The sequence below is a fragment of the Solanum pennellii genome, chromosome 7, assembly GCF_001406875.1.
Source record: "Solanum pennellii chromosome 7, SPENNV200".
NCBI classification, from domain to species: domain Eukaryota; kingdom Viridiplantae; phylum Streptophyta; class Magnoliopsida; order Solanales; family Solanaceae; genus Solanum; species Solanum pennellii.
The window spans coordinates 75,074,308-75,146,396 of NC_028643.1; the positions used below are offsets into that span (position 1 = coordinate 75,074,308).

The 72,089-nt window shown below is 27.9% G+C and overlaps 7 protein-coding genes, 1 long non-coding RNA gene and 2 other non-coding genes across 10 annotated transcripts in view; 3 read left to right on the forward strand and 7 right to left on the reverse strand.

Moving 5' to 3' along the window:
* The first annotated feature begins 18,185 nt into the window (after window positions 1–18,185).
* On the forward strand, window positions 18,186–22,844 carry LOC107024375 (cytochrome P450 724B1-like). The gene is made up of 9 exons (XM_015225345.2): window positions 18,186–18,535; window positions 18,720–19,044; window positions 19,537–19,689; window positions 19,819–20,067; window positions 20,463–20,546; window positions 20,907–20,985; window positions 21,153–21,259; window positions 21,570–21,691; window positions 22,547–22,844. The coding sequence occupies exons 1-9, from the start codon at window positions 18,306–18,308 to the stop codon at window positions 22,638–22,640; spliced, it is 1,443 nt and encodes a 480-aa protein (XP_015080831.1). The 5' UTR covers window positions 18,186–18,305; the 3' UTR covers window positions 22,641–22,844.
* Window positions 22,845–23,566: 722 nt separating this feature from the next.
* LOC107026514 (subtilisin-like protease SBT5.3) lies at window positions 23,567–28,798 on the reverse strand. Its single transcript, XM_015227506.2, has 11 exons — window positions 28,625–28,798; window positions 28,393–28,505; window positions 28,211–28,308; window positions 27,786–27,953; window positions 26,658–26,766; window positions 25,385–25,919; window positions 25,160–25,257; window positions 24,823–25,068; window positions 24,617–24,731; window positions 24,312–24,525; window positions 23,567–24,225 (listed from the first exon to the last, which is right to left on the reverse strand). The coding sequence occupies exons 1-11, from the start codon at window positions 28,745–28,747 to the stop codon at window positions 23,690–23,692; spliced, it is 2,355 nt and encodes a 784-aa protein (XP_015082992.1). The 5' UTR covers window positions 28,748–28,798; the 3' UTR covers window positions 23,567–23,689.
* An 8,154-nt stretch (window positions 28,799–36,952) lies between these two features.
* On the reverse strand, window positions 36,953–38,327 carry LOC107025281 (disease resistance protein Pik-1-like). Its single transcript, XM_015226070.2, has 3 exons — window positions 38,236–38,327; window positions 38,021–38,105; window positions 36,953–37,276 (listed from the first exon to the last, which is right to left on the reverse strand). The coding sequence occupies exons 1-3, from the start codon at window positions 38,239–38,241 to the stop codon at window positions 36,999–37,001; spliced, it is 369 nt and encodes a 122-aa protein (XP_015081556.1). The 5' UTR covers window positions 38,242–38,327; the 3' UTR covers window positions 36,953–36,998.
* Window positions 38,328–42,941: 4,614 nt separating this feature from the next.
* LOC107025422 lies at window positions 42,942–43,983 on the reverse strand. Its single transcript, XM_015226209.2, has 3 exons — window positions 43,827–43,983; window positions 43,657–43,741; window positions 42,942–43,553 (listed from the first exon to the last, which is right to left on the reverse strand). Exons 1-3 carry the CDS (start codon window positions 43,830–43,832, stop codon window positions 43,261–43,263), a joined length of 384 nt encoding a protein of 127 aa, XP_015081695.1. The 5' UTR covers window positions 43,833–43,983; the 3' UTR covers window positions 42,942–43,260.
* A 2,862-nt stretch (window positions 43,984–46,845) lies between these two features.
* LOC107025372 (heavy metal-associated isoprenylated plant protein 39-like) lies at window positions 46,846–47,811 on the reverse strand. The gene is made up of 3 exons (XM_015226163.2): window positions 47,652–47,811; window positions 47,479–47,563; window positions 46,846–47,347 (listed from the first exon to the last, which is right to left on the reverse strand). The coding sequence occupies exons 1-3, from the start codon at window positions 47,655–47,657 to the stop codon at window positions 47,049–47,051; spliced, it is 390 nt and encodes a 129-aa protein (XP_015081649.1). The 5' UTR covers window positions 47,658–47,811; the 3' UTR covers window positions 46,846–47,048.
* Window positions 47,812–52,658: 4,847 nt separating this feature from the next.
* On the reverse strand, window positions 52,659–54,154 carry LOC107025282. The gene is made up of 2 exons (XR_003579318.1): window positions 53,228–54,154; window positions 52,659–53,127 (listed from the first exon to the last, which is right to left on the reverse strand). It is a non-coding gene; the product is annotated as an uncharacterized LOC107025282 (long non-coding RNA).
* A 3,367-nt stretch (window positions 54,155–57,521) lies between these two features.
* On the forward strand, window positions 57,522–57,602 carry TRNAL-AAG. The gene has a single exon. It is a non-coding gene; the product is annotated as a tRNA-Leu (tRNA).
* Window positions 57,603–59,752: 2,150 nt separating this feature from the next.
* On the reverse strand, window positions 59,753–60,943 carry LOC107025283. Its single transcript, XM_027918342.1, has 3 exons — window positions 60,899–60,943; window positions 60,384–60,537; window positions 59,753–60,089 (listed from the first exon to the last, which is right to left on the reverse strand). Exons 1-3 carry the CDS (start codon window positions 60,902–60,904, stop codon window positions 59,788–59,790), a joined length of 462 nt encoding a protein of 153 aa, XP_027774143.1. The 5' UTR covers window positions 60,905–60,943; the 3' UTR covers window positions 59,753–59,787.
* Window positions 60,944–64,438: 3,495 nt separating this feature from the next.
* On the forward strand, window positions 64,439–64,519 carry TRNAL-AAG. Its single transcript has one exon. It is a non-coding gene; the product is annotated as a tRNA-Leu (tRNA).
* A 3,381-nt stretch (window positions 64,520–67,900) lies between these two features.
* Window positions 67,901–72,089, reverse strand: part of LOC107026192 (protein VACUOLELESS1) — an 11,260-nt gene continuing 7,071 nt past the window's right edge. The window contains exons 11-15 of the mRNA XM_015227071.2: window positions 71,831–72,012; window positions 70,620–70,749; window positions 70,365–70,467; window positions 69,547–69,644; window positions 67,901–68,709 (exon numbers count right to left, since the gene is read on the reverse strand). Of these exons, the coding sequence (XP_015082557.1) occupies window positions 68,545–68,709; window positions 69,547–69,644; window positions 70,365–70,467; window positions 70,620–70,749; window positions 71,831–72,012 (678 nt within the window). The 3' untranslated portion in view covers window positions 67,901–68,544. The remainder of the gene's footprint in view (window positions 68,710–69,546; window positions 69,645–70,364; window positions 70,468–70,619; window positions 70,750–71,830; window positions 72,013–72,089) is intronic.

Consider the following 72,089-nt stretch of genomic DNA (forward strand, 5'->3'; position numbering starts at 1 on the left):
ACATAAAAGAATAGGTACCATTCAACCAAAAAAAAGTATAGGTATTTGACCGTACTGCTAATTTAAGGTATTTATTTTTTGATAAAATTAATTCATGAATTGAGTTGAGATTACAAAGCTAAATAATAAAATTTATTAACTAATCTATTTGGATTTAAAATTAAAATAAAAATGAAAACTTTTAAACACCGCGCATAGCGCGGCTAAGTTTACTAGTTCTGAATATTTATCAATCAAATCAATTCAAAAATTTGTTAAACCATTATTATCGCGATTATTATTATTAGATATCAACACTTAATATCACAAATACATTTAGCTTGTTAAGTTATTTTTAGACAAAGCATTTAGATAATATTTTAATCATGAGATTGAAGGATACTATGTAAAAGATTAAGTTTAAAAAAATCATTGTACTTTGATATTGGACTTAAATAGCAAATGCTCAAATAGATCGCTAATAACATAGGATAAACCTCACAATCACTAATTTTACGTGACGGAATGCTGAGAATGAAGAATTTCACATACTATTTTTGAAACATCAACGCATGGTGTTAAAATTATATCATACTATTCTACTAAAATTATAATTCCTTTTGCTTAGAATTTTCAAAAATTTATTTGACGTGAAATTAAAATTCAGATATTTTGAACTTCAATTTTTTCCGAAAAAGGCCCAAACTTTGGCTACATTAGCGGCTTAGCTCTAATACCCATAAGTTAGCCCAATAAGAGGCCCAGTTGCGGGTAGTTATGATTTACAACGAAGCAAATAGGGCCACCAACCAAAATGAAGACAATAAGTATGAATTGTTTAAAGATTCTCAAATCGTGCAAGTCTGCACATTATCTGTCAAAATTGACTCTACTTTTTTGCAATAAATCATCATCATTTAAACATATATATATAAGAGTAGTATTATAATATGAGAAATTGCCCCATTCCAATAATTCCACCTTAAAGAGAGAGCAAAAATCCAGTGTTGAACATGTTAGATATGAAATAACGTGGTTTTAAAAGCAGAATCGATATCTAAAGTTTATGAATTTAAAACTTGTCATTAAACTCATATTGACATATAGTCGTGGAGTTAGGGTGAGGCAAGGAGATACATTTAAATTTCGTTGTCTAAAAATTGTATTGTAATTGGTAATATATAAGTTTGAGTGTTTTAGTCACTAGGTTAGATATTAAGTATGTATACATATTTAATGAGCTTTCCAAAACAATCACAGAGTTTAAGCAAAGTTATTTGGTTCGTTCGAACAGGTAATATTCTACCCCTGCCTAGCTAGTCGATGAAGCGAGGTAAAATTATGAAGATATTGTATTTAAACTTCTATAGAGACAAAAAAAATATCAAGCAATTCTATTGATCTATCTTAAACTTTGGAGAATGGAATTATCGATGCCTAAATTATTTAAGTTTAGGTGCGCTTAAGCTGGCATGACATAACATTTGTTCAAAATATTAAAATAAATAAAAAGAAAAAGCAAAATCTAGTTATTACTAACATGTTAGTATCCAATAGTTTCTAAAAAAAAAAAGGGAAAAGTTGTTGCAACTTTCTGCAAATGCTGTCAACGTTTCATACCTCGAGATAGACTCTTCTTTTTTCGATATTTTATGATGTCTAATATTTTTATTAAAGTTTGATTATATTCATATAACGTATTAAATGACCCATTCTGAATGCATTGTTTCGCATGATATTTTTTCTATATCCTTAAAACTCAAACTCAAAACATCGAAATTCTAGTTAAAGTTAAAAGAACTTCAATCATTCTATCACAATCCACGTCGACGAAAAGACTATTAAGAAGTCACAATGACAGCAGCAACCAGAAGAGAAAGTAACTAAGAAATTATGAATTTTGGGACCCATTTACAAAGTCAAGCCCATTTATATTGGTCCATTAACCCATTAAATAGAAGCCCACCCCAATGCAGTGCTCATTGAGATGGGTCACTCTATTTTTGTATTTTCTTTTCGAGGGACACCTCAAAAAAGCAAAGAAGAATTTTTTAAAAAAATAATTAATGATGAAATTCTGTAAAAGTGACTAAAAAACAATTTCTCCATGTTACCAACTTATTAAAGAAAATATGATTCGTGTGAAATAAATTGAAAGTATGAACAGACTTATTGCCAATGTTTACAGTATTAAACTTGAATTTATGTCTATGAAAAATTGTTTTTTTAAAATAAAAATCGTATGAGGTTGTTTTTTTAAAAAAAAAAGCATTTCTTATGTCTTCTATTCAAAGTTGAACGGAAGATGTTTTTAACAACTAAGATAATTTTTTTAAAAATAAAGGATAATTTGATGCACGAAAATCTCATATTCAAAAAATTATGTTGCATTCCAAGAGGTTAATATAGAATCGTTTATTCTACTAAAAGCATCACAGGTTGTTTCCATCGCTACACAGAGACAATTTTATCGTTACTCCAAAAATCCCATTGTAATAGTGAAGTAATTCGATACATAAAGTACTTCATGTTCGTTTCACACGAAACAACTATATCCAAAAGGATATACTATCAGAAACTATCCTATTAGACACATCAACAATTGACTCTATAAGTCAAACTCGTAACTCTATTGCTTTACAATTCTTCTTCTAAAATCATTTTTTTACAACTATAAGAAAGATCACTTTTCAACATTAATCACATATATCAAAATTAATCAAATTAATAAATTTCAAATAATTAAACCAAATGGTATTTTTTAATAGTATCCAAGAAGTTTGACTTCTCATAAGGAAACAATGAAAAAAAGAATGAGAGAATAGAGAAAGTGACAATTGGAAGGATTAGGAAAGTAAAAATAATAATCTAAACGAGTCTTTTATATTTAAAAAATAATAATTAGCTTTTTAACAAAATAAAGTTGGAAAGTGGCGCACGGGTGGCGTTTGGCTCTTGAATAATATAAAGTAAATAAAAACGCCTCTTGAGCTTATATTATAATTTTCTTTTATAAAAAAAAACTCATATTGCTACTACTTGTATGAACCCCCACTGACTTCATAATTACTCACTGTTGATTTGGACCACTTCACTTCACGTGCAACTTTCCATACTCTTCATCATTCTCCATCATCTTAAAAATTAGAGTCGCCAATATGTGCTAGGCTTGTTAGATCAATTTGATCTAACATGGAATTTAATAAGGTTGGGGCATAATTTTTGAAATTCATTTGAGAAAAGAGTTTTTTACTCTGGCCTGAATAAGTTTGCTAATTTGTGGGGCTTGAAAAATATCGATAGTGTCGGTTCGTGAGCCAAAAAAAATTAATTAAAAAATATAATATAATATATTTAAAATTAAATAGAGTCCAAACTCAAAACAATTAGGTTAATATTTTTATTTAGATATTTATACTTTTACTTGAAAAAAACTTAATTAATATTATAAAGATAATTTTATTTGTAGATTTGAAAAAAAATAGTAACATTAAAATCACGTAATACTTTTTTGTCGATATTTATGATAATATTTTTAATTATAATTTATAATTTAATTTAATAATTCTAAAAATAATATAATTTTTTAAAAAGTGGACTGGCCCGGCAAGCCTGTAACCCACGTACTTGTGGGTTGAGCCGGCTATTTTCTAGCCCACATCAGAAATGGACTAGTCCGACCTGACCCGTAAAATATCGAAACCTATATGAATTAGCCCCGATGAGGTGAGTTATGTTATTAGTAAATTTACGATAAAATTGCGTCAAATTAGAGGCAGGTTGATAGAAAAGGTGATTCGAAATTAAATTTTAATAAGAGGTTTTTATTTTATTTTTCAAATAAAAAATTACAAAATAAAAAGATAATTTAGATACATTATATATATTTTTCTTCATTCTCTCTTTTTAAAAGAAACTTGTAATCCTATTAAAAAAAAGGAGGTTTGGGACCAAGGCACTTGAATTGTGGAATTGTGGTGAATAAATAAATCTTGTTTACATTGATGAATTTTGTCATAAAATTATCAGCATCTGTCACAAATTTAGAGTACTATTTTCGACACAATATTACATCATACCTAGCTAAGAGTTTGTCTGAATCAATTTATTTTAGTGATTTCTAGTAAAAATAGTTTTTAAAATTTTTATAGTGTTTAAGATAATAATAAATTATAAGTTGTAAGTTACGATGATAATAGGAGTTAAAAGTCATAAATTAAGACGCATAAGAGTGTGTTTGGATTGAATTATTTTAAATAACTAGTTTGAATTTTTATTTTTTATTTTTGGAGGTGTTAAAGAAGTCTCGCATGACACTATACAAAAATAATTTTTAGCGATAACAAATATTGACATTAATAAAAAGTGCTGAAGTCTTTATCGATAATAGTTAAGTGACATTAGAACCAGTGTCGCTAAAGGCTTTAAGGACATATACAAATAGTGTTAATTGTCACTAAAAATATATATTTAGCGACAATTAGTTCTTAATTATCGATAATGATCATTTTTTATGTAGTGTGGGTAGAAGGATGGAACGTGATCTGCTTATATAGACTTGGACAAGCCTTCCTTCATGAATTAACTTTTAGGATTGCGTTTTTAGGATTGAGTTAGACTCAGACATCATATCTTTACATGATATCAGAGACAGATCGATCCCAAAACTATTGTTCATCAATTTTATGCCCCCATTTATAAGTAGTCACGTTCCAATTTAGGTCTAAACATTCATTAAAAAAAAAGTTAAGCATCTATTTGTAGGCTAAAAAGTACAAAATAGCTTTAAAAAAATTGAAACATTTATATGAATTCTAGCTTTTAGCTTACAAACTATTTTAAAAACAAAAATTCAATTCAAACATCACATAGTCAAAAAAGTTATAAGCCTATCCAAAGGCTCTAATTAGTAACATATATTAATAGGGGGGAAATAACATTCATAGTTACATACATTTTGTTATAGGAAGGTTTCAAATTGAATACTAATTTTGCAGTAATAATGATGCTTCATGTTTAATCATTCAATTATTTAAAGTTAAGTATATGTCTGGCATCCACCAGGTTATATTCTTCTCCATGTTAATCAATAAGATTAATTAACTTGATTAACTATTGTTGCCATTTTGCTAGACCAATTGGGAGATAATTTGTGGTCCAAATATTCTTACTAATCAAAAGAACAAAAACATCACTTGTCACTTAATACTCAATTGGCATCCCAAGCAAAATTTTGCTTCCTCATATTAGGCAAACACAATTATTAACATCTCTTTTTTTCATCTTTTTGTTTCCACACTTAACCAGGCCCCCTCTATCCCCTTCTGCTCTTTTTATTTTTATTTAATATTAATATACTTTCATCAGAACTGGACATGATACGATAGATATTCAATATTATAATAGCGTAAAATTAAACTTTTGACATTTATCAGTAATCACTAAATTCTTTATTTATAGTAGTGTAAATTATAAATATATAAATTTACAACACAACAAATAAAAGATTTTATGATTATTATTTAGCGGTAATGATAAGTATGTTTATCTATAATCAGCATTGTTTATAAATGTCGTAAAAAGATTTTATGATTATTATTTAGCAGTAATGATAAGTATGTTTATTTATAATCAGCATTGTTTATGAATGTCGTTAAAGATTTTAGTAATTATGAATACAATAACATTTATTCAGTGTGTTAATTTATAATCAACATTCTGTATAAATATCGTTAAGGAATTTAACAATAATAAACTTAACAACATTTAACTCAATTGCTACAAAATATATTAACGATAAATTATTTTGACATTAGTTTCCAAAATTTTCTATTTTTATTTTTTATAATAGAATGGAATAAAAAGAGGAAAAGTAGTTTTGAAATTTAAAAGTAAAAAAGATAAGCACATTTTGCAATATATTCTTCTTGGACTCCTCAAACTTTATAATTTGCCCTCTCGTTAAGTTGATGGCTAAGGAGGGTAGGGGACCAAATTTTCTACTAAAACAATTTATTCTATTAGGATTAAGTAACTTTAATTTAATTTGTTTTTAAACTTTAACAGATGATGTCATCGATCAACAGCATTAACATCAATAATTATTAATTAGATTAAAGTGAAAACTTGTTCGTGAATATGTTCATGGTGGGTGATTAATTTAATGATCATTTAAGAAGTACTAAAGATAATGCATTTTTCTAATTCCTTTAAATTAGTGGTATTAAGGATTTTTGTACAAAGAATATGTAACTGACAGAATATAGTAGAGATAAATGATGTTTAGAAATTATATAGATGTACGAATATATAGTAGGAGCGATTTAATTTGGAACGAAGTTATATTGAGTGACGTGAAAGTGATATTTATGATAGACAAAAATGAGAGGAACAAGATCAATATAATCAGTGGGTTTTGATATTTAATTTTGAAACCTTAGGCTGAATTTTAAATTGAGCTACTATAAAGTTAACATCTAATCTTACTTTTAGAAAATAAATAAATGGATAAAATTATAGTTCAATATAATCCGTGGATTTAATATTTAAACTTGACCTCTCAAACTGAATTTTGAATCTCTCTGCTAAGAAGTTAACATCTACTCTTATGTTGAGGGGATTTAAATCAGGACTCCAATCTTATTAATCGATTTCATTTTCTTCTTTGATCTTTATAATAAAAAAAAGAGGTCTAATATATTTTTAGGGATTATTTGGTTGGAAATTAATTATTTTATGATTAATTATTATGGGATTAGTCATTCTGTTATAATATATCCCACCATGTATATGGGATAATTTATCTTATTACTATGTTATAAATGATGAGATAAGTTATTCCAAACATCTCAACCAAATAAGATATCTAAATTTTATCTCAAAAGTATTTTTTTTATCTCAATACTATTTATGATTATCCCTCACACTAAACAAATCTTTAAATTTTGTTATTTAAAACGAATGTTTTTTTTGTTATTAATGTTACTCTCTCTGTTTTAAAAAGAATCACCTAGTTTGATTTACAACGTAGTTTTAAAAAAAACTTTTTAATCTTGTAAGTTAAAATTAAAGTTATGCTAAATATATCAAAATACACTTAATCTTGTGATTTTAAATATATCACATAAAAAATAAAATTTAAAATATTATCAAAAAAGAAGAGACATTATTCTTTTTAAAACAGATCAAATAACAAATAAAATTATTTTTTTTAAAACTAAGAGATTAAGGATTTGGGGACTTTAAGTTTTACAACAAAAGAGGGGAATATTGCAAAGCAAGAAATTTTTTTTTTTGATAGTGGTGTTCAAGCACACAATAATAGTGTAAAAAGCATTTTTACCGTCTTTCTTACTCACTAAACTATAAATCATTTTTATTAACAAATCACAAATTAATATATATATATATATATATATATATTTATTAATTTTTTTAAATAAAATATAAAATTTATAAAAAAAATTAACTAGCTGCATCTTTCGCGTATAAAAATGTATTGGATAGGTAAAAATAGTACTTACTTCAATTTGTTTGTAAGGTGATTCGTGAATGAACACACAAATCAAGAATGCACGAGGTGGTGTCAGTAAGTTTGAACCAAAAATTAAAAGCTTTGACTCAAAACTCTGTTTTATCACAACACAACGTGTAAACCGCAGCCCCATGCATGCACTCATTTTATGCCAATGCCCAAATACACAACTACTACACTCCCTACCTAGTGTTTCACTAAATATGGTAAACCATAGCTACTACTAATGCTATCCTTATATTTAACCTTTTCGTTTTATTTTACGTGATATTTTTTAAATTTTAATTTTAAATTAATTATTTATTGTTAATTTTTTATAAATATCTTAAGTATTTTTAAATTATTTAATTTTTTATGTAATTGACAAATATATATATAGTTTAATTTTAAAAAAATTTCAAGCACAAATTATCGATCAAATTTAAATTATTTTACTTCAAAAAATAAAAAATATCACATAAATTAAAAATTATGTATATATATATATATATGCAAATGTATAAGGACAATATAAAAGGATAGTCCAGTGTATTAACGCTTTCGTTATGAGCAAGGTTTGGCAAAAGGCTTAATCACAAGAACATATAAACAATTTTCCTTTTGTGACCTCCTGATAACATAACAATATCTCTACCAAAAATGATATAATAACACAATATATTATTCCGATGAAAATAAATGATAAATCCAACGTGTCCGATTAATCAATTTTGCTCGTAAAAATATGAATGGTCAATTCAATTTAGGTTAGATGAATTGAGTTGGACATATTTGCAATGAAACAATTAGGGTATAATAACTCACATGAAAATTGAACTAATTTGAGCTAAAATATATAATAATCAAAATTGACTCATAACAATAACTTATTAAAATATCTGTATGAACAGTATATTCTGATAAGATATTTATACATATTCAATGAGTTTACTCAACAAAATTACATATAACGTCTAATTTAAAATTATTGAATTCTATCGAATCCACTCGAAAAGATATTGAAATACCGTAACTGTTCAATTCAACGCTCTGTGAGTATTTACAGTAGCACTGTGTCACTCTTTTCATTGTCTGAGCTAAAAAAGAAAGCTGCATGTAGCACGAGTAATTCTTTCTTAATTTCTTCATAGAAATGAATATCGATGGAGAAATTTAATCAAGTGTGATTCAATCTTTTCTATATGTCATCTCCTTAATTAAAGTCACCATATTATATTTCCCTTTGACTAATGAGTACTTGGTCAATCAATAGGGGAAAAAAATACCTTTGTCCACAAAAAATGTCGTCAAATTGTCGATATATATTATTTACGACAATAATGCAATTTTTATGAATATGGTGAAGTCAAAATATTCATAATTTAACATAAATATGATTTTTTTTAAAAAAAGGATAAATACATCTGACTCTTTAATGTTGACGATAATTTTCACTTAGAGATATTAACTATATTTTGATTTGTTTACTTTAAACACTTCATGTTAATCTTTGTTATGTCATATTGACACATTCAACTGACATGACAAAATGAATGTGATACACTCGATATTGACGCGTGGGGGCTTATTAAGCTTAATTTATTTTATTTTTTTGACAATAACACCAATTTCCGCCCGGAATAGCCTGTTAGGGTTTGGTTTTACGAGAGTTTAACCATAGGTCAATAGCGTAACATCAAATAATAAAAGGTTGTCAATTCAACTCCATTCACCGAAAATATATGTATATCAAAACTTATAGGAAGTATATAAATCTAATTTCGTTTATGCATATATTATCTTAAATATTTTTAATGAAATTTTTGACTACGTCACCATCGGAAAAGTGATGAGTCTAGGATTATCCGTACCCAATCAATAAAGGCATTATGTTATACCTATTGGTTAATGAAAGTACACGTAGGGTTTCCAAAAGAAACTCATAAGCATTTAGACTCTGCTATCCTATGTACGGGGGGTGCTTTGCACTTTTCGATCAAAGACTAACGTTTGGCTTAGATAGTTTCAACCTTTTCTCACCTAATATGTAGTCGGATTTAATATTTTAAATTTTATTATTTTATTTTATATGATATAATTTAATTTTGTATAGTGTTTTAAGAAAAAGAATTACTTTTGAGTTGGAAGTTTAAAACATTTTAAAATATATGTATAGTTGAAAATTATTTTATTAAAGTTAAAATCGTACTCCATCTATCTATTTTTAATTGTCATGTTTCATTTTTTTGAAATTCAGCTCGATTATATTAATTCGATGTTTTAAATAAAAAAAATTAGATATTCTATACCGATAGAAAAATTACTATAAATTTCAATTTTTTGCATATACATATAATGAAAAAATGTATGGTAAAATATTAGTTAAAATACTTATCGTTTAACTCTAAAAAAGAAAATAATTATAATTGAAGTGGACGAATGTAGTATTTTAATTAGATATTTTATAACTATGGGAAAATTACTATAAATTTTAATTTTTGCATATAAATATAATGAAAAAATGTATGGTAAAATGTTAGTCAAAGTAATTATAGTTTGACTGTAAAAAAGAAAATAAAGATAATTAAAGTGGACGAATGTAGCATTTTAAAGTCAAATTGTTTAAAATTATACTAAGCTAATATCTTTTTTAAGATAAACTAAATTATTAAAAAGTAAATTGCGTCACATAAAATGAGACGAAAGAAGATGTAGTTTTTATGGTAATCTTAATTTAATACTTATAGAGAATTTATACAACAAAAACTATATAACAAAAGATTTAGAATTTTTTCTTTTATGTCATTTTGTATCTGAAATACATTAGTCTTGGTTAACAAAAATATTTTCACTTCTCAGCTTGAGTTCGCAATTAATATTTGAACTTTCAAAGGTTTATTCGGATTTTTTTTGCAAAATACTATTTTTGTGCTTCTATTTATTTGTGTTACTTTATTTTATTTTATCTTATTTTTTAAAAATACTTTTTCTTTACCTTTTTAGCGTTCTTTAATTCAAATTTTAACATAACTTATTTAATCAGCCTAAAATATTAAAGAACATTTAAGTACAATATATATATATATATATATATATATATATATATATATACTTTTATTTTATTAAAATTTATTTTAAATTAAAACAAGACAATCAAATTAAGACAAAAAAACATACTTTTTTAAAAATCAATTCCAACTCAAAATAAATACTACATATTCTTTTCTAAACTCTGCTTTACAAAAATTCAAACATATAAGTACTCTACTAAAGATCTATGCAAAAATTCAAACAAACATCATGTCAATGTTTGGACTGTTCTTAGAATTATTAATATATCAATAATTGGTTTTGAAAGAAATGTGGAGATATGATACTTAGGATCGATCGTTTAATCTCTAGCTAATGTGAGATTTTTACCTGCTATAATAATTTCCCTTCACGCTTAGGCCCCACTAGTGTGTGAATCGGGAGTTCAAATAGAGATGAATTTGACTTTTATACCATGTAAAGATATAATACATGAACCTAACTCAACATCAAAAGCAAATCCGTAAGGAAAAAATTATCCAAAATCATATAAAGAGACTATCAATTTATTCATTAACGAATTTGACACTTTTACCCACTCTTATTAAAAATATCGAGAAAAAAATTCAACCTATTTTCAAACATCCAATTACAATTAATATGAAATTGACGTCTAAATCTTAAAGATCTTAACTAATATTCATATCCTCAAATTCCTAATTACTTTCTTTGTAATATTGCAATTCAAAGTCAAATTAATCAAAAAATAATCAAAATAAGTAATTCAACTAGCTAGTGGGAAACTTTAAAAAAAAAAAAAAATTGTGCGGCGCACTTATATTTTTTAATGTCTGTATAAAAAATTACATCAATGTTCTTCAAATTCTTCTCTTTTACGTCATATTTTTCTACTCACATTGTTTTGCACGTGTTGAACCATAAGTTTTTGCGTTTAAATAAACAAATATCCAATTATTACATTTAATAAAGAAATGGAGGAAACAAATTAAAACGTTTAGAAAAGATGTATAGCATTAATAATATATTTAGTAAAATATTTAAAAATATGTGAAAATTAAATTGATTAATAAATCGAATAAAAAAAAAGCTACTGATTTATTGCTGTTGAGTTATAATCAGGTTAACAGGGTTTTAGTGAAATTTGTTTATTGAATTATTGGTTCGATTTTAATTTTTAGTATTGGATTAAGGAGTTAACGATAACCCAATAAGATCACTATAATAATTTATTACTTTAGCCCTACATATTTATTAAATATTAAATCTTAGTACCTTAGTGCTTATAACTTTTTTCAATAACCTTCCTTAGTTACTTTGTTTTCATAACTTCACATTATATAAAACGTCAAAATTTAAAATAAAAATCTCATTCCTCTTTATTTTACACTTGTATGATCTTTTTCATGTTAGTTATTATTGTTTGGGAAAATTCAATGAGTATACTTTAAAGTTACATTATTGTCTTGTTACGTCAAATTATTAAAGAAGTCATCTATTTACTTTAGAAGCATTTTCTTATTGGTTGGCAAAATCAAACTTTTAAGAACCAAAATCGATAAACTGAAAATCGATAAAAATTAAATTATATTGTTGATTTGATTTGATTAAGCATATTTATAAATTGAAAATTAATAAATCCAACGATAATTCATAATTTCAAACTGAATCGATTGATGCATTATCCTATTAATACACAAGTGAAATCTAAAAAAGATAAAATACACATAAACCATATCCCAATAAGTGAGTCAACGTGTTAATTACAAAGTACTTTGGTTCAAATTTTAAATATAATCGAAAATTCATTGAATGTATACAAATTTATTAAAATTCAATAATTTGAAATTATTCTAAGTTCAACCCATAAAATTTAAATTTTGACTCAGTCTTCGAGTACTTGCTCTTTTTTTCTTTTTATGATTTTTATTAGATGTCCGAATCCACATTAAAATTTCGACAAAATTTAAATAAAAATTGCAGGGCCTATTTAGAGGTTTCACTTAACAAGATTTCTTCAGACTCACACCACTAAAAGAACTGAATTTAGCTACAAAGATTTTTTGTAGCTCAACAAATTCCGTTGCTAAACTTACTTAGTGATGAATTTGTAACTAATTTTTGTTCGCAACGAGTAAAATAGCAACAGATTAGCGATGACATTCGTTGGTAAATGTAATATTTTTTAATACCGTCAAGACTCAAACTTAAAATTCCTAATAAAGTATAAAATACTTTCACCAATACACCATAATTTATATCGATTCTTGCACCTATTTTTAATTCGACAGAGTAAGCATGTATGTACTTGATTAGTAAACTATAATGGAAGCCGTATAGGTGTGCCGCTGAAGAAAATTGACCTTATTATTTTCTTTTCATTTATTTTGTCGGTTTTTTCTCTATCAAAAGTCCAAAATTTCTCCACAAATTTATTTTATGTACTCTCAATCCTATTTACTTACGTTATCATGATTACTAAAAATCATTCTTTTAAATTTTATTGTTTACAAAAATTAAGAAAAACTTAAATGATGAAAAAACTATTATTATTTAACTAAAACAATCTAGTTAAATAAAATATTTCATTAATATTATATTAAAATTTGTACGAAAAAAACAAGACAACTGATAGCATCGTGAAAAATACCTCCTTCATTATAATTAGTTTTTATGCTTTGCTTATAGTAAATCTGCAAGCTTTACACAATAATATTTTTTTCATATAATTTTTTATATCTAAATTTAATTTTAGAACTTTTAGTTGATTTGATTGAGATTAATTTTAAAAATTAATTAAATTAACAGAAAGCATTAAAAAAGTGAATTAGAACCATATAAGCACACGTGAATCTGATTTAACCTTTTTTATGTTTCTTTTCCTCCTTTTTTTGACTCTTAAGGTAGATAAATTAATATCAAATAACCGATCCCATAATTAGATATTAAAATTGATCTTTCCAAGTCCCTTATTGGCCAAACCATATTTTAAAATTAATTAATAACCAGATATGATAAAAATAACGATATATTTAGTATTATCACGTTCAATGAAAGTAATGTATATGTACTCTTGTAGAGATAAAAAAAAATATATATTCTGATGGATCTTCAGTTCAAATAAAACATAATGAAATCACATATGAAAAAAATACAACAAATATAGTAGAGAATAGCAACAATAACATTTATAATGATTATTTAAAAATAATAATAATATCATTAAGAATAATAATAATAACATTAAAGAACAATATAGTAAAATAAAAAGACTAGATAAGTGCTAAAACAAAAAGAAGAGAAATGTAAGAAAATGTGTTAGGTATAAAAGCAATATAATTTTGTACCCTCAATGGCTCAATCGATTGCAGTATCATGCATGCGTTATATACTTCGATAATTCCTTAAATTTTCTCAACAAATTTTAGAATAGCCTATATATATCGACATCTATTACGTAAACAAGTTAATTGTAGAAATATTTTTATTTATAATCACATATCAATTTTAATTGAAACAAATTTAAATTTTACGACTTGTCAAAGTTAATTAAACACTTGTAAAGCCTTCTATGAGTTAAAATTTGTTCATAAGACAAAGATGTAGCATCTTTTTAAAAAGTTTGAACATAAAAGACGGACAAGTAATAATGTATAACCATTAAATAGGGCACACCATGTCTAGTCATGCCTAACTATATAACTTGTCGTAAAATACTTTGATACAAATATAGATAGTTTTGATAATTTAAAAAAATTAATGATGTTAGTTTTGAACACATTATATTTTAAAAGTATTTATCAGTATAGTTTTTTACTTAGCGGTAAAATTATTGATTTTAGATGAATTTAATATCGTGATTTTGAATCTGTCTTTGGTACACATTATATCAGAGGCAGCGCTAGGTGGAGGTTCGTGGGTTCGGACGAACTCAATTTTTTTTTAAAACATTGTATTTGAAATTGAAAATTATATACTAACTCGTAAATTCTAACAAAATTAATTGACAATTTAGTGGTATAAAAGGGTCATAGAAATGTTTTCCACAACCCCATTATCAACAAAAAGACGTTCTTTTTTTAAAAGGAAATTTAAAACCCTAAACTATAAAATTTTAGAATTTCAAACTAATAATTCTGACTATGGCTTAACTCGCAACATGATTATCAAACATTAATAATGGACACTAATTTTGACCTTTCAAACATTTCTATGTCCCCTTCTTGTCTTGCACACGAGTGGAATTTTTTTTCCTAATGTTGGGAAGATTTCAAAAACATGTCTATTTAATTTATAGCCTTAATTTAGCTAGTTGACAATGAACATTTGCTAACTTAGCCATTGTCTTTGACATCTTTTTCAAGATAAAAAAGTGACATGTTCACAATTGAAAAATCAGATATGAAAATCTTATCCCATGCAAAAAGTTAGATTCGTAACCAAGGTACTATTTTGTCGAATTGATCAAAGGTGAACGTAATTAGATATTTTCAATTTAAGTTTTTAATTTTTTTACACAATATGCTTATTATGTATATAAATAAGTTAACTATATAAAATATGTTATTTATTTCAATTATATACATCAACATCAATTAAAATAAGATTATAACTTATAGAGGCTAATATTAAAATTAAAGAAAAGGGACATATTTTAATTGATTAACAATTATCTATACAATATGCGCTTGAAAACATATGTGCATTTAATAAGGATAAAATTAAGAAGAAATTTCTAATAGGAATGATTTAGTGCAAATATTCAATAATAATATATTTAATATAATTACATAAAATAAAATATAAAAAAAATAGATATAAATTAAATGTCTAATATAATCCTACAAATTAAGTATTTAAGTAATATATTTTCCTTGTAACAAAATTTGAAATATTGTACCTTATATATATGTATGTACTTTATATAGTTGTGATGAAAATAAATTCAATTGCAAACTTCGTTACAATAGACTAGATTACTGTTTCTTTGGTCTCTTTCTAACTAGTTTTAATGGGTTGGACGATTGGTCACTTCATTCCCAAAATATTGTGTAATAATAGAGTATGATATTATCATTATTTTTTTTAATCATAATTGAAGTATTTATAATCCTAAAAAAAATAAAATGAAGAACATTATTATTTTTTCTTGAACTTCGAATATGACAAATATATTGAGATCGAGGTAGGGGTGGGGAGAAATAGTAAGGGAAAAATCTTTTTGATCAAAATAATATTTTGTCTATGCTATTATATATATATATATTTTTGAATATTTTTATTCTTTTAATTTTAATATTTTTTAATTAAAATATAAAAAAATATCAGTTTATTTTATAATAAAAGAAATATTACATATTTTTAAATTTCTGGTCAAATTTAAAAAAGGAAAACTTACATAAATATACTATAATGAAAAAATATTTACCATTTATAGCAATAATATTTTTTTTCATTTGATCACTTTTAATTTATTTCTAATACAAGTTTAATACATATTACAAAAAACAATTTATTATTCACATATAATAAAAGTTTTAATGATGGATAATGCATTTATCACACATTTTAATACACTTATCATACAATGTAATAATTTTTTACCAAACAAAAATAAGATATTTAAAAAAACAATTATAATTCAAATATATTGCATACATAATTCACTTTTAATATATATTACAGATTTATCACAATATTGCTATAAATGATAATAAACAAAAAATATCATTAAAATCAGTAATTATTTTTAAAAATATATTAATTTATGTAAATTTTTCTTTAAAAACAAATTCTCTGTTCATTTTGCATAATCCAATAGTAAGCGTTAATGGTGATTTAATTGTACTGAATAATTGTGTATTTAGAAAATAATATTGAATTGATAATAATATTTTCTGTGTTTTATAATTATTATTTTTTGCAAATAATTCTTTTCTTTAAGGGGTCGGCCGTAGGGCGGGGGAGGAAGGGATAGTAAAATGACTAAATACTTTTAATTTTAATTTATACAAAAATATCTATTTAGAAGCATATCTATAAATCAATAATTATTAAATTATAATAATAAACTTTAAAAATCGAAAAGAATCAACCAAACAACCTATTTAGAAGCAATTTTGGTGCATATATAAATCAAAATCAAATTAGTTGAATAGCAATTAAAAGCTTAAATATATTATTTTGTGTTTAAATTATATAATCTCAATTGTATTCTTAGGGCTCATTTGGTACAAAGGATAAGTATAAATAGTCTTGGAATTAAAAATATAGTTATGAGATAAAATTTAAATATTTTTTTTGATTGATATATTTGGGATAACTTATCCTACTATTTATAGCATAGTAATGAAATAAGTTATCCCATATACATAGTAAGATAAGTTATCTCAGTATAATTAACTTCAAGATAATTTATTTTTATAAAACATAAGCTATTTAAATTTAATCTTATATTATTATATTTTCCCCACCGATGTACCCTACAAATTTTCATATTTAATTTCCTTAATAAACAATTTAAAGGTATAGAAACAAAAAAAAAAAAACTTTGATTCATCCTAATTTATAATTAATTAATATATTAAAATAATTAATTTTAAAATATTGATAACTATTATAAAACGGAGAATGATAGTTAAAATGGGACAAGATGATTTAGTCAAAAGAAAAACTTAGTAGTATTGTTGTGTGTATAAAAATAGTTAAATTTAAATATGATTCATAAATGGGTAGTTTTGGTACAGTATCTTTTTTCCATATCCTGTACCTACTGTTTGTATAGGAGTAGATCCCAGACTAGCTTGATTTCATTTCCTATGCATCTGACAAAATTTAATATTCACCCTCACTATTTTAATATTATTAGTTCATCGTTTTAATTTATGTGATATAATTAAATTTTTTAAAATTAATCAAATTCTTTTAAGTTTCTTTACATAATATATATTTTACATATGGTGAATTATAAGCCTCAACAGTTTTATAGTTTTTTAATTTAGTTTATTTATTTGATTTTGACTTAATATAAAGGGTAAGAAAATAAAAGGATTTTGAATTATAATGGTCTTAAATTAAAGATACGAAAAATTTTCTAAAATATCGTTAAAAACAAAATATATCATATGAAAAGTAGTACTCCCTCTGTTTCAGAAAAATGACTTCTTTTTCTTTTTAGTTTGTTCAAAAAAGAATGATATCTTTCTCTTTGTTGGTTACATTTTAAAATCAGTTTTTCACGTGACATATTTAAAGGTGTAAGATTAAAAAACAATTTTATACATTTAATCTAACTTTAATTTAGGACCATAAGATACAACAGTCTTTTTTATACTCTTAAACTCTGTGTCAAATCAAATCAGATTATTCTTCGTGAAAGAGTAAGTAATAATTAAAATATTGTTAAAAAGGGAAAAAAATATGTTCTTTTTGAAGATTAAAAAAGAAAGTAAGATAAATAAATTAAAATGAAATAGTAAATTTTTATTTAAAAAATTCAAGGCTTATATATCTAAATTTACGATTAAAATTTAAAAATTAATAATATCAAAATTTTAAGTATATCAACTAAATTGAGACGAAAAGAATAATATTTGAGTAGAAATAATTAAAAGCTTGTTTCCTTTCCACCATAAACAACTTTTTTTTTTCTCCCCCTTCTCTATCTCCTCTCTATAAATATGTAGTCAAGCCCAACACTAATTTGCTACCAACTTCATAAAAATCCATTTTCTTTCTTCTCATCACTCATATAATTAAAACTTCAATGGGTGAAGAAGGTAGTCTTTTGATAATTGTTATCACCCTAGTTATTAGTTTTGTAATTGGCATAACATTAAACCATTTTTGGCCTTTGTTCTTCAATAATTATGGTACTACTCTTCATGTTATTCCCAAGGGCACTTTTGGATGGCCTTTACTTGGTGAAACCCTTTCCTTTTTGAAGCCTCATCCTTCTAATTCTATTGGTACTTTCCTTCAACAACATTGTTCTAGGTAAGTAACATGCTTCTTCATTATTATGTCTTTTTTTTTTTAAAAAATTTAAAAGTACCATACACCACTCCTTAGGATTATAATCTTTTTAATTTGTCATATCAGTTGAATATCGAGATTTCTGGTTAAGGATGAATTGACAGTTGATATTATTATTATTGCATGTTACATTTTTTTTTTTCAGGTATGGGAAAGTGTTCAAGTCACATTTATTTTTCTCCCCAACAGTGGTGTCATGTGACCAAGACCTTAATTACTTCATATTACAAAATGAAGATAAGTTATTTCAGTGTAGTTATCCAAAGCCAATTCATGGTATACTTGGCAAAGTTTCATTGCTTGTGGCTGTTGGTGACACACATAAAAGGCTTAGGAATGTTTCATTATCACTAATCAGCACCATTAAGTCTAAACCTGAGTTTATTAATGATGTTGAAACATTAGCACTTCAGATTCTTCAATCATGGAAAGATAAACATCAAGTCAGATACTGGGAAGAGGCAAGAAAGGTATTAATTAATCTCATTAATCTTAATTATGTACACCATAAGTATAATTTAGTTTATTTTTAGGTGTTTGTCATTAGACAAATTAAAATTTTGAATTTATGAATTTTGAATTCTTACGAAAAAAAATTATTGCTAGATATTACTATACAAAAATTTAGATTTTAATTCAAAGCAGAATTATAACTCTGCCTCTTAAAGTAACTTATATTATTTTAGGATATAGATAGGAGTTGATATAATTATGTATATGAGAAATTCATTTAAATATCCATTCATCTTTTTAAAAAAAATAGTGAGCAAATATATAAATATACATAAAATTAGTGTATATCATCTAGGGCTTATAAATATTTATGATTGAGCGGTTGAATATGTAATTTTTTTTATATTGTCGATGTTTAAAATTTAAATTTCGATACTTTTAGTATAAAAATTGTGTTTTTTGTGATATTAACTTTGATTTTTTTTTGTGTGTGTGGTTAATTATTGCAGTTTTCATTCAATGTGATAGTGAAGCAAGTTCTTGGATTAACTCCAGATAATCCACAAAGTGCATTAATTCTTCAAGATTTTCTTGCTTTTATGAGAGGATTAATTTCTTTACCATTATACATACCTGGAACTCCATATGCAAGAGCAGTGCAGGTTCATTTAATTAATAATTATTTAAAATATATATAATTTTATATTTTTAGATATGCTTTTGTTGGAATAAGATTAATAAAGTAAGGCATGTGAAATTCAACTTTATATTTTTTCTTTTTTTCTTTACAGGCTAGAAGTAGAATATCTTCAACTATCAAAGCAATTATAGAGGAAAGAAGAAGAAAACATGTTGTTGATGGTGATAGTAAAAAAAATGATTTTCTAGAGATACTTCTTTGTGTTGATACCTTATCTGAAGAGGAAAAAGTTAGCTTTGTTCTTGATTCTTTACTTGGTGGTTATGAGACCACTTCTCTCCTTATGGCTATGGTTGTCTTTTTTATTGGTCAATCACAAACTGCTTTCGATCGACTCAAGGTAATATTATTACTCGTTATCATCGTGAAAAATTAAATTTGTTTCAAAATATTTGATCATTTTTGTTAGAAGTGTTGTGTATAGTGATAGAGTCAGAAATTTAGCGAAATATGTTACTACATCAAAAATGAGCTTTAACGGTAATTAATTAGCAATTACCGTTAAATATATATTTTTAGTGGTTATTCCATCCATAATTGTGTACCTAAATTAACTATAGTTTATACATGTTCTCTTGAAATCAAAGACTATTAAATTAAATACTAGTATCAAAAAGTTACATAGAGTAGTATTATATTGTTTTTCTTTTTTAATAATCATTATATTTTTGACGTTTTTTTTTTTTTTATATAAAGTTTCTATACTTTATTTTATTAATTATATAAATGATGTAGGAAGAGCATGATAACATACGAAGTACGAAGGAAAAGGAGTTATTGAATTGGGAAGATTACCAAAAGATGGACTTCACTCAAAAGGTTGTGAGAATAAGCTGACTACAATCATTACAAAAATATTATATTTCGTCCGTCTCAAATTATTTTTATATTTTTAAAAATATTTTTAGAGAATTTTTTTAGGATAATAAATATTTTTTAAGAAACGACAAGCAATATTATTATTGTTCTCCTCATCTCAAATTATCTATGTTTGTTTTGAAACTAATTGTTTATCGATACCTCAATAATGAAATGATGATCTATAAATAGGGGAGCAAATCTGATTTTTTGCCCTCTAATGATTTAAATAGATAAAAAAAAAACGAAATATAATTTGAGTAATATTTTTTAATTATTTCTTTAACTTTAATTTATTTTATTGTTATTTAATCTATACAGGTGATAAATGAAGCTTTAAGATATGGGAATGTTGTCAAATTTGTGCACCGAAAGGCACTTAAAGATGTCAAATTTAAAGGTTTGTATGTGTGTTTGACCTGTAATGCTCCAAAATATTATATTTTTTTAAAAATAATAATGTTCATATGTAATAATGCATGCATAAGCTTTTTGCATTTTTCACAATTAATTAATTTTATTTTTTTAATGTTTATAATAATGTTTTAAATATTGTGAAAATTGTAGATTATGTGATTCCAGCGGGTTGGAAGGTCCTACCAGTATTCAGTGCTGTTCATTTGGACCCATCAGTTCATCCTAATGCACTCCACTTTAATCCTTGGAGATGGGAGGTAATTATATCACTTCGAGTTTAACTTATATAAATCGTCAGTATAAAAAATATATTTATCATAATAAGTTATGTTTATTCGTTAAATCACATTATCTTGTCTTTATTTTAATCACAACATATGAGTTAGACAAATTGTTTTTGATAAAATTTATTCAATATCATAAATTTCATATTTTAACAAGGCTTTAGTATAATTTGAATGATCTAATGGTATAAATAAAATTGTCTATATTAACTATGTATAGATTTTTTTTTGAATGTTATTATTTTTTAATTTATTTTTTTGAATTATAATTAAATGTTTTTAGAGTGATGAGCAAATAAGCAAGAAGTTGACTCCTTTTGGGGGAGGATCAAGGTGTTGTCCTGGATTTGAACTTGCAAAGGTTGAAGTAGCCTTCTTCCTTCACCACCTTGTACAAAAATACAGGTAATTAAATATTTTTTAATTCATTTATGTTTGTGAGATTATTTTAACAAGAATTTCTTATATAATTAATTGATGTCATTCTATATATACAATTAGAGGTGATAAATAGGTGAGTTGGACTGAATTTGAACGGTTAAAATAAATTGAGTTAGACTAAATTTGAACAGTTAAAATGAGTTGAGTTGGACTGTGCTCAAACATGAGCCGATCGCTCGTTAGGGACGGTTTATAGATCATAAAATTCCCACAAATGGAATGAAAAGTGGGTCCATGTAAATGATCAAGACCTCGCAAACAACAACGCTCCTTTGAACGGTTAAAATGAACTAAGTAAGACTGATTGTTGTAGTCTCGCTCAAAAATTATAAGTTGGGCTGAAATTGACTAAAATGCAGGTCAAATTTCAACATGCACAATTCTTACTATTAAATTTAATTATTTTTTTTGTATCTAATAAAATTATATCGATATGACAAATCAAATTTTAAAAATAAAGTGTTTTAGAAAATATCTTGTCAAATTTTTATTGATCAATTTTGGTTAGATATCAACCCGAATTTAGGGTTGAGCAAATAAATATACATCTCAATATTCAACCCAAACTGAGGCGAATCATGATTTCATGAGCTGATTTTGTCACCTTTATATCTTATAATCACATCGTACATGTATCTCTATCCTAAAGTTTCAACTGTTGAATTAGAAATTCTATGACAATAACTATTTCTCAATTATAGATTATGATAAAATAGCTATTTGTGATTAGTTTTTTTTTCTTAATCTAACATATACATTAGGGTTCTATTTATATCTTTTAATTGTGCTAAAATTATGGATACATATTTTTATATGTAGATGGGAAGTAGAAGAAGGAGAACAACCCATTGCTTATCCATATGTGGAGTTCAAAAATGGTTTAACAATCAGACTTCATAAAAATTCTACTTAGGCCTGTGGATTAGCAACAAATTATGAAGAAAATTCCAATGCTATGTCATTAATTAGTATACTTTAATTATGAATATCTCTTCCTTCACATATCTGTTTTCCCTAGTACAGAAAGAAAACAGAATTTCCTTTTTTCTTTTCTTTTCTTTTTGTGTATGTATACATAATTTCAAGGAGAAATGCTAATAATTTATTTGCAGTCTAATTCTTCATTCCTCTAGTTTATGTTATTTTGAATATTTAAGATAAATAATAATATGTTTTAAGTGTTAATCGAGTTAGATCCATGACTCATATCCTCGAGTTTCTTCATAAGCGTCAAGTTAATATTACAATAATAACTGAATGGACAACAATTATTTGTGACAGATTTAGTGAAATTATTTATTTATATTGTAGTATATAGTTATTACGTTTACGTTAATAGTAATTGACCCTCTTAAGATATATCTGTTGAGTGTTAGTTGAAGCAAACAATGTGAAGTTTAAAGTTAACATATAGGATGTGTTTAGTATGAAATGTTAATATTTTTCTAGAATTACGTATAATCTGGATTAATACTAGATACGGGACTCGACTTTGTACCCCAACTCAAAGATTTTAGATTTGACCTTGACATGAGATTCGAGACTTGGGACTTGACCTTGATTCAAAACCTGACTTTCAATTCTGACCCTACTCGATTATTGACAATCGAACCTGACTCGATACTTGACTCAGATCGGTTGCACCAACTCTTAACACCCAACTTCTGATTCCAACTCTGATTCTGACTTTGACTCTTGACTCTCAAACCCAACTTAAAACCCGACCCTCGACCTTGACACCAACTCAAACAACATTTCACAATAAATAATTGGTCATCTTCAAATCATAATTTGAAGTATAACTAAAAATCAAAATATAATTGAATTGTAACTAAAAAATTTCATTAATAAATAAGAACTACACAATATATTTTTCTCTTTTTTTTTGGTGGAACATGAGAGAAAATAAATCAGTCAATTAACTTAAGCAGTAAGTAATTACTTTAAATCTAAAAAATCTACTTAGGTACATTTTACTACAATTGGACTTCTAACATAATGCTTATTATCAGACCAAATTAATTGTCCAAATACATAATCTTTTGGTGCCTTAGATCCTTTAACCTTCAATGTTAGCTTAAACGATTTCTCCTCATTAATATTCTTGAATTCCAAACTATTTGGCTCAACAACAGCAGAAATTCCAATGGGGTGTCGAATTCGCGCTTTATACGTACCTGGAGATCCAACACTCTTCAAAGTTCTTGTAATTGTGATAGAGCTATTCAGATTAGGCACTGTGATTGATGGTAAATTCATGTCAATGAAATTAATCGGATCAGGGCATTTGAAAGGGCCTAGTGTGAACGTCTTGATTTGAGTTTCGTTGTAGCCTTGAGCACATAGAAAACTCAAATAATCATCGATTGTCAAGTCGTAGACCAAGCCAGGGTCCATAGCGCGATTTGGCCTAACGTGCCCTGCTCCATAAGCAAATGGACTTGTTTTGATGTAACTAGCATTCAACATTGGCTCTACAGAATTGTCTCGTGTTCTTGCTGTATAACGAGAAAAAACAACAACATGGTATCAGAACCAGAACGATCACATTTGTAATTGAGAAAGTCTATTATTTGCCTCTCACCAGTTGTCATAATTGCGGATTTGATAGCAGAAGGACTCCAAGTTGGATGGAGAGTTTTTAAAAGACCAACAATACCAGATACATGAGGGCATGACATAGAAGTGCCTGAAACAGAGTTAAATTTAACGCGACGTTTATCAAAAGCTTGTTCTGTAGGACCTTGAGCGCCAGTAAAGGCAGCGATTATGCTCACTCCTGGAGCAGTGATATCAGGCTGCAAACATAATACCAAACAAAAAACTCAAAAAATGGTAGTACTAATACTAATAACATCACGACAAACAATGTTCAGTTTATTGTAAAACCTTAAGAATCTGTGGTGTAACAGTGTTAGGCCCTATCGATGAAAATGCTGCCATCACCGGGGCTGGCTTTGTCCCCAATTGAGTTGTTGGATGTGTAATAAAAGCCGTAGGTGCCCTGCTTATAACATTTTAACAAGAAATGAAACGACTTAGTTAAGTACAGTCAGTGTATATAAGTTAGATCCATCTATAAATTGTTTATATACCTTGTTGAATTAACATAAGCGATTACATCAAGTCCATCAGTGTAACTAATTTGCGTAGCAGGTAAGACGTGAGGATCAGCAATAATTTCGTTGCCCGATGCATAATCGTTGGCTAGAAGCATTGCAACTGCACCAGCCAGAGCAGCTTGTTGGCCCTTGTCAACTCTTGCATTTTCTCCTCTTAAGCAAACTAAAATAGTTCCCTTTACCTTCTTAGGATCCAATGCACCAGCTTTGCATAGTTGCCTGCATAAAAAACATAAGTAAATGTTAACCAAGCAAAATCTCGAAAATTTGTTTGTGTTGAGAACTAGGGGAGTAAGGTTGTTCTTCTTACGCGTCGTAGGTTGTAGCATGAGTAGCTTTTGCTGAAGCAGCAGTAATGATTGGGAATAACTTTCCTTTAGGCAATGCTTCAACTGATAAGCTTTCTCCCTATCAAAATACCGTTTGATTAAACTCAAATCTTCTGAAGCAGAGCGAAAAAATAGTACTAGCAAGTAGGTTCAACTCATCAATTAAGAATGTCACATGTACTATTCAAGGAAAAGAATATTACTACCTTGTAACGCTTGTTGTTTCCGAGTGTTACATAGCTAGGGAACTGACGATCCATAGTGCTTGCACCGACAGTAATGACCCAAGGTGCAACGTTTGATACTGTACTAACAGCAGGACCAGAGTTACCAGCAGAGGTAACCACAACAATGCCATGCTTAACAGCATGAAACGAACCGATAGCAATGCTGTCATTGGCATAGGGTACTGCATCTCCTCCTAGTGATACAGAAAGGACGTCAACGCCATCATGAATAGCCATATCAAATGCAGCCAAGATGTCTGCATCGAAACACTCATTGCCTGAAATTGGAGTCCAGCAAACTTTGTAAGCTGCTACTCTTGCTTTTGGTGATCCACCCTTTGCTGTCCCGTTTCCATATCCGAAAACAGTTGATCCTTCAACTAAGTTTCCACCGGCTGTGGACAACGTGTGGGAACCATGGCCATCAGTGTCTCGCGGTGTATTGAAGGTTGAATTTAGCGATCCTGCTAGTGTAGCGTACCCTTTGTTGAAATACCTTGCTCCAATTAGCTTCCTTTAATGAAAATGTACATAACTAAAAAAATCAAAATCTTCATTCAAATACTAAAATGTTGAATTCATATCCTAAATAGATGACCTTAGATATGAGGTTATGGCTGATATAAAATTCGCAGACAAGATGTGCGAAGCAAGTGTAAGATGATTCATACATGTGAAGAGGATATGCACGCATGTCCAAGTGCGGAGGATTGAGAGGTTTGCTATGTATTGTTTCATGAAAGGTAGAGGACTAGAGGTAGAGGTGGTTAAACAGGACATGATACAGTTATTACTTATCGAATACATGACCTTAGATATGAAGTTATGGATGATACAAATTCGAGTAGAAGATTAGTAGGTAATTGAGCATTATCTTCTTAGTCTTCCTTACTAGAAGTTAATAGTATTTTCTTCCTAATTTCTTGTCCTCCGATTTCTATTACTACCTATTATCTCTTATACTTTGATTAACTTATTATTTTATTGTATTGAATGTTGTTATTTCAAAAAGTCTCATCATGTTTTCCTTAGTAGGGTTTATCGATAACAATCTTTTCTTTATCTTACAAGATACGAACAAGATCTGTGTACACTCTAATTCAGATAAGTTGTAATGAAAATTGTATGGTTTAAAGTTGAAAGAGATACAATGTCAGTGTTGTGAATGTTCTAAAGTGCAAAATATTCTGTTTGTTGAGCTGTGGAGATAAGGTGCAAAAAGAAGTGGACATAAATAGGGATATACAAGTACCTATTACAATGAAATGTGGGATCAAAATCACTTTGACAAATTCCTCTCCACTTTGATGGAATTGGTCCATATCCTTCATCACTAAAGCTTTCTGATTCAGGCCATGCACCTGGTCCACAATGTCATAATGTTACAAAAGAAAAATGAATCATCATCAACTCTTTTTAAAGTCCAAAATTCATATACAAAAAGGGGAAAAGTTGTATTGGAATTGTGAATTGCAAAAGGTTGACCAATTTAAGACAAATAAGAAAGGATGAAAAACATACATCTTTTGAGGCAAGTACATCAGAACCTTATTCTTTTCTTTCAATTAGCACGTCACAAACGCCGGTCAGAATTTTCAGTAAAGAAATTGATACTCTGTATATATACGATATAATTAAACTCCTGTGGTTGTCCACTGTAATGTAGATTTTTTTTTGGGTATGATAGGACAACACAAGCTATATGAATTATTGAACCACATTATTTATCAAATAAATGTAGGAATTGAACTTCTACACATAAAGAAAAATAGACATTGATTTTCAGAAAATTAGAATTATTTAATTATAATTCTACATGAAATATTAGACTTTAATTGACCCCACCAACCCAAAAGCATACTAATTAATTGTGAATAAAATAATCTACTTCTCCAATGTTTACTCTTTCAACTACTCAAAGGTGCAGAAATTGTTGATAAAAGAACCTTCTATCAAATAGATAAATATATTTTGGTATATGTGAAAATGGGTTGGCCAAGATTAATGAGATCTTGAAATATTAATATTTAATTCAACTACTGTATGGTTTATTGTTATCAAGATCAAATCACACAAACTTCTAACAAAGACTTTATCATAATTATGGGATCACAAAACAACACATCTTTACATCAAACAAAGTCAATGATCTAAGGCTCTATTTATTGCAACCTCAATTTTCTTCACATGCCTATTTGTTAGACTAAAACGGAAACTAACTATAGTCTGTTTGACCAAGCTTTTTATAAATATTTTAGAATTTTATCGAACATAAATTACAAGCTTTTTATAAGTATTTTAGAATTTTATCAAACATAAATTACGATGATAATACTGATTCACAAATTGATTAATCAAACACAACATATTTAAAAAGTACCAGTATCAAGATTGCCAATGATACTATCTTCTCCAAATCTTGCCTTTTTCCATAATGAACTTGAAGGAATAACTCCATCATTATTCTCTAACCCCAAAAAGCTCCATGATCTTGTTGTGTGTAATTTTCTTCCCCTGTTTTCAAATACTGATACTACTTGTGGATGCTCTGAAGAAAAAAAAATTCGTATTAACAACGTATAATTTTTCCGCTTAATCAGATGTCTAAAGTAATATTCATAAAAACTTAACAAGTCTTATATGAGTTGAATCTGAATTAGCAAACTTTCTTGACCAGTAGACAATAGGTATAGAGTGTTCGAATTCGAGCTTTAGCCTTAGTAATGGGCCCTACTTGACATGAATCTGAAACAAAAGGCAAATACAACATGACACAAAAGACCAAAATACCCCCAAATCACTTACTTGAAATTTCTATTGCTTCTTCATCTTCAAGCATAGCAGAAAAGCCATTGATGTGTCTAGTATAAGAGTAGAAAATTGCTTCCTTTGCTTTCTCATTGCTGTTATGAGATTATCAAACATGTAAGATAAAGCAAAATATGACTTAATTAAAAGTAATACATAATTAAGTATTATTTAATTACCTTCCTCCTAAGTATGATCCAAGAAACTCATGATGTGAATCTCTTACATTACCATAATCAATAGATGAAACTTCTTTTCCATGTGAATGTGCTCCCATGTACACCACATATGACTACACACCAATCACATTCACAAATTAACAACAACAACATAATCGTATAAACTGTACGCAGACTTTATTCCCAACTCAATAGTAACAAATGAAAAAAATTGAACTTGATATTAAATTACCTTTTTTATGGCAAATGTAGAACTAAACAAACACATAAAAAGAATAGAAAGTAGAGATAAGGAAGCAAAGTTTTCTCCCATTGTAATCTTCATGTTCTTTAGTCCTTTCACTCTCAATAACATACTCTTTCTATTTAAAGAGAACTCTTTGAGAGTTTGTATTGTAGTTGACCTTTCAATGAATTATTTTATACAAAAAATAAATAAAATGAATCTTGCTCTTTATTTTATTTTAATTTTTTTTATTAGTGGGAAATGTATCCATTTATTGCATGGCTTAAATTCAAAGATTTTCATGGTTTATGTCTACATACTTGCAATAATGTATAAGCAATCTTTTAATGTATTTTAATTCCCAAATTTAATCAATATACAAATCTATTTTAACATTAATGTTAATCTTTTGAAGTTCTTTTCCAAACTTGCTAATTACTAGTGCTTGAAATTCTTCGAATAAAGCCATTTCTTTTATTGGTAAATATGAAATGAAATGGAATATTATGGGACCAGTGAGAAAGAAGTGATAAATTACTTATTGTATAAAAATAATTGAGGCTGCTTGACCGCCTTTGTTTTTCTTCTAATAGATGTACCCAAAGAGATACTAGTAGTGACAAAAAAAAATTTAATCTTCTTTTTAGTTGTTGTTTTTTTTTTTTAAAAAAAAAGAAAAATAGTTTTTTCAAGTGAACTTTTTATTCTTTTTAATGGGAAAATACACAAGTATTCTTCTTACACTATGATCGAAATTTCAGAGACATACCTTAATTAAACTGACGTCTTATTACTCTCCTGAATTAATTTTTTTATAATTTTGTGCACCTTTTGTCTTACGTGGCAATCTCCGTGACTTCATACAACTGAGGCGCGCGAAAGATATTTGGATGCCACGTAAGCTAAAAAAGTGGACAAAATTATAGAAAAAGTAAGTGTAGGGGATAATAAAATCTTAGTTTAATTAAAGTGCAACTCTGAAATTTCGATAATAATCTAGAGGATATATAGTTCATTTTCCCTTTCTTTTTTACTTCTAGATTGTAATTAACTGGCCATTTTTTATTGATTCTGATAATGACAATAAAATAGAACTAGGAAAACCATTTTTGACTCAATTATCTCCAAAATGAGTTATCTAAAGACTCGGAATTACTTATTGTTGTAATATAAAATACTTACAAGTACACGATTCATTTTTTTTATACCTTAGCATAACTTATCATTACGCGTAAAATAAAAATTTTCCTCAGTTCATTTTTAATTGGCATTATTTAATTCGGTAAAGTATTTTATCAAACTTTATTAAATAATGTTTAGTATTAGGTTTTGAAATTGAAAAAAATAAGTATTTAATATTAAAAGTAAAAAATAAATCATTTTTATTATGTTAAAAATAATAAAAGAAAATGAGAATTTATTTTTAAAAATAAGTGATAAATAGAAATAAACAAAAAAAAGTATATAACATTCATTGTAAAGTTAGATGGAATAAAAGTTAGAGCCCGTTGGAATTGATTTATCTGCCATAATCAAAAGATAAGTAAATAAATAAAAATTACAGTCATATTTTATCGCCGTAAGGTCTGGTGAGTGCTGACCAATCAACTTGACAGTTGTAACTCAAAGTGTGAAAACAGCAGCTAATTTTGAGATACTCCGGCGGTGTAACTCAGAAATTGATTGGAACATGGCCCGCTCAACTAATTTCCATGTCCGCATTAGTGGTCGAGTCTAGATTATAATTGAAATTTTTATTTAATTATAAATATATTTTTTATTGTATTTATTAATTTTAAATGTAATTTAAAATAATTATATATTATCTCATTATGTAATAATTTTATACAAGATTTCATGTAAGATATACTTATCATTACATTAAAAATGATTTTATTGGTAATTTAATTAATGACAATAGCTTAATTATCACTAAATATGTCTTTTTAGAGACATTAAATACTCGTTGTAAATGTCCCTAAAGTCTATAATGATATTGGATTCAATGACTATTAACTAATGTCGGTAAAAGTTTTAACACTCTTTGTTGATCTACATAGTGTATATACATGTATTTTTCCAATCAGATACACTGTAAAATACTGAGACATAAGGAGAAAGGTAGAAATACTGTGTATATCAGGTGCATGCGAATCGTTCTAGGTACATATATCTGGGATATTAGATTTATTCAAGATGCATTCTGATATACAAATTCATATTGGAAAAAGGTGAACAAGAGAGGGAGAGAGGTCAACAAGAGAATAGAGAGGTGAGTGAGATATGGAGATCGAGTAGTAGATGAGTAAGATATGAGAGAGGCAAGCAGTAAAGGAGAGAAGTGAGCGAGAGAGTCTTAGTGTATCTCAAATACATGTAAATCCTATTCGGAACATATTACACCTAATTTTAATCCCTATATATATATGATATATGTATTTGGACACATCATATCCATATATCAGGGGATCGAAATCCAACACGAATAACAATTTCAAAAATTAACAGAAAAACACATACTAATTAAACTTAGTTTAGTGAAATTTATGTTGTTTGTCCTTAAAACTAGTACATAATGAAATGAAAGGAAGTTTAGAGTTAACTTTTTTATTTTTTTTTCACCCAAGCTTAGAGTTATCAAACTTGTAATTTGGCCCAAATAACATTAAACTCTAGTTGCTGACCCTTTATTTCACTTTCGTTAAAATAGGATGTATACGCCTTCTATATATACAAGTTATTTATGAACCAATTTTGTATAACTTCATTTTCATTGTTATAAATTATTGGTAAATTAAATGTCATCAAAATGGAACTTCAATTCTCAATGTAGACATATTGTGTTAGATTCGATAAAACTTTTCTAATTTCTGCTTTCATTTTTAGTATACAATAAAACGTTAAATTGAAAAAGTCTAAGTAAAGAAAAATATTTCGACAATTTTTCTCAAAATGTGACAGTTCTGACTAATTCTGAAAATAACCAAAATGTTCAAATAAAAACAGATACACACATGATATACAGTAAAACTATTGAAGTTGACACTTCCATGATATACATAAGTATACAATTTTGTTTTTGACAGTTTCACTGGCTCATGTCCTCTTCCTGAACAATAGCGTGAATTGATTTATTAAATGGTCATTCAATTATTATTTGTTATTTTGAAAATATATTTTCAAATAATAATTTCAATCGATTGATCATTTGAGAAAAATTGACTTAGATTCGAGACTATACTTACCCACTATAACACATACAAAAGTTAATTACTAGTAATCATTGTGATGTTACAATATTATTAAGAAAAACAGTGTATAGGATAAAGTTATAATATTTTAGGTAAAAGATAAAATAAAATAATTAAATAATAAATATAGATTTTAAAAACAAATAATGACACAACCACATCGAATTAACCTTTTAAAATAGATTGAGAATGAATCAATATTCTCTAATCAGTCCACACTTTTTTTTTCTAATTAGTCAACACTAAATTAATTAACGAGATATAATTAAGGTATCTTACCACGTTGCCTTAATATATATATCCCCAACGAAACTCCGCCTATCATATATATAAAATTTAATAACAATTTTTTATCGCGATTTATTTGTATGTTTTTAAGTATATTTTGAATTTTTAATTATTATGGCTTATAGTATTTCATAATTAGCTTTTAAATATGTAAATTATTTTTTTTTTCAAAAATTAAAGAGTGCATGATTAATATATACGAAAATTAACTTAAACTCTAAAAACTATATCATATAAATTAAAGCGAAAAAAAAATTAAAATACTCAACGTTATTCCACTGCAGTATTGGACACATGCAATGCCATGTTCACTGTTGATCAAATTCTTCAACTAATTAGCGTGCCGGTGGGTTTGCTAATTTGTTTATAATTTAAGCTACAAATTCGTCATAACTCAATAAATATAGTTTAAATTCTAAATATGTGTTAAAGATATTTACTTATATTATTACAAATAATTCTCTAGAACACAGTAACTAATGAATAAAAATGAATTATATGTGACTCAACAAGTTTGAAATTGACTTTTAGCGGCAATAAATACTAATATTAATAAAGACTTATAACTATTTAAACAGCCGTGATACGCTTAAATCACAAATTTCAAAAAAGAAAAAATCTTCTTTTTAATATCATGTGTATATAGCCTATGATCCATAGTGTAAATTAAAAAAAAATAGCTCCATGATTGATCAAAATTCAAAGCTAAGACCACTATGTAGAGAAAGTCTGTTTTCCATGTGACTGTTCATTTAGTTTTCGTTTGATCATAAATATTAAAAATATTTTTTCAATAAAATGGTATTTGTCCATGAAATGTGATTAGTTTTTGGAGAAAAATGTATCTAGTTTTCAAACTGATTTAGGTGAAAATTTTCTTCCAACCACTATATTTTAAAATGTTTCCAAGTAAAATATATGTCTAAATAGAACTTCAATATCAATAACAATATTTAGTATAATTTTATAAATAAGTCTATAAAGAATAATACGCTTTAATCCTTTACAAGATAGATAGATATATATTATCTTTTATTAATCCTCGATTCAAGTTAAGCAAATCACAAATCGAGCAGTAGCATAAAAATACTGAAATAAAGCCAAAATTGCAAAAGATTCTTTACTCTCTTCGAGTAGCACGGCCCACTAAAAAACTCCCTTATGGTCGTTGGGCCTATGGAAACCTTTGCAAATAAAGGAAATTTAAGCTCAAAACTTTTATAAAAAATAACAAATGTTTTTGTTGTTTTTTTTAAAAAAAAAATATTTTCTTTATATATTGGACATTATATTTGTGCCTCTTTACTCTCATCAATTGTGAAAGAAACTTATCATTAGTTTTAGCATTATGTGACCATCAAGTCTTCATTTTATCCATTATTCTACGTTCTTTATACTTATAACCTATATAACCTACAGGTCATTCACTTATCCAATTTACAACCATTATCCTCATCTTTAATGTGATCTTATTTTGGGTTGAATATAAAAAAGAAATACACAAGAGAAAGAGTGGAAGCAAAGATGAAAAATATTATATTGTGTATATTGAGTAAGTGCAGTGAGAGAGAGAGTTCAAACAAAGAAAATATTTCAAATCTTGAAGTATAGTCACTATACAAAGGAGAATATTCATATGTTTAAGGAAGGTGTTTTTATGTGGGGCTTTGAACTCTTCAACTACATTCAGAGTTGCTTGCGTTGTACGACGTCGTTGGGCTATTGTATCCTGGAGTGATAATTCAATGATGATACTGTTGGATCGGTGTAGATTATGGACAGTGAACTTGAATCTCTTTAAAAAAAAAGCGAAAAATCTGCGCCTTAACTTAAAATTTGTTTATATATTTTTGTTCATTCTTTTTCAACTGTTATTTAGTATTTATGATACAATACACCTATATATATATGTGAAAAAGTGATCTGAATATATAATTTATCTTAATCATATTTTCTTAAATTTTCTATTTTTTGAAAAATATTGTAAAAATTATATTTGTCTTATTCTATCTTCTTTCTTTTTTTCTTATTCTATCTTCTATTTTTGGATATATCCCTCTTACGTGATGTATCGATTGTGTCTTGTATAACAAAAGTAATATATTGAATAGGTGTCTCTTGTATTAATAAATGTAATGTACCGGAACATAATATATTGTATCGCACATTGAGAGATGTATCAGGACAACTGTGTCTTATATTCACAAAGATAATATATCGGAAGGCAATATATCGAGACGTGATGTATTAGAACGCGATGTTGAGACGTTGAATGATATATCTCCTTTAATTTTAAATAAGTTTAATAATTTAAAAAAGAATAAAAATAAAATTTCATTAAATCTAAAAAAAATTTCAGTAACACTACAAAATTTGCGTAATTTTTGCTTTATTTATTTATTCAAATTGCCTCCGTCCTTTTATCACCGCCAATAGTCTTTGAAAGCTACATCCTTCTAATAATTTCGAACATTCTAGTACATGTAATTTATTGAATTAACTAGTTGATTATTGACTTAATTTGTCTATAACCTAAAAGAAAAGAAGAAGAAGAAGAAATAGCAACACTAATTTTTAATGCCTTTTTATAACTATTATATATAAAAATATCAGAATAAAATTAATTAATTATGATTTAATACTTTGTCATTACTCGAGAATTATGACCTAGCAAAAGTTTTTTTAGAGATGATATATACGTTCTTCATTCACTTTTATTTGTCAATTTTAAATTTTTATCACGTCAAAACTATAATTAATTAATGTTTAGTATTAAAAATAATTTGAAAAATAAGTTGAGTAAAAAAAAAAAAATATATTTTTTCCTTATATATTAAAACTAATCGGTTAAAATAAAAAAATATTTTTCAAACTAATAGATAAGGAAAAAGTAAATAAACTGAAAAAAAATACTGGTCATATATAGTTTTTGAGTGTTAAATTACATGAAATTCAATAAATATTTTAAGACATATATTTTCAACAATTTTGTCAACTTATATTTTTATAGTATATCTTATATAATTTTTAAATATCTGAATCATAATAGTTAAAATTAATTAATTTAATTTAACTAGCTCAAAAAATTATTCAGATTAATTTTCGATAAATAAAATATGAAAACTAATATAAAAACGGATACAGAAAGAGTTTATTGCTACTATAGGAAATCAGAAAGAAGCTTATTGTAAATTATCGAGTAATTTCATTTGGCCGTGTCTACAAAATATTTTCCCAGTATTGCGGCTTTATTAATTCTTTATTTCTCACTTATTGCCGTAACTTTCTATTTTACGAGAATTGTATGGATAAAGTCAAATTAATTTTCTATAAATTTAAAGAAAAAAATGGAAATTGATAAAATTTTATTAAAACAACCAAAAAAAATTTATTTATCAAACATAAAATGAAAGGATAATTACTTATCTAGTTTCATGAAAAAATATTATTTTTTCGACGTTTACATCAAAATAATTATGTTATGTCAATGAAAATAACAAAAACAATCTCGTAATTGTGTGGTAAGGGTCAAATAGTTTCTTGAATATATTTGATCATTTAATTTTGACAAAATTGAGGAACTTTTGATTTCCGTCAAATATTTGACATACAAAGTTTGATTGTTGGAACATTGGAGAACAAAAATATTTAGTTGAAAAGAGAGACGGAGTCAAAATTTAAAGTTTATGAGTTCATAATTTTAATTTTATAAAGTTATTGAGTTATAAATTAATGATTTGTAAATATTCAACGAATTTCCTTCTACAAATTAAAAGTATGAAATAAAATTAATAACTTATATATATAATAAGATGTGGTCTCTAGATCAGAGATAATGATGATCTAGCTAGTGGATCGTTCGATTACCTGTTGTGATTTTTGTTTTTTGCAAGTTCTATTTGTATGATTTCTAGTCTGAAATGCTTCTTTTCTTATTATGCATCTCATAGTTTTACTATTTTTGGTACTATTTTTATTTTTTTTGTTGTTTTTGAACTATAATTTATTTATTTGGTAAGATGAATTGATAAGATTTTGATAGTATTCACAACTTTTCACGTTCTAATTATATGTTTGTGAAAAAAAATATTTCATTATTTTGTAAAATTTTAATTGCATGCTCAAAGAAAACTTCAAATCACATCAATTTAATTTTATTTCATGATTTCATATAGCATCTTCAAACAGTGCCTTAAAAAACCAATCCACATGTTAAAACAAAAAACCCTCAACATCAAATTAATCATGTCTAAAAAGCATGCATTACTAAAGCACTAATATACTTTAAAGTATCAACATTTTCTTTAATTTAGCAGTAGTATGATCGTCGACTACTTCCAAAAAGTTTAACACTATAAATGATCATCCAAAAAGGAACAAAAATGGAAAAGAGAAATTGTTGAAAATACTATTCTAACTTAATGCAAATTATTATTTTTATTCTCAAACTGTTGACACATTGAAAATATCTCTCGACTTGACTAAATAAACTTAGATACACCCTCGATCTGTCTCATGACATAACAAATAGTCTCAAATTTGTAGAAACATGAAACTCTTAATAAAGAGTCGAGAGAGGTGTTTAGAGGTGTATTTCATTATGTTGCAAGATGGAGGTGTATTTAAGTTTAGTTAGTCAAGTAAATGAGTACTTTTAATACTGTCAATAGTTCAAAAATGAAACTAATAATTCATATCGAAATTAGAGGTGTTTTCAATAATCTCTCTCAAAACAGAAATTTGCAAAATGAAATCGAAAAACAACCAATCATCGATCCATTAATTTGCTCCGATATACAGATCGTTACATTTCATGCAATATAATCAAAGTAATTAATACTTCACATTATGGAGCAACATTCCGGGTTCGGGTCGCTAACTTCATATACTTGGTATTGAGGTACCCCAAAATATGGGTAACTATGGGTTTGTGGATTTGCATCTGTGCCCCCTCCCACGTTGTCGTTGTCAGCAACAACGACAACAGGGCTCACGCTCAGTAGCTGAGCGTGGCCCAATTTCTTCCTGAGGCAGTTAGTAAGAACTACTGCGTCAATGTGCTCTCCCACTACTTCTAATTCGAAATCTTCACCTTCCTTTATAGCTGCTGATTCCACACCTATAAGTATAAAATTATGTTACTAAATGAACGAGTTGTACTGAAACTGAAACGCAGTAGAGGAATAAAAATTAATAAATGAATGGGTTCTTATTAATTTTTATAGTTATGTAAATTGAAATGAACTAGATCAAAATATGATAAATAAATAAGTGGTATTTATCAAAAGAAAAAGAAATATAAAACTTTATATTTCTTTGTCAGGGAGATACCTAAGGTATCGAAAATAATTTTTGTCCAAAATTTTGCGTACTTGTATTAAATATTGGACATACAGGAATACATACCTTTTGTTTCACTTATTTTCATTATTCGTTATTACTTTTAAAAAAATTTTAAAAAACTTTATTTCTTCAATGTATTCGAGTTGTATATTAATGTATCCGAGCTATATATTACGTAACATAGCTAGTTTTTTATGTATTCGAGCTTCAATTATTGTATCTGATTTCTTTAATTTTAAGGGATTAATATTATTAGGAACTTATTAGGAATAGATTATAATTTCATTTTAACACTATGGTATTTATGTAATTTACACTTAAGTATTTGGCCCAATTCAAAGCTCAACAATTGATCCGCGCCTCAACTTGCCTAAACCTAGGAATGATGACGTGTGAATTATATTTTCATGAGCTAATTTATTTTATTCACTCACGATAAAATTAATATAAGAAATTGAGTTTCACATATTTTAGATTTGAATAATTAAAATCAAGAAATCGAACAGAGACGAATAAATACCTGGTTGAGAAACAGCAATTTTGAAGGCCTTTGTCCGAGATTTCCGATTATTCCTATCAATGAATAATTTGATAATCACCCTTTGCTGTCCAATTTAATTAAATGAAATTATATAAGTAATCACAATTCAACTAATACCACACATATAAGAATTAGAGCTAATTAATTAATAGTTAAACTAAATTAAGTATATTTAATAATTAAGACATGCATACTTTCATTTTTGCTAGTCTTTGATGGAAAACTTGTTTTACAATATAGTACTAATTTAGTAGAGAAAGATTTATAGTTCTTGAAATGATGAGAAATTGGCTTTGGTGATCGACAATTTATGAATTTGGAGTATTTATAGATGAAAAAAACACGTATTTAAGAACCCCCCCCCCCCAAAAAAAAAAAAAAAAAATTGCTACACAAAAATGATCAATTATATTTTGGATAAATTCATAGAAGTTTCTTAATATGTACTCTTGAGCAGTTTTAATGAGTCAAATAATTAAATAAACTTTGCTAGTTATATTTGAGGAAAATTGTGAAAAAAAGGATATTCAACACGAGAAAATTCAGGAAATTCATCCCATCAAATCCTAGAAATTACGATTAAAAAAATTATACTCGACTTAAAAAATAATAAAAACTATTTATGAGAATATAATATTAAGGATAAGCTATATTATATTTACGTCATGTATATGACTTAATTGTCATATTAATAGGTAACGGACAAGCTAAATTTTGGGTACCAGAAAAGTTAAATAAGTAGTCAATCACCCTTATGGTTTTAATATACAGAAAATTAATTAGTCATCTTCCTTGCAATAATCTTCAAAAAATAAAAAGTCATTGTAGTAAGTGAAAATTAATTTAGACGCAATACTTGGGGAAATGTCAACTGAAGTAGTTTGCTAAATTACAAACTAGAGTATAATTAGCTTCCGTTTTTGTTTACTTTTACTTCTTATATTTAAACATAACATATTTATTATAATGCTTCACATGGTTATTTTATGATATTATCCTTATAAATTGATGTTTAGAATTTAGATCTTAAAAAATAATTCTGACGTACTAATGCATTTCTCAAAATAGTTTAAATTAAACACATCTGATACAAAGAGACCAAAAATAACATATTTTAATTATTTGAAGGTCAAATATATGTTGATTGGTATTATTTCACATAGACAAAATAAAATTTACGTATAACCGAGGGAAAAAAAATGTTATCATCCCACATTTTCACTTACCATCTTTTCAATTTTTTTTTGTTAAATGATTATGGATGAAAGACAAAGTAGTTAATCATGGTTAAGCTTATTATGCCTTTATATTTATTTTATAATTTAAATGAAAGTATTAATGAAATGAGGGAGGCTTGTCATTTTTTCTTAAAATTAAAAAAAAAAAAACAAATAAAAAGACCGTAGGGCTCACATAAAATAAATATATTTCTTCTATGTAAAGTATTCTAGAGGTGTGTTCAGATGGAAAATAATGTTCTTTTTTTTGTCGACAAATTTCAGTGAATTTAATAAATTAAATGTGAAGTAATCTTCGAAATTATTGGGAGGTCGTAGAGGATGTTGATTTTGTCGTCCATTGTTCCTAAGTCGTAACTAATAATGAAGCCCCATAAATATAAATTATATATTAATAAAGAGTTTATTACAAAGTAACGCTTTTAATAAATTGTTAGATATAATTATTCAATTATTAATGACATTAGGAAGAGAAAAGTAATCGCTAAGCAATCACAAATCGCTAAATTAAGTCTACGAGCTTATCAAATCAAACCATGGGCTTTGCGTGTATGGGTATCCACTTACCTCCTCTTCATAATATATAGAATTTTTTACCAAACTAAGTATTATATAAAATAATTTATTAAAGTAATATATTTTTTCAAAATTTTACAAAACTACTATAAATGTATATCACAGTAACGTTTTAAGGTATATTTCAATTTTTAAAAACTAACAGCGTTAGGTTGATATACGTTACTGTGAGTAACGTTTTACTCCTAAAACGTTTTTTTGAGTAACGTTTTACTCCTAAAACCTTACTGTAAGTAACATTTTAAGAGTAAGACGTTACTCAAAGTAACGTTTCAGGAGTAAAACGTTACTCATAGTAACGTATATCAATCTGACGCCGTCAATTTTTTAAAAATAAAATATACCCTAAAACGTTACTGTGAAATACGTTTATACTAGTTTTGTAAAATTTTTAAAAAACATATTATTTTTGTGAATTACTTTATATAATAGCTTAGTTTGGTCAATAATTCTAATATATATATGACTAAATATATATACGTAGATGCTAAAACTTTACAAATTTTTTTTTAATTTAGACACCTAAAATTAAGAATATTATAGTCTTATGAATGTTTATATTATTCAAAATTTGTATCAAAGCTATTGACAGAACCACATTACATAAAAATAATAAGTTTTATCAGCAATCAATTAGTAATTGTTGCTAAATATTTATTTTTAGCGGCAATTAACACTCTTTGTATAAGCCTCTAAAGACTTAAGAGAAATTAAATCTAATGACGCTTAACTAGTGTCAGTAAAAAATTTAACACTATTAATATGTTTACTTATTATTGTTAAAAGTTATTTTTGTTATAGTGCGATAACTTTACTAATGGAGAAAAATAATTCATCATGTCTATCGTCTCTCTTCGTCATGAAGATGACTTTTTAATAAATTAGTGTTTCATTTAAGGAAATATCGTCTAATATTTCATCTAAATGGGATGGCTCTCGTGCAATAATTTTAGTTAATTAGGATTTTTCTCATAATTAAATGTGTTAACTTGATTGTTTCTCCTATGGCTCGTTTGCTATAATTCATAATAATATTAATAAATGAGGTGTATTAGTAATGTTGTGATTAACAATGATATTGTTATTTATGATGTCCTTTTTTTTTACTCGTTGTTTGATTTAATGTATTAAAATATTAACTATACATGTTGTAATATTGAATGCATTATATAACTAAATATGTATATATTATTTTCTCTATTACATTCTACGTATCAAACAATGTCATATATGTTAGAATCACGTACGTAGCTACAATTAATGAACTAGGAAAAACAGTACATGAAAACACTTGCGACTTAAATATATAGAAAACATTATTAGATGGGTCGATGTGAATAAGTTTTTGCATTGTTTTCGATTTTTTATAAAGAAAAAGAAAATAACGTGACACATCACATGAATATGATGTTAAATATTTGGTTAAAAATTTCAATAATGTTATTTCACACTTAGTAATAGCTAACTACTCATCTAATTTGGTACTCTAGAACTAATAACTACATTTTGCAACCCAAATTTAAAAAACATACGTATAATCAAAACAGTACCACATGAGTATAACAAAGATAATTAGAAATTGTAATTGCTTAGGTATTAGAATGACAACAACAAAAAAGTGATAAATGGTAAAAGACAAATTTCTACTAAATTAAACTATTATACGAGCTAGTACCATTTATGTAACTATTATTTTTTTTATTTTTCTACTCAAATCAATGTACGGTGTTGATATTTCAAATAGAAAAAAAAAACAATTGACAATACAAACGTATTTTAAAATATAGAAGATGTTAGTTTGAGATTTCAAATAAAAAATAAAATAATAAATCGTTAAAATGTAAAATACATAGAAAAATTAATAATTCAGATGTGTTTCGGCTAGTATCATAAAAAAAAAAAACCTAATCATACTACGTATACCTTCATTTTATGGGCTTTGATGCTTAAAGGAAAATTAATCGAGATAAAGAATTCGAAGTGTTGGGATTTGGGAATATGTGTACATTCTTAAGATCGAGTATTTATAAATTATAACTAATTCATTTCCCTTTGTTGTATGATACATTTTCTGGTTAATTATACCAACTGTTTTTTTAAAATTATAATAGCTAAATTATTGTTAAATATATATTTTTAATTGTAATTGATACTGTTTATATATGTATCTAAAATTTATATCAATATTAATAAATTTAATGTCAATCAATTAATATTAATAAATATTTTAGTATTTTTTTATTAGTGTGTATAATTAATATTACAATAAAAAAATCGTTGTTATTTCGTCCACAAGATGGCTCACGTATAAAGATGTCTCATTAACTCGTTTATTTAAACTATGAGTAATATTTTAATCACACGAAAAAAAAGTAATACTATTACTTTCTTTATGTTATGTTGGACCAACAAGTTATAATTAAGGCAACCATGCGCCAAGTCAATTTAAAATATTATATAAAGTATAATAAAATTAAATTTTATTTAATAAAAAAATATTTCTTTTTTAAGACGAATTAAACAGGATAAAGGGACTAATTGTGTTTGAATATTTGATAGACAAGGATGGAACTAACACCAAATACGTGCTTATATTTTCTTCTCAATATAAAGTTTATTTGACTGTCTTTGTCTTATTTAAATTTTTTTAATTTCCTCATGTAATTATTTAAAAATAAATTTAAAAAAATATGTCACATAAATTAAAATAAAACGAAAAAAAGGAAGATGATAGGAAACTTGTTTAAGTTAGTTGAACTGAGAAAAAGGATGGTTCTAGTTCTTGGCCCCTTTCAAGTCAGTCAATCACTTGTATTTTTCTGAGTTTTCATTTAATACAGTATTTAATTTCATATTGAATTGTTATTGTCTTTATTTTTATGTCGCTTCCTTTTCTTTTCGTAAAAATTAGCGATTGGTTTTAATGATATTTAATTAATATTAAAAAAGAATTTAATGTTTTTTATTAATATTAAAAATATTTAATATCACTAGAAATTATTTTTATTATCGTAATTAAACATTATATAAATTTAAAGCTATGAGCTAATGTCTTAAAAATACTAAATTCAAGAACACAGATACAATCTCACAAATTATCCAATTATACGAAAAAATCATACATTTTAATATTTGAAAGGCATTTACAAAGACCCAAACATATAGGGAAAAAAAATAGAGAAGAAAACCAAAACTCTTCATCTACTAGATAGTCCATTAAGCTCTCTGGACAGGGAACCAAACTTAGTATCAGCAGGTTCACGTGAACTAAATAATTTTTACTCAGATTCTATGTATCTATTAACATATCAATAAATATTTGATCGTGAATACAGTTAATTCTAACGAATCCCTCTGTTCTAATATTATACACTCTGTTTTCCATGGGCAATCGAAAATTGACGTTCACATAATGGAACAATTGGATTCACCATAGGAATCTGTAACTTGGTAAACTGGGTATTGATAAGACGGATAGGCATAATAGTATGAGCCCGGTTGCGATTGAACCATCGCAGCTGCAGCTACGGCTGGAGCTGTAGCTGCAGCTGCAGGGCCACCACCAGCCGGGCCTACGCTAACCAAATCCGCCTTACCCAAATTCTTCCTCAATAAGCTCGTTAGAGTCGCAGCATCTACTTCTCCCACAACTTCGAGTTGATTTTTTCCGTCCCCTGTTATAGCTGCTGACTCCACACCTAAAAAAAAAAAACCCAATACATAAGCCAAAATCAGCACGATTTTTTTAAATATAATTATCATCAATATGAGAATTTATTCGACACAGTTGATTGAAATTACCTGATTGAGAAACAGCAATTTTAAAGGCCTTGGTTCGATATTTCTGTTCATTTCCATTCAAAGATAGTCTAATAACAATCTTTTGCTGCAAAAATTAAACAAACATTAATAAAAGAGTTGAATCATATAATTACAAAAAATTAAAAATTATATTAAATTAATTTGTATACCTTCATTTTTGTTTGTTTGATTGGGGAATTGGATTTTGGATAGGAGTATAATTGAGTAGACAGAGAGTGTAAAAGAGAGGAATATTTGAAATGCTGAGAAATTGTAGTGAGAAATACTTGTGTATTATTATTGGGTATTTATAGAGTTGTAAGATAACTATTTATTTGAAATAACGCGTGTTGAAGAAGAATGATTCATTCATCCTCCAAACTCCGTAAGTTAATGAAGTTGACTTACTTTTCATTCTAAGAATCCACATAAAATGGTTGTTGACTTGGTACGTTTTTTAAGAAAATATATATATAAAAAAAAGATGATTTTATTATATCAACGTTTAAATATAATAAATATAATATCTTGAAAAATGTAACAAAAAATTGACTATAAATAATGATAAAAATAAAATAGAAATTAAGTGTAATTGTTGACATTCCAAAATAATATAGTGGATAACTATTGCTAGACGAAGGGATTACTTTTCTGTCTCAACTTAAGTAACACATTTACGTTTATAACAACATAAATATTATATGAGTTGTTTAGATCATAAATTTCATAAGTTTTTCTTTTATTCTTAAAATTTTGTGTCAAATTAAATAGTACTTATCAAGTAAATTAAAACGAACGCAATATATGTTTGGATAAAAATTATTACTCCATTTATTTTAATTAAAGTATTATTTTTCATCTCATTAGGATTCAAAATAAATTTTAATACATATTTCTAGTTTAAAATTAAATAATTAAAAATTCTTTTATTTTTTTGAAAATTTATATTTAGTCAAAATAGAGCAACAAATTAAAACAAATAAATTACCAATTCAGATAATTTTTTCGTTTAAATTTATTTGTCATACTTTTATTTTTAAAAATCTTTTACACATCACTTCTGTGACACTTTTTAGTTCTAAATTTTATTTTCATAAAAAAAAAATAAAAAAATTGACGAAGTAATACATCCCCTAAATTTGGTTCCAACAAATTGGGTCCCAAAAAGTCAATATGTCAACCTACAATTTGGAAATTTAGAAAATGAAGCAAGTCATCATCTTCCCCTTCCTTGCTTGGCAAGTACTAAGGCGTATTTATTTTCTTGTTTCGGCGCAGTAACCATTATATGTCTATACCACTCTATAGCTCATGAAAAACGGGCCTCAATGAGTTATCGAGTATCTGTTATTTTGCGTTATAACTAATTTTATTATAGATAATAAATCGTGATTAAGTAGGAAATAAAAGAAAATGAATCGATGTGAACTATATAGTAACAACCCTATACTTATAGATTGGATTATTACGGTCTCATTTGTTTCCATTAAGATTAAGAGGTCTGAAAATTTACATTAAGAATTGATGTTTTGATCAAAATACACATCTAAATATTAAGATATAATCTCTAAATCTGAACATTTGTGTTTGACATATTCCTTCTTATTTTTTGTGTGTGGTTAAATCGCTTTCATTTCTAAGATATATAAATATTTTGTCTAATTAAATGAGGATATAATTGTCCATTATAATTTTTCATTTTTTATTCTAATATTCATAAATAGACTCTTTTGTTACTCCCTTCGTTCGTTATTGTTTGTCATAGATTCTATTTTTTGAGTCAACTATAAGAATTTTTACTAATATTTTAAAATGTATTTTTTAATCAGATTGATATGCAAAAATTCGCACTTTATAGTACTTTTCATATAACTTTTGAATATTTAAATTTTTTATTCAAAATATCGAATTAATACAATCTAATTTAACTTTAAAAATTAATTAAATTAATTATAAAAAATTTAACATGACAAATAAAAATGAACGAATGAAGTACATTCTTCTTCCAAGTATTGACAAAAATAACTTGTCACAATCGAGCTCTATTAATGATATTGGAAAAAACAAAGGAACTAAGCAACAAGGGAGGGTAATCACTAGTTCCTAAAAACACTTGAATTAGCCACAATTACATTTTATAGCTAAATAATAAAATTTAAGTAATCAATTAACAATATTTTATTAAAAATATGCTATCTCCGAACAATTTAACAATAAATAAGCAATTATATCCGTGATTATTTTTTCTTTTTAAAAGTTCTATATCATAAAGATAAGTTAATAACATTATAATGACCCATTATAAGAAGGTCTTTTATTGTATTACGAAACTTCTTGTGTTAATTGTTAAGTTAAAGTGACAATGTTCTAGTTCTGGGCCCCAACCAGCCTACCCTCATTTGTCCACGATTCACATTTTTTAGTTTTTTTTTTTAAATTTTTTATTTGATATTTGATATTTATATTAAAATTTTATTAAATTTTTATTTACGTTGAAAAGAAAAATTTAATATTAAAAGGTAAAATTTCTTCTAACAAAAACAACTTCGTATCTATGTAATGGCATATCAAACTATTATTATCTAATTATGTTGCTTCTTTATCAATTTTCTTTTGATAAAACTAGAGATTAGTTTTAAGAGCAAGAAATCTCACTTAAATTAGTTCTATGTTAATTTCGCTTGTGGATTATAATTGTGTGCATAGCATCTACCAATTTTGAAAGAGTTTTAACAACCATAATAACAAATTACATTATAGCTTGCTTTCTCTAATTTCTAAATTTGTAAACTACTCAAAAATTAGGGAAATATTATGAGCATAAACATATTATCTTTTTGTCTCCTATAACTTTATTTTATTTGGATCATTGAGAAAAAAATTCATATTTCTTTCGTTTAGAAAAGGATGACCTAGTTTGTCTTAGAACGGAGTTTATGAAAAGAAAAAAGATTTTTAATCTTGTGGTTCTAAATTAAAGTTATGTCAAATGTAGCAAAATATTTTTTAATTTTGTAATCTTAAACGTGTCACGTGAAAAGTTAAAGTTAAAATATTAACCAAAAAAAAAGAATTAATCTTTCTTTTTGAAACAAATTGAAATAGAAATATAGTCATTCTTTTGAAACGCAGAAGTATATTTTATTACTTAAAACGAATTTACAAAGACTGAAATAAAAAAAAAAACTCTTCGTCTACTAAATAGTCCATTAAGCTCTCTGAACGAACAAAACAAAAAAAACTTAAAATGATACTTTATTTAGACCTCCCAGTATCATTTATTTTGTCACGCATAGATTCACATAAATTCAATAGCTTTAATACCAATCTAATATATTAATAAATATTTGACGGTGAATACAATTTTGTTATATCTAGGATATCCCTCTTTTTCACATAACAGAACAATTCGATTGACCATAAGAATCTGTGACTTGGTAAACAGGGTATTGATAAGGCGGATAAACATAGTAATACGAGTCGGGCTGCGACTGTACCACCGCAGCTGCAGCTGCAGCCGGAGCTGGAGCTGTAGCTGCGGGCTTTTTATCGCCACTAGCCGGGCCAACGCTGACCAAGTCCGCCTGGCCCAAATTCTTCCTCAATAAGCTCGTTAGAGTCGCAGCGTCTACTTCTCCCACAACTTCGAGTTGATTCTTTCCGTCCCCTGTTATAGCTGCTGATTCCACGCCTAAATTAAAAAAAAATAAAATACATAAGCTAAATTCGCACGTTTTTTTTATTATTATCTTTACGAGGATATTCAGAAAGAACACAAAAAGAAGAAAGAACATTATTTTGCGAATTCTCGATTGGGATTACCTGATTGAGAAACAGCAATTTTAAAGGCCTTGGTTCGATGTTTCTGACCGTTTCCATTTAAAGATAGTCTAATAACAACCTTTTGCTGCACAAATTTAACAACATAGGTTAATAAAAGAGTTGAATCATATACTAAAAAATAATCAAAATTATATTATATTATATTTGCATACCTTCATTTTGTTTGTTTGTTTGATGGGGAATTAAATTTTTGGTTAGGAGAAGAATATTTGAAATGCTGTGAAATTGCAGTGAGAAAGACTTGAATATTCTTCGCTATTTATAGGGCTAAATGATAAAGTAGTTGGATATAATAGGTTCAAAGAGTTAATTTTAAATTAATGAGTAAAAGAACGCGTATTCAATAAGAATGATTCAGTCATCCGCCAAACCTCTATACGTCATGAGCATGACTTAACTTTGATGGTAACGAGCACTGAAGGATCTATAATTTTTATTCAGTGATTTGAAAAATAAAAATAAAAATATGAATAAAGCACATGAATTCCAAGGAAGTAGTAGTATATAGTGAAGGCCAAAGTCATATGCGGTCACTCAAACTTGTCCCGATTATTCACTTAGACACCTCAACTAGACGTACTACCTATTGAACACCTTAACCACCCCAGATTTGAACCGTAAAACCATTTTTAAATCACTTTTCATTAATTATGTGGCGCGTGTAGTTAACCGCCCCACGTGTATCTGACGTTTATTGAATGACCATTTAAAAAGTTCCACGTGTATCCCACGGTATTTGTTAATGCCTAAATTTGGAAAAATTCCCAAATCGTTAACTTTCACAGAACAATTCTCTTTATCTCTCTCTCTCTAACTTCACAATTTCTTTTGATTTCAAGCTCTCCATCTCGTGATTCATTCCAGTTCCTTGTTCGATTGTTGTTTGATTCCTCTTCTTCGTGTTACGATCTATCCTCCTGTAAGTTTGATTTTTGTTTCTTTACATGCTTTCTTATATGAATTTCATAAAGCTGTGGTTTTGTAAAAATGTAGGGTTTGCGAATATTCTGTCCATTCTTTACTATTACCCAAAAGTATGATTTAAAGCTTTGTTTTTTAGTTGTTTGTATGAGTATATTCCGTTAAATCTAGGGTTTGCTTGATATTTTGTAGGGGGCTGCTAACAATTGACCATGGAGGAAATCATATTTACGAAGATTTACCATGGTGGAATCTTATCTGAGTTATCGGTTGTCCCTACTTATGTTGGAAACTGTGTGTCTGCACTAAGGTATATCATCAAGGACCACTTTTCCATTTTGGAACTATTGTATTATACTAAAGAATTAGGGTATGAAACTGTTGGAGGCTTTTATGTGAAAGACTTATCGAATAAAAAATGGATCCTAATTACAACTGACCAACATTTACTACACCTTATTAAAGACTTAAAACATGAGGACACTTTTGAAGTATATGTCTGTCATGTATTAGATAAACCCTTACTTGACACTGAGGTAACTATAGGATATCTAACTAATGGTGAAGATGGTGAGGCTGTTAACTTAGGTGAAGAAGGTGAGGCTTGTAACCTTAGTGGTGAGGGTGGTGAGGGTGAAGCTGTTAACCTTACTGGTGAGGGTGGTGAGGGTGAGCATGTTAGCCTAGGTGGAGAGGAAGTGGATGATAACCTAGGTGGAGAAGATGCATCTGATTTCTTGAGTAGTGATTCAGATTTAGATATACCTTCAGAAGATGGTTCAGATATTGATGAGGAGCTGAGAGCATTTAGAGAAGAAAGAAGAAACAAAAAACAGAGAAAAAAGGCTACTGAATTTGAAGAAATACCAGTTGGAGAAGCTGGTGGTATAGATAGAGGTTTTGAGGATATTGGAAAGAACAAAACTGACAAATATGCTGGAAAATTGGGTGGAGATGAAGATTACATTGATAGCTATGACTGTTGGAGTGATGATAGTGATGAACAACTAGACGTGGATGCTGTTAGGGGAGTAGACATACCTGCTAGAAGGAGAAGCAAAAAGGTTAGGTATGATGAAGATAGTGAAGTGTCAATTTTTGAGCTTGGAATGGTCTTTGAAGGGGCAGATCAGTTCAGGAAAGCAGTGGCAGATTATGCTGTAGAGTATAGAAGACAGTTAAAGCTAAGACCTAATGAAAAACATAGAGTGAGGGTGAAGTGCAAAAATGTTAAGTGTAAGTGGTTGTTATATGCTTCGATTGACAGGGACTCAGGTGATTTTATTGTAAAGAACTATAATCCTATTCACAAGTGTATTCCATTAAACAGAAATAAGTTGTGTAATTCAAAGTTTATTGCTAGAAAGTTTAAGGACAGAATTATATCTCAACCATACATAAGGATTTGGGAAATTCAAGATTTGGTTAGAAAGACATTGGGTCTTTATGTTGGTAAGACTCTTTGATTCAGGGCTAAACAGAAAATTATGAGGGAAGACATGGGTGATTGGAATTTGGAATTTGCCAAATTGTGTGACTATGCAGATGTGATCAAACAAACCAATCCTGGAAGCTCTTGTTGGGTAAAAATTGATAAGGAAACTGAACCAGGGAAGAACCTTTTTGTGTATTTTTATGTATGCTTTCATGCATTTAAGCAAGGATGGTTGGAGGGGTGTAGGAATATAATTGGATTTGATGGTTGTTTTCTCAAGGGAGCTTGTAAGGGTGAATTATTAGTTGCTGTTGGAAAGAATGGGAACAATCAAATGTATTCCATTGCCTGGGCTGTTGTGGATACAGAAACAAAACATAGTTGGAGCTGGTTCATAAGTTATTTAATTGCTGATCTAAACTTGGGAACTGGTGAAGGTTTGACTGTGATGTCAGATATGCAAAAGGTATTGTTTATACAATTTCTTCTTTTTTTTAGTTTAGTTTTACTACTCCAATTACTTATTCTGTATATACTTTTTGTTAGGGACTTATTCCTCTATTGTTGGAGTTGTTATCAAATGCTGAGAAAAGAATGTGTGCTAGACATATATGGAGTAATTGGGCATGTTAACTGGAAAGGAGAAGAAAGAAGGAAACAGTTTTGGAGATGCTCAAAGGCCTCTTTTGAAGTCAAGTTTGGTGAAGAAGTTCATGCAATGTCTAAGCTAGGTAAGAAGGAAATAACAGAGGACTTACTACATTATGATCCCATAAATTGGTGTAGAGCTTTTTTTCAGACTCATTCCAAGTGTGATGTTGTAGAAAATAACATGTGTGAGACTTTCAATTCCTGGATCTTAGCTGCGAGACATAAATCAATTATTACCATGCTAGAGGATATTAGGCATAAAATGATGAACAGACACATAGACATGACCAAATTTGCTGAAACATAGATATCAGACATTGCACCTATGGCAAGGGCAATACTAGAAAGAAACAAGGAGTATTCAAAGAACTGTAATGTTCAATGGAATGGGGTGAATGGTTTCGAGATTAGTGATGGGGAATACTCATTTGTTGTTGACTTGGAGAAGAAGCATGTGACTGTAGGTTGTGGATGTTGAGAGGTATTCCTTGCCCTCATGCTATTTGTGCTTATTATTACTTGAATCAAGATCCTGATCAACATGTAGAGCACTGGTATATGAAGGAAACATTTCTCAAGGCTTACAATCATTTCATCCAACCAATACCCAATATGAGAATGTGGCCTAAAACTACAAATCCATCAATAGAGCCTCCAAAACCAAGAAAAATGCCAGGCAGACCTGGCAAGAAGAGAAGAAAGAGCAAGGATGAGCCCAAAAAATGGGGAAAAATTTCCAGAAAAGGAGTAAAGATGACATGTTCCATTTGCAAGAAAACTGGTCATAACAAAGCTGTGTGTGTAAGAGTAAGTAATACTAGTCATATTCCCATTTGTAAATTGCATAAAGTTTATAATCATATGTTTTATTTTGTGGTGACATAGTATGGGAGGGGGAGCACTTCTCAACCTACAAGTCAAGGAAACAGCCAACAAAGTTATTCTCAAACAAGAGTAAGATTTGTTTTACATATTCATTTGCCTTAATTTTCATTTAGACAGTTATTCATATGTACTTATTTTTGTTCAACAGGTTAGAACACAAAGTTTTGTTTGTCCTGATACCAGTGCTGTGCCAAGAACTGTGCCAAGAACTACCCAAACAACAGTAAGATTAGATAATGGCTATCCTTTAAAAATTCATTTGCATTTTAAGTTTGTTGTACAAGTTTTCATATATCCTTATTTATGTTATATAGTCTACAATGGGAGGTCCATCACATTCTACTTCCAGAACCACATATGCAACTACACAATCAAGTCAAACAACTTCTATTTGTGCTGACACAACATCTGTGCCAAGACCTGCTCAAAATAGGGTTCAAGTTGGAACTGGAAGAGGATTGGGAAGAAAAAAAGCTAATGCAAGAGGAACCCCATTTGTTACAGAAAGGGATAGTTCTTCTAGTGAATTGCCACCTTTATCAGGTCACAAGAGACCATACAGTTCTGCCTCATTTGCTGCTGCTACTGGAGAAAACAGAAGGCCTGCAACTGGTTTTGGTGTTTACTCTAATCCTACAACTGGAGCCCAAGTATTAAATGTATGTTCACTTAACATGTTTACCTGTTTTAGTGTATATTTTATAGCCTTATAATCTAACCTTATTTTACACTTTCTATCTTATATTGCAGCCTGGTACATCAAGTGACAAGATTCTACATGGGCCAACAACATTGAAGAGTGCTTCACCAACCAATATAGACATTGGTTTTAAACCCCGTGGCCTAAAATGGAAGGGAAAAGATGCAGTCAGCACCTCACAGTTACAACAAATGAAAGCTAAAAGAAAAACTGGAAGTAGTTAATTTGGGAAGTTGTTATTATCTTGGCCCATGTTAAATGGGTGTCTATTTGAAAACAATTTACTCTTTGGTTTATTTGAACACTCGTCTAATGTATTTTTGAACATTGTATTTGTGTTAGCAAGACTATGCCTATTGTAAGACAATGGTTTTCTATTACCTCTCAATGCATTTGTGTTATGCATTTCCATTACTGTGTGTTATGTATTTTTCAGTAATGCATTTGTGTTATTAACTTACTTTTGAACAACAACTACACTACCTTTCAGTGCATGCCTTTTGTTTTTGTCAATAAAACTACTGATCAATTCAATTCCAGAAAAAAAAATTCAAAACACATGGCAAGTGATCAATTCAACAGAGATCAATTCAACTCAAACTTCCAATTTGATACAAAATATGAAGGACATATACCAATTAAAACATCACTAATTGATCTAAAATAGCTACCTAACTACTGCAAAACTAAACAATTAAGTACTACAATCCTGAACTACTATCAACTACAAAATATTAAAGAACCATTTGATAGTTAGTAGACAAAGAAAAACAATCACAACTCGGTTAAATTTGACATTTTCCCAATCCCTTTGGAGTTTAACTTCCTTAAGCTTCTTGTTCAATACCATCACTTTCACTTCACTTTCATTCAATTGAAATTTCAAAGAATCTTTTTCTTCTTCAAGCTCTTTCACTTTTCTCTTTAGTCGATCAATCGGATTTTGACCGTCTATGAGTCTATTCATTGAGGATGATTCATCAACATTTTCAAGCGACGGATCAATCCATCTAAAATATCCACATCCACCATTTTCCTACATACCATATAACAGTAGTAAGGCGTAATAAATATATCAAAATATTGATTTTTCAAATAGTACAACAAGAACAGTTTTTGTTCGAAAAATAACAAACCTTTGATGATTTGCATCAAAAAAATCGACGACCTGGGTTCAAAGGAGTCCTCGAAGTTTTCAGTCGACAATAATAACCACACTTGCATATATCAACTTCATCGATATTTACTGAAATTTACGACATTTGATAAAAGAGAATTGATTTAGAGAAGAAGAGAGAAACTTGGATATTTAGAGAAGAAGAGACAAACTTGGAGATTTAGAAGTAGAAGAGAGAATTGGAGATTTAGGGTTCTAAATGGATTTTGGGGAAGAGAAATTGGGGAAGAGGATTTTGGGGAAGAGAATTGGGATTTCACTTCAACTTTAACATTGAAGTATAATGTTAACGTTGGTGCCATGTAGGCAGGGTAAAAAATGAGGAAAAAATAAATTCACGCGCTCCATTTGCGTGAATCACAAACGATTTGCCATGTAGGCAAAAAATGTTTTTACGGTTCAAATTTGGATAGTTGAGGTGTTCAATAGGTAGTACGTCTAGTTGAGGTGTCTAAGTGAATAATCGGGACAAGTTTGAGTGGCCGCATATGACTTTGGCCTTTTCCATATAGTGAAACTAAAAAGTTGGGATTTTTTATTTAGTACAATTTAAAGATAAACCTATAAATGTGTGAACAAAACACAATTTCAAGAAAGTAATAGTATATACTGGCGGATCCACGTGGTTTTGGGTTCATCCGAACCCTTTCGGTAAAAAATTATACGATATATATAAAGTAAATTTTTTGTACTTTTGTAGATATATATATTTTGAACTCCCTTAATAACAAAGAGAAGTTAATGGCGTAGTGGTGAGTCCCCTTGAAATTAATTTGTGTGTCACTGGTTTGAATCTCAGCAAAAGCGTTTTATTTTTTTTTCCAACTTTTTTACTGTTTTTTTACTTTAAAAAATGTGCTAAAAATGTGGTTTTAAATCCAAAATATTCAAGATCTCCATTTCTAAAGGCTTTATTTACACGTTTATACTTTTAATTTTCGAACAACTGAACGAAAATCCTAGGTTCGTCACTAAATATATAGTGAAAAGCTAAAAAAATAAAATGTTCACGGGGGATTCAAATCCTCAATGTTCGAATATATTTAACAGGAGATTTTATCACTACGCTACAACTTACATTTTATTTATGAGGAAATTCAAAATTAATATATCTACATCAATACATAAATTTTACCTCTTATATATAGCGTAATGATTTATCGAGGAGGCTCGAGCTGAAATCCACCTGTTTGGAACACTTTTAGTTTATGAGTAAGATAAACACTTTAATAACTTTAACATTATAAGCAATAAACTATAAATCTATCTGCTCTTGCAAAAAAAAAGAACACTTTTATTATAAATTAAAATCATACAAATAATTAAAACAATAAATATATATTTATATATACATTATTTGATGTATTTTTAAAAAATCACTAAATTAAATTAATATTTTGATATATTATGCACATGTAAGGTAAGATTAAATGATGGAAATTGAAAAAATTCCTTCTACTTTTTTGAGTTTTATGATTAATTAAATTAATATTAAAATATATAAACTGGAAAAGAGTACAAAATTCACATAGATAGATCAGAAAAAATTTATTTGTATTGAATGTTTATATTAAGCAATACAATTTTTATTATTATGTGATTTAATGAAATAAAATAAATAATAAATGTAAACACGTAACATGTATGTATTAACTTCAGTATAGATAAATTTTACCTGAATTCTTCTTAATAATTGGGTCCCAAAAAGTCAATAAGTCAACCTACAATTTGAACATGGAAAATTTAACTAAGTCATGATGCATCTTCCACGCAATCACCGGAAAATTGAAAGAGACATTACGAAGTCGAAAAGTAAGAGACGTAATACCCATTTTTCCATTTTCTTGCTTCGTACGCTCTAAAAAAAAAATCGACACGATTGAAGTAGTTTGCGACTATTAATCGAGTATTTGTTATCAAATAAATCATGAATCGTAAGGGTTTAGCATCAAATAAAATTAAGGTGACTCTAACTTAAATATCATAATAACTAATAAGACATATATTTAATTTAATTAAACTTCAAAACTAGTTTACGAGTAAGAATTATGGAAAAATATATAAGAAGATAATTGTCATGTTCATAATTGACGTGGACGCTATATTTGTGTTACACATATTCCTTTTTTGTGGTTAAATCTATATTACTTCCATTTTAAAAAGATAATTGTCATGTCCAATCTTAATAAATGAGGATGGGGATTGTTCATTCTATTTTACATATTTCCTTCTAATAATCACATAATTTTGTAGGACGTACATTTATAGAAAATACTTATTCGCATTGGGTGTTTATATTAAAATTTATTATTATGTGATTTAATGAAGTAAAACACATGTTAATTAATTCAGATTGAGTAAAATGAGCTGTTAATTTAAACACGTGGTGTACATGAATTGGATTGGTGTAAACACCAGGTGCGGGTAAGTTTCACCAATAAGTATGTCCTTCAACTTTGGGTGTGCACGAGTAGACACATAAACTTGTATAAAGTTGAACAGATAGACACACATGTCCTACATGACATCTTAAATGTCATTTTTTGTCTTACGTGGTGTCCTGCATGTATTCTCAAGTGTCTACTTGTTCAAGTTTAAGTGCCTACTTATGCATACCCAAAATTTAAAGACATAAATATAAAATGAAATTAAACTAAAGGGTACAATTATATATTATATATTTGCAATAATATTATGTCACGATCGAGCTCTATTAATTAATAATATTGGAAATACAAAGACACTAAGCAATAAGGGTCAAGGGAGACTAGTCACTGCTAAAAACGCATGAATGGGCGATCGTCAAATTTGGTAGCTAAAATAATAAATTTCGTTGCTAATCTATTTAGTAGCGAATTAGAGGTAGATTATTAACAAAGAGATAATAAATTTCCTTGCTAATCTATTTAGTAGAGAATTAAAGGTAGATTATTAACAAAGAGATTATGTTATCTATAATTTAACCAATTTATGAATGGATTAGATCGTAGCTAATTTCAATTTTTTTTTGGTTAGTACTATTTTCATAGAAGTGGGCCTCACTTTATGTTTTTATACTATATGAACTTTGAGTGGACGTGAAAAAAGTAGAAGTGTAATTACTTTTAAAAAAATAAATAGAAAAAGACGATTAACTTTTTGGAATTATTTTAAGAATAAACGTGTGTAGACACGGTAAAATGTATTTCTTGATTAGTTGTTAACCAAACGAGTCAACCAGAAGACTAGAGTACTAATTAAATTTAAAATTTAAAATTATTAAGATTTCTAGAAAGGGTGTTTTTAGCATATTAATGATCAAATAAGTGTCAAAGATTAATGATATCATGCAGATTAATTTATTAACAATACAATACAAGATTAGATCATTGAAATAATTCATGTCCAAAAAATGATGCTATCAACTACATCAGAGTGTTAAATACTTCATTATTATTACTATTTTAATATAATATACATAGAATAGTTAGGTGGTAGCCATTGGCAATAACATTAAATTAAAGTAGGTTCCTTGTCATTTTATTGTAATGTGTCTTCTAAGTTCTAGGATATCTTTAATCTACTAACTATAGTAATTGATTAGTGACCTCTCATGTTCTCATGAGTTGTTACTATACCCGGACAAATAAAGAATATTATTATAAAATTTATGAAAATTTTACGTATCAGATTTAAATAGTATTTTCATCTATACGTGTGAGATGTATATGACAATTAAAGTTAAAAGAAGTCTATATATTCATTATTGAACAAGACAAATGTATAACATGAGCCTAGTGACCTAGTCAAGTTTCAGGTCATACTTTAATAAGTAGATTTAAACAAACTAAAAAAAATCATGATTAAGCCTAATTATTCCTTCAAGGTTGTTATAAATCATTTCATACATATCATGTTATATTATATTGTGTTGAATTATTTTAATGAATATATCGTTACGTTAAGAATATATTATATTAGTTTCTTGTCATTTTGTAATATCAGGTACTAGAGTTTTATGAAATTAATGATATTGCTCTTAAGTATCTTGAGAAAATCCATCTGAAGATTAATAATTGACCTAATTTTTAGAAAGTGGGCAAAAAATAAATTTTCAAAAACAAAATAAGTAATGTATTCTTTTCCGCGTATCAAGTGTTTCTTCTTTTTTCATATGTTGATATTTTCTAAGTCAATATCTAATAGATCCCTAAATAAGGATTGAATAATTAAATGGTAAATTTAAGTAAAGTAAATAAATAAGAAAAAACATTGTTGAGATGGCCGAGTTGGTCTAAGGCGCCAGATTAAGGTTCTGGTCCGAAAGGGCGTGGGTTCAAATCCCACTCTCAACATACAATTTCATGTTAAAATAATGACGAAAGTAAAAACAAAGCATCATCAAAGGTCAAAATAAGATGGTCATTTTAAATTTCATGTTAAACAATGATGGAAGCAAAAATAAAATATTAATTCATTATTATAATATTGAATATTTAGATTTTCTTAACCAAATAATTACATGCTCTTTTAACATTTCTCTATACTTGTTAATTTTTTCTCTTTTCAATCATAGACAAATACATCAGTGTATATAGATGGTATGTAAATGAAAGTCTTTATATATCGTTTTGGGATTTAAATTGTAAACATGTGATAGCATATAGATCTATAAAGTTGCGATAAGTCTTATAAGTATTAAATACCTGGCGATGAGTAGTCAATCTGATCTCCTTTTTTTGGGCACTAAAGTTCTTCTTTGACAATTTTCTAAAATTGTGTAGAAAAATCATAAATTAGGTTGAATCAAGATTGTAAAATTACTTTCTCACATATATTTATTGCAAAGTCAATTCAATAATTTATGGTAATTTTACTGAAACATTGGATTAGAAATACTTGAAAATTTTCTAGAGGAGATCAGTAGCTATAATTTTTTTTTTTTAAAGTAAACAAAAAGGAAAATTTTCAAACACAATTTTTTACGTGTTAATTGGGTTTTCTTCTTCTTTTTCATATCAAATATTCCCCGTTCATATTTTCATGTAATTTAAATGTCAGAAAATGAATAAGTGTACTTTTTTTTAAGTAAAACTTCATCTTCACTAGTTATTAATGTGAAAAAAGTTACTATTCAATTTTGTTATACCTAATAAGAGCACTTGATAACGAAGATAAGATAGATATAACATAATAAATTATGTGTTGATTTTTAAAACTAAATAAAAAAAATGAATATCTATTTATAATTAAAAAAAAATACACCAAAAGAAAGTGTATCATCTTTCTATTTATTGAGACTTCCTAAATAAATATCTAATGGTCCTAAAATTAATAAAATAGGAATTATTAGATTTTTTAACGTTGTACTAATAAATAATAATTATATAGTTTGTCATATGTTAATACTAAATTGACCCGACTCTCCTAGTGACGACTAATACTTTTCTCATTTTCATATGTGTCACTATTATCTTTAATTTTTTATTTAAAAAGAATAATATTAACAATTTTTTACATCTCAATTTTCTCTATTTTTAATTATTTGAATTTTCGAGGGAAAATACACTAGTATCCTTTCAATCTATGTTCGAAATTCCAGAGACTTATACTATACTAAGTCCTATTACCCCCTGAACTTATTTTATAAGTAATTTTCAATCGCTTTTCGGTCTACGTGACACTAATTTGAAAAAAAATCAATCAGCGTTGGATTCACAAAATAGTACAACGTAGGCTAAAAAAAACAGAAAATTATTAATAAATAAGTTTAAGAAATTAATAGAACCTTAAAATAGTATAAATATATCTCTAAAATTTCGTCATAAATTAAAGAGCTACCTGTGTATTATCCTAATTTTGGAAGTGCAACCCCCACACCATAAAATTGTCTAACAGAACAAAAATATCTGTGTACTCTTATCCATCCAAAAATTTTCCACAACTAATCAAAATATATTATTGTTTTTTTATGATCGTACAAAATGTAGACACATTTATCAACGATATTATTCGTACTCCACCCATTCCATTTTAATATATTTATGTTATGCGAATCAGAGCGATGAACAAATTTATTTTTGGTCTGAATTTAAACATTAATTTTTTAAGATTTTCTTAAACTAAAATATATGTATTTATAAATTATATAAAAATATTTTATTAAATCTCTATTATATTCAGATTCAAAAAGATGACACATTTCAAACACCATTTGAGATAATAAATTTTAATTTATTTTTTTCCTAAAAACTTCGTATTAAGTTAAACTATTACGTATAAATCAGGACGCAAAGTATAAGTTATTATTTTCTTATCACTAATTAAACTACAACCTTTTCTTAATAATAAAAATAAAAATCCTCAACAATGATAAGTACGAATGAAAAGAAAGTAATCCTTATCTTATTAATTTGATAACGAAACATCATGAACGAAAAATTTGTTGAAACTCCTCAAATAATAATAATATAATATTACATGAAATAGAAACAAAAAAGAGTAGTATAATTCTTTCTTATTTTTCCTCAAAGATATGCATCACCAACATGAGTAGCTAGTATAAGGATTAACTTCCCACATTTCAACCCTAGGAATTATCCTATTATTATTATTATTATAATAACTATGACAATTACATGAATTAACCACTATTTCATCTTTTTTCTCTTGTGTTTTTTCTTCTTTTTCTTCTTTTTTCTCAACTGGCTCTGGACCTTGGTTCACTATTTTAGCAAATCCCACTTTTTTCCTAATTATATTAACCAGCTCCACTGCATCTATTCCCTCTCCTATCACTGTCAGCAAATTCTTTTCTTCCTCTAAACTTACTTTCTCCACTCCTGCAAACATGAATGAATCATGTCATGTCATGTCTAATTAATTATATCTACGATACTATTTATTTCATCGTATCGTATGATCACTAAATTTTATCCACTATAACAATGTAATACTCCTATACTAGTTCTTTGACTTTACTATTATAGGGAGCGAGTCTCTAATGTTAAGTGACACACGTAATATTTTTGAACCGTCTAGTTTACAAAATATGTGTAGTGTTATAATAAATATGTATATGTATGTATCAAAGATTTTGATACGAATCATATAGTATATAACGTTGCTATACGTACCTGGTAAAGTTGCTGCTATAGTCATGACTTTATTTTTGCAAGTAGTTTGTTTAAATAAGCAAGGTACCATTGGCTTCAACCACCCTAAAATACAATTCTTCAAACTTGATCGAGGTTGACATCCATTCACAGACACATCAATAACTACCTTTATCTGCATTTAATCACAAATTATCAATAATCATACTAATTAATCGTTGGTTTGAGTTTGCTGATTAAAAATAACGAAAACAAACAATTAACTAGTACTAAATAAGCATATTTTTAGGTGTTATATAATAAACTTGTTTTAGTGCATGTGTTAAAGACAAATAAAGAGAGAACTAAAAGAGATAACTAAAATTAAAAATGCATACAAGTTGTAAAACAACAAACTAGAGATAACAAATCTATAATTTTAATTGATTTTTTTCTTCTTATAAGCATATTTGATATATATAAGTTAATTTGATGGACTTATAATTTTATATGCTCCAATGGACTATAAAAAAAAAATATATAAAAAAGTATAGTACCTTCATTGTTTCTCTCTTTCTTAAAACTTTGACACATATAATGTTGTGACTTGTGAGGTTATAATTTTAATTGATTTGGTCCATGTATTTATACTACAATCAAGTAGAAATTTTTTATATTATTTGTTTCCACGAATATTTAGATAGCCATCATGGCACTACGTCATTAAAGGTACGTAATTGTCAATTAATTGTATGACTAATGACATTTTGTCTCATTAATCAGTAGTTAAATGAGAAATTAATTAAAAAATTGCTAAATATTTCTAAGATGACATTTTCCTGGCTAGCGGTAAAGAGTCACCCATGCTGACTTCTATAAATTGTAGAAAAATAGGAATATAGGATCTTCTATCGTTAATCAGAGTTGTCAGGTTCAAGTTTTAGATAAGAAGTTTCTTTTATTAGGGAGCGCTTCACACAACGAAGGATAATTCTTTGTCGAAAAATTACGTTGTATATAGTGGTTAAATTTTAGTTTTATAAATACAAATACATAAATTGACACTTAAAACAAGTTGAAGGCTTAGTCTATTTGTTAGGATTTACAAACATTGTATGAGGTCGTGTATTCAAGCCCCCATTGACACCCCTTAATGAAAATCCTGCATGCGCCACTGACTTTACATTTAAATGAGCTTTGCCCGATCTCAATTCAAATTAATCAGAGCTTCAATTTGTATTAATATCTTATCGAGTGTGAAACCAAAAAACTAGAAGTTACGAGTATATTTAATTTTTTATAGCTCTTCTCTACTTTTTCTAAGTTTTCTCATGTCCACGATGACTTTTTGCTGTGTCTGGACATGCAAAGTTGTTGAGTGTTTTTTTCTACTAGAAGGGATGTGGACTTGCCCAACAAAAATTAATCATCCTTAATTATTAGCACAAATTAAATAAAGTCAAGCAAAGTCTTTCTTCCTATTTTTTTTCATTGTTTTTGACTCTTATATTTCTTTAAATTTGTTTTAAACAACCTCTTAATTTCATAAAAATATATGTAAGATCGATGTATATCTCATTCTTTTTAAACCTTATTTATAGAACTACACATGATTCTATATCATACTATTTTGTTATTGTTATTTTTTTTTTCTTATAGACTTTGCACTGTTTTTATTATTGATAACTATACTTTGTTTAATTTTTTTTATTCTTTTGCTCGAATTTAATGCATTTGAGTTGAGAGTCTTTCGAAAACAACCTCTCTACCTATATGAAATGGTGATGAAGTCCAGAGCCAGAGCCAGCATTAGGAGTTTGGGGATTCTAAATTTTCTTTTCCTTCCGTATCATTAAGTTGTTAATCAGTTTTATTAGGGATTCACAAGTTATTAATTAATTTTATAGCACACAAATAGGGTCTACGAAAAAGCTACTGGGTTCGTTCGAACCCGTAAACCCCCACCTAACTCTACCACTAATAAAGTTTGCATACACTTTACCCTCCCCGAATTCTATTCGACGAGATATCACTTTAAATATCTTGTTGTTATTATATTTATATAGAACTACACAGATAGGTTATTATTATAAAGAGCAAGCAAATCAAACGTATAGAACTTTTTATTACTCCTATAGTTAGAGCATGAACTTTCGATTAGGTTAACTAAAGGGCTAACCTTTATTGGCTTTGAGTAGGTAAACGTTTTGTTTCCTTTCAAGTCCTTCACATGTAGTGATCCCACCATATCAATATTTGCGGTCATGTTTATTTAATGACATAATACATATATTAGACCCTAAACTTGATTTTAAATTTTAATTTTGACCTCGAACTTTTATAGTACACAAATAGGCACTTTAATTATCCCATCTTTCAATAAATAAACACGCGATTCCTACCTGGCAAAATGCGTGAAATGCACACATTCTGCGCGAGTGAGGGGTAATTTTCGAGGCCCACAAAGGTAAAAAAAATATTGAAATGACAATTCTACCCTTAATGAATCTCTTTTATATTGATTAAAATTAATTTTAATTTTTTTTTTTTAGTTTCAAAATGACATGTAAGATATTTTTTAAAAAAGACATGTAAAATGTTTAGTTAGTTGACTGTCACTGATTGGCTCACTAATACACTTGGGAGCGTTTGTATTTCACACACTTTGGCTCCAAAAATCGCGTGTTTATTTATTGAAAGATAGGATAATTAAAGTGCCTATTTGTGCACTATGAAAGTTTGAGGTCAAAGTTCAAATTTGAAACCAAATTTAGAATCCAATATATGTATTATGCCTTATTTAATTGTGTGACACTTTTAGTGGACCATAGAACTTGTTATTTTAAACATAACATAAGAGCATACCTCTATTTTTATTTTTTTTAGGTATATAGTATCATTATTTTTTTAAAACAAACAAATAGGTAAGTAGAAACGCAAAATATATATTAGTATTATTATGTACAATTGTTGTCTTGAATTTAATATGTTTCTTCATTATCAATTTCTTATTAAGTGGCGGTGAAACAACAAACTAGTCAACTGTTTTTTGTTAGTCATGGGGACATATAGGGAATTGACAACCTGTGACTTCTTCTAAATATAGAAAAACTTAATTAACTAAAAGGGTTAGACTTTAATTAGTTATGTTGAATGGAGAAAAAATAGTAGTGGAATAGGGTACCTACTAATGTGGTACAACCATATTTTTAATAAATTCACATTTTCTAGAGTATAGTTTGATGATATTTTTGATAAATTTTCGATTTAAATTATGATTTTTAGATGAATGGAGTAGGGTATTAGTATATCTAATATATAATTTAAATGTGAAAAATTGTCCTCTAAAAAGGAAAAAGTTAGAATGAATTGATCATAATTGTTACGATTTTTAAAATCTTTTTAATTTCGAAAGAAGATAGTAATCATAAATAAAACAAAATTTTTCACAATATACACAAATTTATATGATATCATTTGAGAATATAAACTCTTGTTGCACCCCAAAAATAATTTTTTGTTAGAATCATTAGCCAAAAACAATGGAGAATGTAATAGGACTAGATGATTATGCTCGTTAACTTGGGCTTCATTTCATACTTGTGTCTAACAGATTTGGAGTTGCATAGGTAAATATTTTAACTTATATAAAGTTGAAAAAATAGACATGTGAATTCTACACGAAATAAATACACACAAGATACCATGTAGAAATAAAAATTGTCACGTGGAATATATAGGACATCTACATCTATTTATTCAATTTTGTACAAATTTAAATACCTACTTATACACACTCAAAATTAAAAAACATAAATATAAGGTTAAACCAAATTAAAGAACGTATAGTATTACTTTAAGAATATATTATATTATTTCCAGTCATTTTTGTAATGTCATGCACTAAAAAAATAAGTCCGCTAGTGGAATTAGTGATATTACTTTAAAGTATCTCGAGAAAATTTATCAAGATTAATATTAACTTAGTCATGATTTTCGAAAAATACTATAAATATTTTTCAAATTCTGAGTATTTTTCTATTTTTTTTCCAGAAAATAATAAATTAAATAGTATAGCATAAATACAAAAGATCACTGTTGAGATGGCTGAGTTGGTCTAAGGCGCCAGATTAAGGTTCTGGTCCGAAAGGGCGTGGGTTCAAATCCCACTCTCAACAATATAAGATTTTTAACATATTTTTAATAAATAAAGAACTAATATAAATTTTTTAAAAATTATTATTTCATACTAATAAATAAAGAACTAATATAAAGATTCTATTATATATTATATTAACCATTGACATGGAACTGACTGGAGTACTAATTAAGTTAAAGACATAATACATAAATATGTCCTTTAACTTGGCTTCGAATCACATTTATGTCCTTCAACTTTGGGTGTGCACAAGTACACTTAAACTTGTATAAAGTTGAACAAATAGACCTACATGTCATTTTTTGTCCAACGTGGTTTCCTACGTGTATTTTGTCATATAAGGCTCGTGTGTTTATTTATTTAAAAGTTGGATCGTCAAAGTGTCTGTTTGTGCATAATGAAAGTTGAAGGTCAAAATTAAAATTTGAAGTCAAGTTTAAAGTCCAATATATGTATTATGTCTAAGTTAAAATATATAATTTGAAATTATAATATAAAGATTTGTTAAGAGGATGTTAACATCATTAGTGATCAATGTCCAAATAATGGTAGAAGCAGAAAAGAGAGTTAATTCATTATTATAATTCAAAGTGTTATTCTTATAGACTATAGAATTCTCGTATATAATTAATTATCATATTAATAAAAAGTTTAAAATTTGTAATACATAGTTATTTCTTGGGAAAATTGTATGAAATAATAAATTATTAATTTAAATTAATTTTATAGCTGTAGTTTATTTTATTTGTAGTTCGCATTAAATATTCCCTTTTTTGCCATCTGGTTCAATATATAATTAGGCATTTTCGGTATACAATTACCCATTCAGTATACAAAGGTATACAATATGTTTTTTGTATAATGCGAGAGAAAAGTGTATATATAAATACAAATACATATATATTTCGTCTTATACACTTATAATTATACAAATACATATCTTATTATACAAATCACAATGTATAACTGAATTTATACAAAACCGAACTATTCATATAAAAGTTGAATGTATCTGGCGAATTATACAAACCCAAAGCTCCAAAGCAAACATAAGATTTGCTATAAAATGTAATTATGCAGACTATAACTATACGTATAAATATAATTTTTATATTTGCTAAACGAGTAAAAGTTACTCATATTTCTTTCTTTATCTATTTTTTCAAGGATAAAGTATATGATTTGAAGCTTGACTAGGCTCACCTTATAGTTATGGCCCAAATATTGGTCTTCTCACATCTCTCTCTACAAAGGTTACGATAATTTTAAATATTATATACCTGATGATGATGTCAATTTGATCTCTTTTTTTTTTTTGGAAGCTCAAGTTTTTCTTCCACAAATTTCTAAAATTGTGTAGACAATATCATAAATTAGGTCGAATCAAGATTGTAAAACTACTTTCTCACATATATTTATTGCAAAGCCAAGTGGATAATTTCAATAGTAATTTTAGAGAAACATTGGATTAGAAATACTTGGAAGAAAATTTACCTCCATGATTTGGGAAAGTAAACAATGAAGGGAAGTTTTCAAACACAATTTTACGTATTAATTAGGTTTTCTTCTTCTTTTCCTTAACAATTCCCTCTATTCATGTTTGTAAGTCATTTAAATGTCGAAAAATAAATAGGTATACTTTTTTCCCTGTTAAACTTTAGGCATAATATATAAATGTGCCCTTTAACTTGGCTTCAAATCACATTTATGCCCTTTAACTTTGGATGTGCACAAATAGACACTTAAACTTGTATAAAGTTAAACAAATAGACACACATGTCCTACATGTCATCCTACATATTATTTTTTTGTCCTACGTAATGTCCTACATGTATTGTGCCATGTAGGACTCATGTGTTTATTTATTTAAAAGTAGGATAGTTAAAGTGTCTATTTGTGCATTATGAAAGTTGGAGGTCAAAGTTAAAATTTGAAACTTAGTTTAGCGTCCAATATATATACTATGCCAACATTACCTTCACTAAATATTGATGTGAAAAAAATTATAATTCGACTTTGTCATACGTAATAGGAGCACTTAGTAACAAAGATAAGATAGGTAGAACATAGTAAATAATGTTTTAATAAGTACTAATAAATATATATTTTTAATCAAAAACAAACGGTGAAAATATATGTATATTTCTATTTATTGAAACTTTCACTACAACAAAAATAACTTTTAGCGGCAATAAAAAGACACCTCAATAAAGAGTGCTAAAGCCTTTACCGGCATTAAGTGTCATTAGATCCAATGTTGCTAAAGCCTTTAGGGACATATACAAAGATTGCTAATTGCCGCTGAAAATGCATATTTAGTGTCAATTGCTAATTAATTACCGCTAAAGTTTATTTTTGATAAACGATGTAAAGAGCAAGCAAATCAAACACTATAGAACTTTTGTTACTCCTATTAGTTAGAGCTTGAACTTGCAATTAGGTTGACTAAAGGGTTAACTTATTGGCTTTGTGTGGGTAAACGTTTTGTTTCCTTTCAAAGTCCTTCACATGTGTATGTATGCACGTTTTTCTTTAAGCACATCTCTAATTAGAATTTAGGAGGAAAGTAAAGAATTTTACAAATCATAACTAAACTTTACATGATAAACATGTTTTTGAATCTGAGATGACAATACGTATTCATAGACTATAGTGGTAAAATGTTAGAAATATTTTTTGAATAAAATAAAATTATAACTTGTCATCTTAAACAAAACATAAGAGCATGACACTATAATGGTGTTTTTTTTTTTTTTTGGGTATATAGTATCATTATTTTTTAAAAATAAATAAACGTCATTTGTTAATATGTTTCTTCCGTATCAATTCCCTTTTTTAAGTGGCGGCAAAATAATACATCAGTCAACTGTTTTCTTGTTAGTCATATAGAGAATTGACAACCTCTGACTTCTTGCACACGTAAAAACTTAATCAACTAAAAAGGTTAGACTTTAATTAGTTCTGTTGAATGGAGAAAAATAATATATCTACCAATGTGGTACACCCTCAATTTTAATGAATCCACATTTTCTAGAGTAGTAGTTTGTCCATATTTTTTATGCACCCTAGATTCAAATTAAGATTTTCAGATGATTGTAGTAGGGTATATCTAATACATAATTTAAATGTGAAAAATTGTCTTCTATAAAAAGAAAATGTTGAATGAATTGATCATAAATATGAGATTTGATAATTGATTAAGATAACCAGTTGGATAATCAGCACTGGTATTTGATTCCTATGACATAAACATTACTACTAACCATCAAACAGTACTTTCACCACATATAATTCAAACTGCTTCACATATGCAATCCAACCTAATATGCAAACTTGAAAAAGAACTCTTATAAAGCTGGGACTGTGAACTATATTTACGTAAAATGAGGAGTCAAAAACACAAATAAAAACACAGCAATTAGATACTCATCAAATCATTCAGTACAGATACACAAGCACAATATGAATTGTCCACTCAGTATCAAACTATCACTCACTTGACACTAGCTTTAAATAGCAAGTTGTCATAAAATCTCTCTATTTACTAGATCCCGAGTAATGATTCTCCGAACCAGCAAAGTATTCCGTAACGTACAGAGGATAAAAACAATCCAAATGAGCAATAATACCAGCAGGTAGAGTCAAGTTTATTTTGGAACAGTTGCCGTGTGGATAGTCACATAAAAATGGAAACTATAAACCATGGAAAGGTTCGAGCTCAGATGAATTCTATTACCAATTCAGGGAGAAACATCAGCACATGCTTTCATATATCATTTCCAGCCAAGCTATTTACAGGCTGTAGAAAAACACAAAAGGAATCTTTGCCGGATTCAAACATTTCCACAATCTCAAATGCCACGGATACATAGAAAATAAACAGGTAAGGAGGGAGGATATGCAGCGGACGGTTTCCAAGGGCTTCTTTTATCGTGCTGTGGAACAGCATTACTCCAACAGCACCAATCCTCAATCATTGTTAATTCAGAAGATACGTAACAACAGGCTTCAGACAAAAGGGAAGGAGCAAGGAGATGGCTGACTTCAAGAAACGCTTGGGAAGGATAACCGATCTCGCAGTGTGTCAAAAATTGATGAAGCGGCTGCATTTTGAGAAAAAGTCTGCTTCAGCCTTCCAAGTAATTCATTATCTTTAGCCTGAGTAGCAGCATCAGCAGCCTCCTTGGCCATTCCAATTCGAGCGTAAGCCTGTTAATGATTCACAGATCTCATAAGTATGACACATCATCTTAGTTGACACAGCAATGCACCTTTACTGTTGACTATCTAATCCTACGGCTATTGACACTTCAGAATCAGTTTACTCTTCCTCTCTTCCTTTAGGGTGGAAAATGAATGCACTTATAATACGACAGACTAAAGTCAACCAGACTGTGATCCAGAATATTACATTAAAAAGTGAATGCAGATATCTTAAGATATGCATCCTTCTGATATCCAGTCTATCCTGCTTATTGAAATAAACAGACGAAAGTACCTTCCCCTTATCTTCAACCAGGAACTCTGTTGTTTCGAACTTTAAAACTAAGTCCATATACAAAGAAGAGAAAACTACTCCCTCTACTACTCTATGCTTAAATACCAAGCTTGGTTCACAATTAAGTCAGGATTTGAACTAGTGACATAATACTGCCAGAAGACTGAACCAACAAAGGTACAGTATAGATTTGTATGTCTTTCTGGATTTCTGTACAAAGCAATAAAGCTTTTCTTTCATTTATTGCTACAAAACGGAAATGCACAATCATTTTAGACTAATGCAAAGCATTTTCGAGGCATAAGGATAATGCTTTTTCTAGCCAGAAAAGATACAAGTATCCAATCTTTTCACAAGCATAGGTGAAAAGAAAAGGAGTAACTACTTTTTCTATAGTAAATTCATTTGTTAGCAAAATCATCTCAGTAGGGATAGTGACCACATGTGGATAAAGTTCAAAACTCAAACTTAAACTATGCAGGACTACATGCCATGTCAAACATGTCTGCGACTAAATGTGGAAATATCATAACATATACAACACTAACCTCTGCTCTTTCACGAGGATCAGTCAGCTTTGGTATGTACTTTAGTGCTTCACCTTTCTCATTTGCATCAACACATGCTTCGACAAATGGGCGGTAACCTAGAAGAAAAAAACAGGAGAAAAAGGGATGACTATAAGATAATCCATTAGCCTTCATTAGCATATAGTATATGGTCAAAAAGGGACTTGCTTGGAATGTCTATGAACAAGTCCAAGGTGCTCCTTTCAGTGGCAGTCACAAGAAGCAGAAATACATTTCACATTGTACTTGTTCACAAAAAAGAGAGGATAAAGCTAGATCACCATGGCTACAGCAAAATCTAGTTTTGACCAAAAAACATAATAAAGCATATCACGCCATTCAAGAGGAAGTGTAGCTCAAACTAACTAAAATGTCACTCTAAGTGAAGGCTACTTCAGAAATTTAACTTTTTCAACCTCAAGATCTGATCAAATTCAGCAGGGGTTAAAAGAAGCAAAAAAATTTTAGATATTCAAACGGGCAGCATTACATACAGCAGTTAATAGAAAACCTCTATTACATACCCCTAATATGTATCACATACAACATTTTCTAATTAAAGTTCTAACTGTTCAATCTAATTTCCTGCTCCTTGGAATGCAAAACCAAAGTAAACCTACTTGAATTAAACTTAACATTAATATCCTAAAAACAATCCATCATAACAATCAAGAGAAAGTCAATGAATATCCAGATTATATAACGAACATCACAGGGCAAATGCATCTATAGATATTCTGTTGAAATAATAGGGGAAGTCAATGATTTCCTCCTGTTAAGCTACTGAGGGGACTTACCAATTGGTGGCCTTTTTTCCTTTGAAAACTTTTCCAAGGCATCCCAATCCCTAATTGTTGCCAGAGCAAAAACTTTAAGCCAATACCATCGCTTTTCAGATACCTGAATCATCCAAGATAATTAAAATTAAGGGCACTATAAATTGGATAAATCAAGTTGAACCCTCATATACCTAAAAGAGGATGCAGAAATCGCTAATAAGACGGAGAAATAGAAGTACGTCATCACTGTGAGCCAAAAGAGATGGTACAGACCTTAAATTCTGTTTTGACTCTATTGGCACCACGATGGTTACCCAGCACAATGCATGTACGAATTGTATCACTTATACTTGAATCCATAAAGATGGCCTGTTTTGTATTCACCTCAATCTCATGTTGTATCCTATATCAATATATGAATGATACGACATTTAAATAGAAGTAAAGCAGAAGAATGTTAACTAAAAATGTAAAAAGAGAAAGAGACAGGAGAGAGAGAGAGAGAGAGAGAGATAGATGCATTCTCAGTTAACATTTTTGTGCTAGTAATCTGTTAGATTTCTATGCACTTCCAAAAGATAATTACAAGAAGAAAATTCATAAATGTCAGGAACTATGAAAAAAAGGGAAAAAGAAGTCAAATAAACTAGAAAGGTTGCAGAAGGATGAGACTATTCTGGAAGTTTGTCAATATAATTGTCAAAGAACATTGTTGCAATAAAATTATCATGGCGCATAAATTATCATCTGTTTCTTGCTGAGTAGTACTTGATGAAACTCAGAACTTAATTGACATGGTTATTCTATAACAGTTGGGGTACTATCCTTGCCTGCTAAAACTTGGGAAGAAAATGAAAGGCTTTACTGGGGACTCTCCCTTAGTGAGACTTGGGAGATTTAAATCATCTCCTGATCCATTGTGAAGTCTCCTCTAAACTCTAAACTCTGGTATTTATGTAAAATTCCAGAAAAACCATTCTAGCACCTTGACATAAAATAGACTTAAGTTCTACAAATATATGCAGAAAAACTTATCCCTCACAAAGAAATTAAGGAAAGTCGAAATAAAAATTGGGAAGTCATAATACACCTCATATGATCTAAGAGAAGTAGGGATAAATTGAACCACAGAGATGAGACACACATATAGTGGATAATGTTAAAGTTAAGATTGTTTGACTTGTAGCAGCAACTATTCTGAAACTCTCATCTAATTTAGCTTCATATTTTTTTACTGCAGCTAGCACATTGGACTTATATGATAAAAGGCTTTTCTTACCGGTTAGAAATGTTATCAGGTGCCTAAAACTAAGCCTAATGCACACTCAGCATCACTCAGAAGAAGCAATTGAATAGACCATCAACTCAAGACAACAAGCAGGAACAAAAAAAAGAGAAGCAAGAGCAAGCAAAAGAAATAATGAAACAGCTCCACTGAATCATCAACTCAATGACTTGATAACTAATACTGAAGGAAATGGCACCTTAACAATTTTGCATGCTCTTCAGCAGCTTTTGATTCAAAAAAATTTTCCTTTGTTTCTACTAATAGATGCTGGGCCTTCTCAATGAGTTTTACTCTTGGACCATGAAGTGGAGATCCTTTGCTAGCCATGGGATTCTTAGACAATTCCCATGACTCTTTCCATAACAGAAAAGCTACATCCTACAACATTGAAACTTTGTCAGATAGCGAAAGTTGAATGAAGGAAAAGTAGAGAGAATCGCCATGAACTGTATAAA

Excerpts from the sequence above, each read along its gene's own strand:
- LOC107024375 (XM_015225345.2), top strand. The coding sequence starts at position 18,306 with ATGGGTGAAGAAGGTAGTCTTTTGATAATTGTTATCACCCTAGTTATT. Across the intron at positions 18,536-18,719 it reads CTTCAACAACATTGTTCTAG|GTATGGGAAAGTGTTCAAGT; the intron begins GTAAGTAACATG and ends TTTTTTTTTCAG. Across the intron at positions 20,547-20,906 it reads AGATGGACTTCACTCAAAAG|GTGATAAATGAAGCTTTAAG; the intron begins GTTGTGAGAATA and ends TAATCTATACAG.
- LOC107026514 (XM_015227506.2), bottom strand. The coding sequence starts at position 28,747 with ATGTTATTGAGAGTGAAAGGACTAAAGAACATGAAGATTACAATGGGA. Across the intron at positions 26,767-27,785 it reads CATTGGCAATCTTGATACTG|GTGCATGGCCTGAATCAGAA; the intron begins GTACTTTTTAAA and ends ATTGTGGACCAG. Across the intron at positions 24,732-24,822 it reads GCTTATGTTAATTCAACAAG|GGCACCTACGGCTTTTATTA; the intron begins GTATATAAACAA and ends TGTTATAAGCAG.
- LOC107025281 (XM_015226070.2), bottom strand. Across the intron at positions 37,277-38,020 it reads AATTGCTGTTTCTCAACCAG|GTGTGGAATCAGCAGCTATA; the intron begins GTATTTATTCGT and ends TTATACTTATAG.
- LOC107025422 (XM_015226209.2), bottom strand. Across the intron at positions 43,554-43,656 it reads AATTGCTGTTTCTCAATCAG|GTGTGGAGTCAGCAGCTATA; the intron begins GTAATTTCAATC and ends TTTTTTTTTTAG.
- LOC107025372 (XM_015226163.2), bottom strand. Across the intron at positions 47,348-47,478 it reads AATTGCTGTTTCTCAATCAG|GCGTGGAATCAGCAGCTATA; the intron begins GTAATCCCAATC and ends TTTTTAATTTAG.
- LOC107025283 (XM_027918342.1), bottom strand. Across the intron at positions 60,090-60,383 it reads TATAGCAGCAACTTTACCAG|GAGTGGAGAAAGTAAGTTTA; the intron begins GTACGTATAGCA and ends TCATGTTTGCAG.